The sequence below is a fragment of the Anser cygnoides genome, chromosome 2 (genome assembly GCF_040182565.1).
Source record: "Anser cygnoides isolate HZ-2024a breed goose chromosome 2, Taihu_goose_T2T_genome, whole genome shotgun sequence".
Taxonomy (NCBI): Eukaryota; Metazoa; Chordata; class Aves; order Anseriformes; family Anatidae; genus Anser; species Anser cygnoides.
The window spans coordinates 6,207,600-6,272,373 of record NC_089874.1 but is presented as its reverse complement, the minus strand read 5'-3'; the positions used below and the strand labels follow the sequence as shown (position 1 = coordinate 6,272,373).

The 64,774-nt window shown below is 37.8% G+C and overlaps 1 protein-coding gene across 2 annotated transcripts; it reads right to left on the bottom strand.

The window, feature by feature from the left end:
- Positions 1-6,442: 6,442 nt before the first annotated feature.
- Positions 6,443-42,719, bottom strand: LOC106036862 (sodium channel protein type 5 subunit alpha-like). Of its 2 annotated transcripts, XM_066991436.1 has the most exons (27): positions 42,391-42,719; positions 41,273-41,391; positions 39,238-39,342; positions 37,525-37,653; positions 36,657-36,748; positions 35,602-35,823; positions 33,264-33,321; positions 32,451-32,592; positions 31,763-31,960; positions 30,626-30,805; positions 29,704-30,105; positions 29,034-29,160; positions 26,851-27,089; positions 26,311-26,511; positions 24,932-25,285; positions 22,675-23,109; positions 21,449-21,595; positions 20,183-20,303; positions 17,596-17,750; positions 16,791-16,964; positions 16,462-16,569; positions 14,549-14,827; positions 13,810-13,863; positions 11,853-11,994; positions 11,125-11,225; positions 10,451-10,721; positions 6,443-8,766 (listed from the first exon to the last, which is right to left on the bottom strand). In XM_066991436.1, the coding sequence occupies exons 1-27, from the start codon at positions 42,643-42,645 to the stop codon at positions 7,571-7,573; spliced, it is 6,006 nt and encodes a 2,001-aa protein (XP_066847537.1). In that variant the 5' UTR covers positions 42,646-42,719; the 3' UTR covers positions 6,443-7,570. The 2 variants fall into 2 exon arrangements, with proteins under 2 accessions (XP_066847537.1, XP_066847536.1); XM_066991435.1 differs by lacking the exons at positions 35,602-35,823; positions 36,657-36,748; positions 37,525-37,653; ... (1 more) ...; positions 41,273-41,391; positions 42,391-42,719 and having other exon boundaries at positions 29,034-29,163; positions 33,264-33,339.
- Between the last annotated feature and the right edge of the window lie 22,055 nt (positions 42,720-64,774).

The following is a 64,774-nucleotide window of genomic DNA, read 5'->3' as shown; positions in this document are numbered from 1 at the left end:
AAAACTCACCAGCTGCCTTTTCCTTGAAAAAGGTCACTTGGAAAGAAGCCATCAAATACAGCAGGGAAGAGCAGAAAAAAAAAAAAAAAAAGAAAGAAAAGAAAAAAGATATATAATAATTCTGTGAATAAAGTATTCAAATTAAGATATTTGTCTCTGGATAAGGGAGGCAGAATGAATTCGAATTACATTTTACTCCTTCTACGTGTAATGCAGACAAGGATGGGCATCCAGAAGGGATATTTGTAGTGTCCCTCCATCCCACCTGCACGCCCCGACGTAGCCTACTTGTCTAGGACTGCTTTACATCAAGCACCCTGCATAAAAAAATATGACAGATGTTCTTGCAGGAGATTTGCCTGTATGGAAAGTCAAGTGTGTCACACAGCACAGCCAAAGCTGGTGGGAAGAGCAGAGTGAAAGAAACACGCACGTCCTCACCCCTGCAAGCCCCCCCAAGGCTGCTCACCATCGCCTCTTGGGATACATTTTGCAGCAGGATCCAAAAATGCTTTTCTGGTGATTTCTGCAGTCTTAGCCACCTTCCTAGTCTGTAGCAGGGCCACATCCTGTCCTGCACAGCACTTTTACATGGGATTTGTTTTACCTGTGTAAGCGTCTTTAGCTCAGAAGTGGGACACACATTTTTCAAGGATGTAATAGCTGTCACTCTTGCCCATGATTGTCAAACACTGTTGCATGAAAAGGAGAGTTTCAGCATCCTCCACTTAAACATCTTCATCCTGCAATCTATGCCAACAAATACAGTGTGAAATATATCCTACCTGATCGGGTGAAACACTAAAACCTGTCAGTGGCTTATAGCATATGTAGGGGATAACGTCCCCCACGTTATTGTGGTATGCCTTGTTCATGTCATGGCAATAGCACAACTGGGGCTGAACAAGCTAGCACTGATGAGGCTGGCCGACAGCTGGGTATCAATGGCAAAGCCATCACTGCACTACACAGGTCTTCACACCGTTTCCAGAATCCAGCCACCTGAGAGGTCGCTTCCCTAGCATGCCATTAGAAGAGATATCGATGGACAGGATTGTTCCTGTGTTGCACCTCATGATGTAGTATCACATCAGACACTCAGTTCTCATTTCAGAATAAAGCTGTGATTCGTGCTGCTAAAAGAATCTTGAAAATATGACTTGAATGTCACTGAGGTAAGAGACCTGCCAAAAACATGAGCCTAAAATGTAAACAGCATCGTAGAAGTTAGTGAGAGATGAACTCCAGGCCTTGCTGCCCCAGGGACTCTCACAGCCAGCAAATGGTTTTAGCAATTGAGAAGTGCCAAAACAGGAAAACGGAAGAGAGATTTTTGATAACTTCCCCATTTTGTGGGGGGAAAAAAAAATGAAATAAAATATTTTCTCATAAAACTCCTTTAAGACCACCAAGCAGAATGTTCTAAAACTTCACTAAAATAGTGCTCCTTGTGTCAGGAATCAGAGAATCATTAAAGTTGGAAGAGACCTTCAAGATCACCTGGTCCAACCATCGCCCTACTACCAATATCACCCACTAAACCATATCCCTTTCCTTTCAAGATTAAATGGTGATTTGAGGGGAGAAAACAGGAAGCAAGCCAAACATTTCAGGTTACTAATCTTATAAAGAGATATGATGACCCTGATTGAATTTTCTCCTTTCATGCATGTGAAAACGTACATCATTTCGATTCCCTTCAGGTTAAATAAGCATAGCCTAAAGCCACTGGTGGAGCAGCAAGCAAGCTCAGACTCATCCCGTCCCTTTCATGGCACTGAGTCCTCTGCTCCCACCAGGGAAGATGGATGCCAGGACAGAACACCAAGGTACTTTGTAGCTTGCCAAGACAGATGGGTCACCTCCTTGAGATGCCCCCAGCCACAGAAGCTCACGCCTTTTCCAAGGTCATCCCGTCCTTTTGAGCCCATCCAGCCTCCAGCTGCTACTCTTCAATCACTTCTTCTCCCTCCAAAACAGTGCCCAGCTATCTCAAATCTTTTTTTTTTCTTTTTTCTTTTTTTCCTTTTTTTTTTTTTTCCCTGATCTTTTATATCTTGCACCTGACTGTTAATAGCAGAATGGGTTAACCTTTTCCCTGCCACATCCAGTAAAGCTCCTCACGGTCAATCCTCACTCTTCAGCTCCCAGGGGAGGGAAAATTGGCTTTGTGCTAACAGAGCTATAATGATCACAACAGGCAGTGGTTATGAAATTACTGGGTCTCATATAGGAGCATCGCATATACATCATGTACCTGCAATTTTAAAAAGGATGTTGAAGAACTGAGGAAGACTCTGAAAAGAGCCAAAGGAATATTTGATTGCTGGGGAAAATGCCTGTATGAAATACTTTAAGAAGTCATTCCACTCACATTAAAATAATAAATAGAGTGCTGATAGTGAGTAAGTGCCTTCATTGAATGAAACTAGCAAGCAGTAAAGAACCTTTTAATGCAGCATTAAAGGTATATCAAGAACCAGTGGCTTGAAGCTGAAGTCAAGTTCATTTAAATGAGAAGGTAGGCTTGTGATTTTAAGTGTAGGTCTAATTAACTGTGAAACAAATTACCAGGGAGAAAAAGTTTTCTTTCATGTCTTCAGGTGAAGAACTGTAACCCCAGCAGGACAACAGAAGGGAGAATGAACTCACCACCAAAGCATTTGGCAGACTTTAAACCTGTGTTTCATATTTCTTTCAGTGGAGAAATGATTTATTTATATCATAGGGACCTGCAGTAATGACCCAGGCCCCTTTCAGTTGGTTTGTGCTCATATCCCAAATGAGACCATCCACTGCATATCAGCTGGTGCAAATCTTAGTTCAGCACCAGTCCAAAAAGCCTTTGCATGTTTGCCTGCAAATATATTAATGCTTGTGTTGCACATGACTTGTGAACATGACAGTCTGCTCTTCTACACGTATACCCTCCTACTAAAGTTACTTTGCATTTGTTGCAGAAAGTCTCTTTCTACCTTCTGGTGTTGCTGTACTAACACATCAGAAGTCACAGGAACCATCTTGATTGACTGGATGGAATATGGCAAACACATTTTGGATGACTGGATCTAGCTGTTCTGGAGCAGCTTGTTCTACTTGATCAATGTAATACAGCTGACAAATTTTCTAGGTGCATTTTTCAGCTTTCTTCTGGGCCAGAGCGTTGGCCCATAGCCATGGGATCATGGGAAGATTCTTCTGCATGGAAAACTCACCACGGGGAAACTGCAGCCCACTTATAGACTTAGAAGGAAGGGTGGCTGATGCAGGCTGTATTCAAACTAAGCATTTCTGAATGCTCTAGTTTAACCCTCGCTTACATTTATTCCCCTGTCAGAAACAGTCACAGCTCTCCCCTTTACTTTCATTTTGTGGGATTAAGCATACTAGGCTTCCAGGCTTCTTTCTAAGCCTTTCTAATCCCCTATCATAGAAGTCCTTTAATTCTTGTTTGCTTCATATGAATCTTTCCTGAGCATCATTTACTAATGCGTGCATGGGTGCAGATGAGACCTCATCCATGCTCTTCCATTGCATTAACACTTCCTGGACTCCACTGTTCAGGTTATGGACAAAATATTGCTAAAACCAATTGATCTGTGCAAGAGATCTTTCACAAGGTAAACAGGGGCAGTTTTCCCTTTGCAAATAGCGCAGCTCCAGTGTAAGTGCAAAATTGCCACCATACTAACCACAGGTCCCCACCGGACACAGTTTTATCAGAACACCATTGGACAAAATCTGCCACTTTCTTCTTTCTCAGTAAACAGATTTCAAACCTATTTTATTTTTTTTCCACTTATCTTAAAGTCTTACATTATTTCCCCTTCAAAATGTGTTCGAACACCCTGGAATACACTCAGTTCAGATTAACAAGTCTCTGATTGCTTGAGTTGCTTTTTACCTCCTTTTCAAATATAAGTATTATATTTGGGTTTAGTTTTGTTTATTTATTCCTCCTGCTGCCTTTCCTGATTTGACACATTCCCACAAAATCCTTGCTGAGAGATCTGCAGTCCCTCGTGCCAGCTCTCAGCACTATTTCTGAACAGAGATTACTGGACCCCGACTCGATTGCTTTAATTCTCTCCTGTGTTCATCCACGGATGAACACTCACATTTCCATTCAAACACTTCCTGTTAGACAAAGAAAAAGTAATCCCATGCTGAATATCGTCTTCATTAAAAAGTGAGAGAGAATATTTACCTGGTCTTTAACATAGAAAGAGAGAGATTATCTTTAACTAATGCTGTCCAAAAGCTCATCCATGCCCCACTCCAAGACAATCCCATATCTTCTTAATTTTTTGTTCATCTTCGTCATCATAGCTGATGAGTTATTTATTATTGCCTCAAATTTCTATTCACGGTTTAATTCTCTTTTACACTGGAAATTCTTACACATTTCATTTTCCGACCTTTAAGATGCAGCTTTCTCTTTGGACAACCCTTTCTCCCACACCCTCTAAACTCTCTGTTTGTTGCTAACACTCTTTTTAAAACCTTTATTTTTTTTAGGTCTCAGTCTCTGTATTTGGGACAGAGCCCCCAACTTCTTTTGCACTTTGAATATGTCGTTTTGGTCTAAAACCACTAGGCGGAAGCATTCAACAAGTTGTGTGGTGCAGCTGTGGTGCAGTGTGGTGCAGATCCCAGTCTTAACTGGTAATTTTATGAAATTCCGATTGTTTTGAGTAGGAATCCAGGGGCCTGCTGGGTCACACTTCCCTTGAAAATGTCATGGCACATAGTCCCTTGAAGAAATTTGCAACTATTCACCTTTCAGTCAGACTGGCTCCACTGCTTCTGATGCATCACTGTTTCACAACCTCATCCTCTGAAGAACAGAAGACACTTCTAATTTCCAGGACCATTTTCTTCCAGGCTATTTTATTTGTATTTTAAATGCCTTTCTCCCTAGCATGTATTTTCCCACCTGCTTTATGCACTGAGAGTTCTGGTGTGTCCTCTCAGCTGTTATTTCTAAGCCGAACAAACCAAACTTGGATCTCTTTTCATAACACAAAGTGCTATCCATTCTTGTATTGCTTCTCTGCACTTAATCCAGTTTTAATTCATAGTCGTTGAATTGTGAAGGTCTCTGGCAAATGGAAGAAAAAAAATTCTTTGCTTTAAAGTGCAATTTAGCTCCACGGATTTTCCCAAGTAGCTGAGAGACACTGAACTGCATGGTCAGTGTGGTGCCATTAATAATGATAAGTGATAAAGTCACTTTAGCTTAAAATACAGATCCTGATTTTTACTGAAGAAAACGGCTTTTTTTTAATGTTGTTGTTACTTCCACAGTCTTTTTTTTTTTTTTTTCTCTCTAACTCTTCTGACCGGGGTGCAAGTATTCAATTCCATTCCAAGCGTTTCCATTATTTTTATTTCCTGTTAATTATGTTTGTCCTTTAGGTAGTGAGATCAAACCCACTACAGATAGGTGCAGTTCTTCTGCATTTAATTTTATTAATCACTTTTTACTTGTTTATTTTAATTTTAAGTGTGAAGGAAAAGAGTTCCCTTTGTATTATTCACACAGAGCTGTTGACTTTTCTGGTATAAAGCAGATTCACAGTGCACTTATCTTCAAATTTGAGGGACTATTAGTCAAAACTTTTAAAGGTGTTACGATGTCAGGAGTAGCTAGGAGAAGCTAAAAGAATACCACAGAGAATATGAAAATTAAAAGGTATAAATATTTATTTGCAAGCAGTTTTCAGACAGTCTTAACTTGAAACAGAATCTCATTATTAAGTATTTATAGTAAAAGAGAATCTGTGTCCAAAGAGCCCACAATCTGAAGAGGTGAAAAACGTAGAAAAGGAAGGCAACACAGCACAGAACATAATGTTACCATTTAGAGAAGGGGTGTTGAAGAGAGTGAGCAACTTGCTACGTGTCATAAGTGGAGTGTACAGCAGGTCCCACTCAGTTGCAAAACCCAGTTTCTTCTCTGGCTGGAGAAAAGCGCACCTGAATCTTGCCAGAACCTGACAAACCCAACAGTGACTGCATGACTACAACTATGTGACAAAGAGAAACAAAAACCTTCCTCTACTGACTTGCATATAACGTGTCTGAAATTTAAATAAATTAAAATGTCAAGGGTAATTTACGGCTATGCCTAGTGCATGACAAAGGATAACACGACAGTCATGAGACAGCAAAGTACATCAGCTAAAAGTATCTACAAAGTACATGTGCAAGGGACAAAAGACCGCGTATTGTTTGGACATAAGCTTTTCTGAGAAACCCAGGCTAGTAAGGAAATGAAGAAGGACAAAGGCCTCTGTAAGGAAAATGTGGTGAAGGTCATGAGAGACCATGTGCACACAGTTTCACGAGAAATATTTATGATTATATCCATAGTCTCATGTTAACCCCAGACTCAAATGCTTCAACCCGGATTTCCTAAATGTCCACATTACTTGTATTCTGGTTTCTTCTAACCTGTGCAGGGGTAAGGAAACTGTCCCTTCCATCAAAGAAGCAATAGCAGAAGGGGGAGAGGCTCCTACCACCGACACAACACATCTTCCTCAGGTGAAGGCTTCACACCATGGCCTTGGATGATGCTCACCACCATGACCAAGGGCAGCTCAGCTGGTGCCCACAGGGTACTCCCCATCTGCGTCTCTGCCTAAGGGGGTGGTTGAGGTGATGCTGTCAACTTCCCTTCTGTGGAAATGCTTATTTGTGCTTCTCTTCTCTACCTCATTGACAAGAAAGAGCTTTAGCATGACATTTAACCATCCTGTCAAGTTTGAGGAAAGCATGTCACAAATGTAATTAGTTAGGGAGTGACTGATAGGAAGACACACAGCATGGCTGCCTCTGCCTTGCTTCCAGAAGAAAATATTAAAAAAACAGTCATCCTGGATAAAATGTAAAAAAAGGTTTAACTCAGTTCAGTACAACTTCCGGAATATTAAGAATTGTATTTATTATTTCATTAAGCTGCAGTGACACAACTACAATAGCATACATGCCATGACATTCTGTAGACTGATCACATTGGAAGAAGTCCACTACACTGCGGTGTATCTGTGGATCATGCAGTGGCTATGTTCATGGTACATCAGTCCCCAAACATTAAAAAATCAACAGCCTTTTACTTAACAGATCTGTAATGAAAGTATCGAATAGGGGGGTAGATTAAGGATAAGTTTTAGCTCCTCTTCCTTATGTAATTTATATGAACAAAGATATTCTTTTCCTGTTCTCTGGTAGATCTTTTGCTGCTCGAGCATCTCTCTGCCCCTTGGGACAGGTCCCTAAAAGACAGCAGGTGTGATGTCAGACGTGACATTATCTGCCACTGCTGTGAACACACCACTGTGGGAGATGCTTTTCAAAGCATTTTTTTCTGCATATGTAAATACAGTACAAAGTTGAAAATAGCAAAATCAAAGGCTACAACTTTGCTGCTAGCATACTTAACCATGGCTAATTTATCATGATCATCTTTGTCAGTTCAAGTTTAGTGGGAAAGGCTGCCTCAGCTGATGTGCATTTACAATATCTGCTTCTGTGAATAGTTCTTCATAACATTGTCGCTGATGACCTATTTAATGTCTGGGGATTGTTGCTGACCTGTAAGTTCATTCTCAATCATCAGATTGCCACTACTGGCTCTTGTGACACTGTCGTATGATGGAGGAAAGGATGTTGAGGAAGAAGTTTCAGACTTTTCAAGATTCCTGCCATAGTTTTCACTCATCATAGATGCAATAAGTCCTTCTTTTTCTGGAGCAGCATCTCCAAGAGTGTCACCACTGTAAGTTCTGTGATGGTACAGGTAAGAAGCATGCTTTATGGAGCGCTGGAGCAAATGACTCCTGTAGGCACGCTGGATGACAGTGGCAGAAGCTTCCTCTTGTCTGTGTCTGAGTGTAGTAGAGATTGGCTCATAGGATTTTTTGGATGGATTAACAGACATGAACTTCTCCTCCATTTGTACTTTTAGTGTATCCATCTCCCCAGAATCTCCTAACACTCTTTTGGTAAAAGCAAACAAGATATCCAAGCAGTGAATCCTGTCTCCACTGACCATAGGCAGGTCCATTGCTATGAGTTCAATTTTGTTTGGTTTCGGTACACGTAAAGGTTCAGCCAGAGCATCTGCAAAGTCTGAAAGTGCAGAGAAAGTTATGAACTGAGTTGCTTCAGGGTCAAATTTCTCCCAGATTTCATAAAAGATGTCAAAGTCATCTTCCCCTAAAGGCTCTGTACTTTCCTCAGTAGCAGCATTGAAGTTCTCCAAAATAACAGCTATATACATGTTTACAACAATGAGAAATGATATAATGATGTAACTCACAAAATAAATAATTCCTATGGCAGGTTTACCACATTCACCTACTCTACCTCTCACATTTGGATCACAAAACGGTGGCCCGGTGTTTAAAAGAGGACTGAGAAGACCATCCCAGCCAGCCGATGTTGTGATTTGGAAGAGACACAGCATGCTGTTAGCAAAAGTTTGGAAATTGAACATGTCATCAATGCCATCTTCCATCTTCACGTAAGCAAAGTTAGCCACGCCAAAAATAGCATAAATGAACATGACTAGAAAAAGCAAGAGGCCAATGTTAAATAGAGCAGGTAAGGACATCATTAAGGCGAAGAGCAGAGTTCGAATTCCTTTGGCAGCCCGTATGAGTCTCAGTATTCGTCCAATCCGAGCCAAGCGAATAACCCTGAAGAGTGTAGGTGGTAAGAAATGTTCAAGTGCTTTACCAATGCCAGAAAGCAGTAAAGCTAAAATAGAAAGGATAATAACTGGTTAGAATATCACATTTTTGCTTAACTAGTTATAGGATGAAATGATAATATCTATGCAGGTGGAAAATACATGATGTGTGTGCTAACAGCATAGCATAACAACCATTAATAGCAGTTAGAGCTGAAAAAAACAGCTGTAGAAATCAAGCATTATGAGCTACATTTTTCAGCCATGAGAAGACAGCATCTGTTGCACTAAGAATGGCAGGCACTTCTCTATGTACAACTTTAAAAATCCGTATCTGTCAACACTTGTTGATTGATGGTTTTCTTTGACACTGGTTGCATGAATTCTTCAGCAGGTGCAGGTTATGCATTTACTTTCTGATTTGGATATCAAATACTGAAACTATAGAAAGGTGGGTGTCAGTCTCTTTTGTCAGGTGACAAGTGACAGAACATGAAGAAATGGCCTAAAGTTGCACCAAGGGAGTTTTAGATTACACGCCATGAAGAATTTCTTTACAGAAAGAGTGGTTAGGCATTGGAACAGGCTGCCCAGGGAGGTGGTGGAGTTACCATCCCTGGTGGTATTTAAGAGACCTTTGGATGTGGTGCTTAGGGACATGGCTTCGTAGTGGACATGGCAGTGTTATGTGATGGTTGGACTTGATGATCTCATGGGTCTTTTCCAGCCAAAATGATTCCATGATTCTAGATAGCTAAACTAAGAAAACAATATATACAATGTCATGGCTATCATTTAGAAAACTTAGCCAAGATACACACAAGCAAAACCAGTGAGGAGCATCGAAGTAGTGCTTAACACTGGCATGTAGTTCATTCAGGGACATAGATGGATGTTATTTTGTCATTAGTTTTCATGAAACCTGACAGACCTAGTAGCTCTAGAAGCAGAGGCTGGCTCTTCTAGGTTTAAATATTTTGGATACATTTTTCAGAATTTCCATTCCAGAAACTTCATTTTCTAAGGAAGAGCTATATTCTTACTGCCACAAAAACATAACTCATGATAATGAAACTAAATATTTTTCTTCCCTGAAATGCCTTCTGCTATTTTGGCAGTACTGAGCCTTGGAATAGTTAAATTGGCAGAAGAGATCTTTACACTATTCTTCCATTGCAATCCCTTCTAATTAAAGCTATTACATTTGGGTTGTTCTCTTCTATCCTGTTACACAGTTTGAGCCCTTAATTTCAGTCATCTATGCCTCAGTTTCTGGAAACTGAATTCCAGAGTCTATAATCTAACTCCGATCTTCATATTCTCTATATATTTCCATTCTCTGTTAAAACACAGGTTGCAGAAAGAAGCATTTTTTAACTGACCAAAGATTTCGTAGTTGGCACTAAAACTAACAAAGCAAATCATCACGTAATAGAGTACTAGTATGCTAATTCTGTTTCTCATACTGAGAAACAACCTAAAGAACCATCGTGAAAGATTTTATATAACAGAGCCTTCATTTAAAAAAAAAATCCAAGAAAATAGTAGGAATTAAAAATATATAATTTCATGTTATTTGAATGTAATTATGGTGGGTTTTTTTACGACCATGCAGTTCTTTTTACTCAACACTTTACAGTATTCTGATTTCTATTTCAATATCCATTTGCAGTTGATACATTTTAAGTATTTTTTTTCTGAAAAGAATCATGATTAATTTAGTAGAGAATTTGCCAATCCAGTTTTACTCACCAAGAAGTGACATGATCACAACAACTATATCAAATATGTTCCAGGCATTCGAGAAATAGTACTGCCTCAGAGCCACCAATTTCACTACGCATTCTGCAGTAAAGATTGCAACGAAGAGTATATTGATCTTGATAAGAATGTTAGTCTTCATTTCACTTTGGTCATAGGTTTCCACCATCATAGTGATCATATTAAGGCAGATGAGAATCATGATGATGACATCAAAGGCTTGACGTGTTACAATGTCAAAAAGGAACCCTTGGTATCTATTCTAGAGGAAAACAAATACACCCGGCATCAGTTATGAAAGTAGGGAGTACTCATCTGCACATGATTTCTAAATAGCACCAGTTTTTATATTGCTAAGTCTCTTAACTATGATAAAGATAGAGAAATTTAAGAAAGGCTGAAAACTCCTTCCCATCCTGAAGTTTAATCAGTTCCAAACTGAATATAAAACTCAATGATATTTATGCGGAGAACTTAATAAATATTTAACTTCTAAAATATTTCAGTACAACCTTTTGGTACAGACTTTGTTTTAAAGTACTGTCTGAATATCAATGTAAAGACTGTATATAAAATTTATATTCAATATATAAAATATGCACTTTTAACTGAATTAAATTAATTTCACAATGAGTTTTCCTTTTGGGGAATTCAGACATTCTTACCAGTGGTCTTGGAATGGGTTTTTGAGGTTTCTTGGATCCCAACTTTTTCATTGCATTGTAATATTTTTTCTGTTCTTCTGTCATAAAGATATCTTCCCCACCTAAGTATATAAAGAAATGTCAGTGTTACTTGGTGAGAAAGCAGCACTATTGTAGTTATGATGTCCATATTACTGAAAACTAACATTTCTTTTTCACATCTTGCTGGTACTATTTCTCTTCATGATTTGTAACTGAATCGGAAAAAAAAAAAAAAAAAGCAGAGTGGCATAAACATTACATTCACAGATCAGAAGTTCTGGGGTGAAGCCTAAGTAGCTCAGAAAACAAGAAAAGAAAGTTACTGAAAACCTGCGTGGTAACAACTGTTTCCCTGGATTCCCACACCCTGTTGTTATTGAACATCCAAAATACTTATTAGAGCATCTGTCCCAGACTACTTTCTTAGAAAAACGTCTGAGTGCCAAGACAAGGAGCCGTATTTTAAGTGGCTGAAGAGCAGATGTCATTGCCTTTGAAATGCTGGGAATGAGATGGGTGTTCAGGCTCTAGGGGAAAAGAAAAAAGGAAGAACCTCACCCTGTGTGCTACTTCTGCTAACTTCATGACTAATGTTCTAGTAAATGCAAACAAAAGTTATAGGTATTATGTAGAGCTATTATGACCTTGTTCTCTAAAAGCAGAACTGCTGGAGATATAGTAGGTGCCCGGGAGCACAACCAATATACTTATCTTTTTCTTTTGTTGGTTGAAATTGTCAATAATAACACCAACAAAGAGATTCAGGGTAAAGAAAGATCCAAAGATGATGAAGTTCACAAAGTAGAGATACATAAATAAACTGTGCTCCATTTGTGGCTGTTCATTTTTCTGCAGGAATGAAAAGCGACAAGAAACATGACCAATAACAACATAGGTCTAATTGAGAATAATCTTCATTCTGCAGATCCTCTCACAAATTGGTTCCAGGAGGAACTAAAGTTTACACTTTTAATGCTAGTTCTAACAAAAGTAATATAGCTTAAAACTATCAATACTGTGTACTGTGAAATATTGTATATATATGATACTGTTGGAAAGGGCATGAATAATGGAAGAAAGTAACATTTATACTGTGATTATTAGATGCTGCAAAATTCTAGGACTTTGTAGAAAATAATGGGAGATTTTTGCTCATGTTGACTACTAGCCTTTTTGAAACTAAAAACAGTCCTTATGAAATTATATGCCAAGAGCAACGCTTGAGAGAAAATTAACAAGAAAATATGGCTTAAAATAATGGTACCACAAAGAGTTAATACTATAAGAGTTTGTTAATTTGATTTCTTTCACAATGTTTGTTTATATAGTTTCCAGCTAGATCATTGCAGACAAGGATAATTTAATTCTTTCTGATAGTGAATGTATTTGCATTTAAAACTTTTAGAACAAATCATATTCTTTGATTAATGGTGAATAAGGTTAGTTTTGTTTTACATTTCTTTTCACACAAAAGCTAATTTTTTTTTTTCCTTTTCAAACATGACTTACAATCTTACCATTTGCACTTGATTAAGGCCCCACTAAAGTCAACAGAAACAGTTCCTGAATTGGACATGCTTGACATTATTTTTGCAAACATTTCAGAGGCATTAGTTCACCTTCTTGCAATAAGAACGGGAGCTGTAGAATGCTTAGTACTTGAAAAATCAGGTAAATCATTTAGAATTCTAGGCTCTTGGCATTAAAAATGTTGGGTTTTATTTCTTGGTTTAATGTGGTTTAAATGTGGTTTTTATTTCTTAGCAAAACAAACAAACAAACAAACAAAAAAAACCCCTTTTATGGCTATTATGGATAAAAATAAAGCCAAAACAAGGAAAACAGTTTTTCTGATCAAAACACACACACAAAAATATTATATATGGTTACTTCTAAAATTATTTGATTCCTATAAATTCATGATCAAATTGAGAGAGCCTCTTGATTTCAAATTCTTTGCCTCCAATGACTTACCACCTTGCTCTGTACAACATTGGATGATACTTCTGACAAGACAGCAAATGTTACTGGCAACATAAACAGTAGACAAAATGGTACTAGTGGTGATGCCTGACAATGTATATTAACGATTGCTTATCCACAACAGCATGATTCTTGATGAAATTTGGTTTTATATTTTAAACCATGTCACTGTAGAATATTCAAGTTTACTCCAAGCTCGAGTTTCATGACGGGTGATGTGAAAATTAGGTGCCTCCATGTGAGTGGGGACCTTGAGGTCCCCTGATGACTGACAGACATCCAGTTATCAGCAGGGTCAGTGCAGTCTAAAGAGGTGCTCAGCTGACCAGTACAGAGAGCCAGTGAGCTGAAATGCTCCCTAGATCTCTCTGAGCACACTGAGTAGATCTCCATTAAGCTCAGGGGGGACTTGGAGGTGAACTCACATGGAGACCTTACATTATAGATAACTGCATTTAGGTGTGTGAATCTGGAGTTGAATCCCTCTTCCCATTATAACAAATTAGCATTAAGCTACTATGAGTCATTCACAGATAAAATGTTTACATCAGCTGATAAAAGGAATTACTGGAAAGCTTTAGCACAGACAAACAGCAGGCCTCAAAGTGTAAAATCACCATGCTGTTGCAGAAACACATAGAGGTGCTTAACAGAAAATGAAGTTTGTAAGTGGCAACTGACCTCTCGTGAATCTACTGCCGCATACATGATGTCCATCCAACCTTTAAATGTTGCCTAGAATGAGAGATAAGAGCAAATGTGTTGAACTTTTAGGGTAAAAGTCTTCATACCATTTTCAATATCCAAATGACACCAACTGGGGAAAGAGACTCTGCTGCTGTCATAAACATATAACACCAAACTGACTTCAGGGAAACTTGCCACTGCTATATGTGACATCCTCAGCCCATACAGGATCAGAAAGCTTGTCAGGATGGAACAGACCATGCTGTTTTATGATCCTGTCAGGGCAAACCTTCACTACCATAGTTTACTAAAGGCCTGACAACCCTCATGGCTGAGCAAATCTGTACTGAGGCAGATTAAGTCAGTATTCACCCCAGACTTTCTTCTGAAGTCGACTCCAGCTCTCAGGCTCACAGACCTGCTTTATTTTCCAAGGTTAAACTGGAGGCTGGAACTGTACTCATCCATCTCATGCTTACTTTATCACCTAGAAAAGCACTTTTACACTTTATCACCTAAAAAAGGTGGGGTCCAGTTTGTCCATATATAACAATACCTCCCCTTTTTCCATTTGCATGTGCTAACAGCACCGGTCTTTGAACAGCCAGCTATGAGGGAAGAGCAGGCTGTGTTAGATCTCTCCTTTCCATCATCCACCGAGATGAGTTAGGAGTTGGCAGGAGGTTAAGTTCATCTGACATGGCATTGGCAAGTGAAGGTAAGCAGCACTTACCACCTGAAGAAGAGCCAGGTAGCCAGAGCCAACATTATCGAAGTTGACTTTAACATTGACCCAGAATATTTTTCCTGTGTTATTATACATTCTGCAGTCTGATAAGTCATTGATTGAAGTATTCAATACTGAATTTTCTTCTGTCATATTGACACATTTCCCAAACTTCCCAGCAAACAGGTTCACCCCCATGATGCTAAAGATGAGCCAGAAGATGAGGCAGACAAGCAGAACATTCATGATGGAAGGGATGGCTCCCACGAGGGCATTGACCACCACCTTGGATGAAATGGCAGAGCAAGAATACATGTAGTTAAACAAAGATGTGAAAAAACGAGCAGTCAATTAGTAATCTCAGCAACCAGAAATCTAACATTTTCCATGTAAATACTGTTTGTAGATGACATGGGTACCTTGAACAGACTCACAGCTGCATAGTATCTCTTAGGCCTCAATGGAAGAGTTGAAATGATTTGGTTTGCTGCAAGCCACCACCAAATATGTATACTACAATGTGAGTCCATCCTCTTTTGATGACTTTTCTTTGTTTTTGGTGTGTTTTGTTTTTAACTTTTATAACATAAGATTTATGAAGGATTCTCCCATAAGCAGGAATGCAAAGGACTGTATTATTAAGACTGTGGAAGGTAGTTTGTTTACAAGGACCAGTAAAACTCTCCACTATTATTTTGTTAGATCTACCCTTTTTAGTGGGTTACCACTGTATTTGGGGTCCATAACCATGAGCTAAGGACCTGAGTTGTGGTAGGTGCTGTAGGAACACAGAAGATGTCCATGTAAGTTTTAAGTTCATACCAAGACATAATGAATTGCTTCATAAAACAGAGCAGTGTAAGGAAACAATGACCATGCATCTGAGTTTTCACAAGCAGTGAACTTAGTCAGGTAGCAAAGAACTTGATGAAGAAACAGAAGAATGAAAAAGCATTCTGAAGCTTTTTGGAAACTGTGTCACAAGCATTCTGCATAGCATGACAGAAAGTATGATGATACCTGGTTCAAAATTTACTTCAGACATGGAAATTTTGGTGCTAAATTACCAGAATGCATCAATTTCTTGACAATATTGCAATTGGCGAGCTTTCCATTTCACTTCCAAAAGATGTCCAAAGGCAATCTATATCTCAGCTGCGTTGAGGCTGCATTCCCATGTAAATGTGTGATAGTGATACCACAAGCACATACATCATCGGCGGTCACAGACCAGAGTATATTGCATAGACCAAACTCCTGCCCAAACACAGCAGTGGTTATCACTGCTGTTTCACATTACGGCGTGCAGAAGTTTTGCATATGACTGAGGGAGACTTTCTCTGCATTTGTGCAAGGTTAGGTTTCTAATCAAAGTCACATCCAACAGCTTCACATTGTTCCAGCTGCTCCTTTGACGGAAGAAGGCAGCAAATATTCTAAAGACAAACACTCTCACTTTTTGTAAGAATAATTATATTTGGAACAATAATTTGGGCAGAGTATGTTTTAACAGTCTAAATCTTCTGTAAATCAGTCCAATAAAAACTTGCAGAATGGAAAGGATTCTTTCCTCTAAATTAGCTTTCCGTGACCATTTAAGAACGAAAACTGTGCTCACAGTTCTTATTCTCTTTTATTTTGGGTTGTCTCAGGAAGACGGGAATGACTAAGTGGCAAAGAAACAAAGTTCTGCCTAGCCTCATTTTAGTTTCAACAGCATTTGGGATTGATCACTCGAACAAAATCTGTAAGGAGCAGCCAGGTATAGAGGAGCACAGAAAAGGTGCCCTTTAAAAACTCATTTTTATAAACCCTAAACTTAACTTGGTGCAGACATATGAACCTCATAAATGCACAGTGTTATGATTCCATTACATGCTTATTAGTGCTGTCAGGCATTAATTTGTATTCAGTCTTACCCTCATCCCCTCAAATCTTGACAATGCTCTTAAGGGTCTCAGAGCTCGGAGAGTCCTAAGAGATTTCACAGCATCCAATGAGCTACCTAAGAGATTTATTAAAGAGACCTGAATGGAGAGATAAAATAAAGTATTAGCAACCTTTGGTGTCTGCTTTTTTTATTCCTTAAAAAAAAAAAAAAAATCAGTGCCCAGAGTGCAATATCCTGAAGCCATCATTACTCGAGGTGAAAGCATCATTCTTAATTTCACATCCAGAAAAAAAACAGTGATTCTGCTGCTAAGTCCTGCATCAGGACCTGTGTAGAAATGCTGACGGCAGAACTCACATCTACTATAAGAAAGTCAAGCCAGCACCAGGCATTGGTGAAATACTTCTTGAAGCCATAAGCCACCCATTTCAGGAGCATCTCCAGAACAAAGATGAAAGTGAACATTTTGTCAAGAAATGACAACATAGCTTTAATGTGTTTTCTCTCATTTATATGGATGTCTTCAAATGCCTGAAATCAAAATATACAAATAAAATTTAAAAGTCAGAGACAAGCTTTAGAAAATGAAAGTCTACAATCAATAAGACCCCTTCATCATTCAATATTTAACTTATGCAGATGTGAACCCCATCTTTTACTCAGAAGCATGTCTGATAAGCTTGTAATTCTTCCTGTCCCTTCTCTTTCTTTTTTCTCTATATTGTACACCTCTGTGGACACATACAGAACATGCACACTGGGATCCCAGGAAGAAAGTATATTTTTAGAAATTAATTTCAAGAACTTTATGCTTTCAGGAGAACTAAAGTACTAAATGTCATTTACTTATTTTAATGATATATAAAAAACTTTATATTTCACAACTGCAAAAGCCAGAAAAATCCAGTATACAACCAGAATGGGAACAGCTTCTGAGAGCTGCATATTTTTAGCATTGCTCTCTCTCTAATTTGTAATAGTATGAATAATAAATTTGCAATTACTACAATAGCGAATAAATGACTGCTCTGAGAAACCTCTTCCTTTCTCTCCTGATGAGTTCAAAGATATACCCCATGTTTTCTGCTGAAAGCAACTTGTCTGGGTGCAATTAAAGCTAAAAATGCTCCTAAAGAAATACATGAAATTGTGCTACACGAACCAAGGCTCCACTGCTCAGAAGAATCATGAATATGATAAAGGATTCAAACCAGGAATGTTCAACAATTTGGTAGCAGGTTTTTCTCAGATTCCACCATGTTTGTCCTCCAAAGTTTAGGGCACTACCCTTATAACAACGAAAGTATCGAACACAACCTGAAAGTGAGAGACAGCAATGAATGTACGTAATGAAAATGAATGCAGATGAAAGGCTGCTCAGGAAACTTCTGGGGCAAGGGAAAGTCCAGGGTCAACATAAACACACCACCTTAGGCTGCTTTTCACGTTTTGCCATGCAAAAAAAAGTAAGGAAACATAATTTTGTTTTCCTCTTAACTGCTATTTATTTCCGGTACACCAGAACAAAAAAGCTAAGAGACAAAGACGTACAGTTATCTTTAGTACTGCAGCATAATATCATCTTTCAAATACTGTTCATCTATTTGAATGTATAGAGCGACGTATTTTATATCATATAACCTGTGAGAATATGTCACCTTCTAGCTGGCATATAGGCTCCATAAAAAGAAATATTTCTTTTCAAGCTCACCAGATTACTTCTGTGATTTTTAATACTTCTTGCAGAAGGGAAGGTGTTAAATGCTGGATTTGGATGCTTATTCATTTTGCCAAGGATAGATTCACTTTAGCCAAAATTTTCATTGCTGTGTGCTCTAGAATAACTCATCTTTTCATTATTATGAAAAATGTTAGTGCTTCTGTCATTTCCAAGCATGAAAATCATGTACGTCTGTATCTCATATTTGTATCTTATACAGATATATATTATATAATAATATATAACTCATATATATGATAGTATATAAATTGTGAAGGAAAAACAAACAAACAAACAAAAAGATTTTATTTCCTTTAATAATCTCAGTTTCTCCAGTGATGTGGATCTGAGATTTGAGATTAGGCAAGGAATGGCACTTGCTCAAGATAGGGACCTTTCTGTGCAGAAATCTGTGTTAGGTACAGATTTGCTACACTTTCAGCTGAGGTCTCTTAACAGTTTTGCCACAGCAAACACACTCCAGCCTAGGACTACAGAGTATGAAACAAGATGTTTCACAGTTCTTCTTTGGAGCAGGGAAAAAAAAAATCTTCATTTCTTTTGTTCAAACAGCTGCATTGACAAATAATGCCATTTATAAAGTAGTTTTGAAAAAAAAAAATCCCGAATATCAGAAATCTGACATTAGTTTTATTAAACCAATATGCAAACTGCAATGCGTATACAGTGAATCTCTCAGGATTTATCATGTATAGCATATAATAGTAATAATATATTTTAACTACACAGGGAGTGCTTAGCATTCAGGTGCAAAAACATCTCTAACTTCAAATAGTTTCTACGTGCTTCACTTATCGATTCAATCCCAAAACTGTGCATTAGAAGTTTCATTGACCCAAAAAGGGCATAGGAAAAAAAAGAAAAAAAAAAAAAAAAGCCAGCTCTGCAGAACAGGTCAATGAGGGGATGGGAACAATTACAGCCAGATTTGATTTATCTGTATTCTCATCAGATAAAATACCCAGGAAATAGCGCTTGAGTGGGAAGGTAGGGGCAAGAAGAAGGCTCTGCCTTTGGGAGCAGGGAAGAAAGCAAGGCCAGAGTGCAGTGGGAGCTGCTGCTAGGCTGCACATATGCAAGGCTGGAAAAGTCCCTCCTGATCATTTTGTGATATAAGGAAGCTTGAAAGGATGGAAAACAATTAAATCAAGGAGAATTTAGATGAATGGATGGAAACGGTGGTCAGACAGGCTGATTGGGCAAGCAAAGAGCAAAGCAGAAAGTTGAAGCGCTGGCAACAAATGAACCCACAGCTGACTTTTTAATTTATTTTTTTTAAGTTTATTCTCTCCCATCTAATACTGGAAGGACAGTGATTAACCCTGGCTGTCAGTAGTGATAGCTACTGAGAAAAATCTTGAGAGCCATTTCTTTTCTTCTTATGAAAACCACATGCTGTTGTTTCATCTTTGTACGGGAAGATTTCACAAAAGCAGTGAACGCAACCTGCAAGGACAGTTTGTACAGCTAGATGTTGTACAAAGATTTGATAAGGGATTCCCATGTTATTGTCCTATAGAAACTGACCTTCATCCTAACAGATTCTCTCTGCTTGTTGCACTCTTTTTTTTTTTGTTGTTATTTTTCATGAATCACTATTCAAGGAAGAAACATCTATCCAGTTGCAAGGCATTAACATATCTGTGTGCCAAATGCCTTATTCCAGTACCCATTGTCAGCTGAGATCTGATCCCCTAAAGTGACTTTGATTCTGTCCAGTAGGGTGGAATTTACCTTGCCTTACTATAATTATCTCCACTTTTGGGGTCTGGTCTTTGCCACTGCCCAGGTCCCAGTTAGAAGCATTCCCCTTGGTTTTTAAGGAGAGGGAGTTTATTTTTCAGGTGCCACAATCTCTCCATCCAATAGAGAGAACAATGATTAAGCCATTAGTCGACAACTAAAATTAAGTGAAATTAATCTCACCCTATCAGCTCAGCATTGCTAGAGAAACAGGTTTATTTTTGATATTTCTCACTTTCCAGCCATGTAACCAGGAGAGCCTTACCTTCTGGAAAACACTTTTCTGGAGTCTTCATGTCCTCAGCAAACTCTGGAATCTGCCTCAAAAGTTCTTCAGGATTTGTCAGATCCACTGTGCTGCCTTCAGAGGAGCTGGCACTGTCAAACTACCAAGCAAAATAAGATCAGGTGTTGATTCTTCCTACATTCAGTTCCAAATGAATAAATTCATCCATGAGCAAATAAAATTCAAAATAAAAACTTGAGTATGTGCTAATATTTCAAATAGGGTTAGTAACGGAATGGACTTTGTGACTTTAAAAGTATATGAGCTTTGAAGTAACAATAGGTACATTTGACCAGGAGCCAAAGTCATATACTTACAGTATCTACATGCATGAACCAGCTTGAACTGTTTAATAAGCTCATAAATTAGAGATTTTAACTTGCTTACGAGTGCACATAGACCTCAAAGAGGGATAAGCTTTAGCCGGGTAAAACCCAGAAAAATAAGAAAATGCATTAAACAGGAAAAACAGATAAATATAACCTTCTGTCAGGAACTGAACACCCATGATAGTATTTATGAATTAAAAATCGGAAACATATAGCATATTCTTCAGTTCCAAAGCTTTTCTCTGTCCCCTCACACAATATAAAATGAATGATGAGTCATCTGTTTGGTACCAACGACTTACTCTGTGCTTTTGTTTTTATTTTCATGTTTCTCTGTTGCTGGAGCAGACATTATTTTCTTGAACATTTACATTATTCAAAATTCATCTTAATTTATTTATGAATAACTACTGACTTCAATTTCATAATGAACAACTCATTTCAAGTATTACATTTCTTGAAACTGAGATATTTAGGACACAGAGCAACTTGCTGGAATTTCCTACTCTTACTTGGAAATATCTCTCTCTTTTTATGACACACACAACCTTTTATTTCTCCCCTCCCCCCCCTCCTTTTTTTTTTGTGGACTCCGATTTCAAGAAATGGGAAGCAGCAGAAAATGTTATAAAGTATTTATTTGAATCAAATTATTTTGTAGTTTTTCCATTTCTAAAATCTTTATCTTTCCTATACATACATTTTTCTTAAAATCAATTTGTAGAAACCCAGCATGGTTTCATTTTCATTCACAGAATTCTGGCTCCATCATTAACCAGCCAGACTGGCTACTGCAAGCTCAGTGCCACTGCCGCCACTGAAATCCACTCCAGCAAATCTTTGAGCAGAAATGTAGCCAAGCCTGACCAGTATTGGAAAGTCAATGTCATATAAAATCTCTCTATACATATGTTACCTCTTTTTGCTCTGGTGATGATGGTTCAGCCTTCCTATCTTTTCCTAGGTAAAGCACGCTGAATTCTTCAGAGGAAAGTCCTGACCCCTTGCTCCAGCTTCCTGAATTTTTCCCTCTTTCTCCCCTTTGCCTCAGATGATTTTCCTCCTGAAAATAATCTGTGGGTTAGCAAGGTTTTCTTTTTCTTTTGGGGGAATGGGTAAATTGGAAGGGAAAGAAAGATAAGATGTACACTTCAATTAAAGAGGATTTCTCTGGTCAAAAGTCATAAGATATGATCTTTTTGAGTTTCTGATTTTACCTAAGGATAGAGATGGGGAATTTTTTCCTAATGGCCATGCAGCAAACTAAGGAATTAATAATTCATAATTCAGTGAAGTAGTCAAAAGCTGGACCCAGAGACTATTGAAGTGAACGCATGGGGATTGAGATGGAAACTTCAGGCAGGAAACATTAACACAAGAAAGGGGATATTATATGGTTAAATCAGAACTGAAAAATAAAATCAGAAAAACAAACAAACAAACAAAAAAATAGGATAGTATATGCTATCATGGAAGAAACATGACCTCAATGGAGATAGCCCATACTTAATACTTCTACCTTGCTCTAATAATTACTATATAGTAATTATATAGTTATTAATAATTACTATATAGTTATATATTATATTACTTATATAGTTATATGTTATATATATATATTATAGTTACATATTATATATATATTACCATATAGACAGCAAGGATGAAAGATAAAGAATGGCACAGGGCTGTAAGTCTGAATATTATGAATCCATGATAGTGTCCTTTGTGTATTTTTGCTTTGTCATCCAGAAAATAGCAAAATAGTTTGCATTATTTATTTCACGTTTAACATACAAAATTCCAAGGACACAAAGGATTACCACAATTTCCCATGGACAACCCATGAATTCTGTAATTATCCATGCATAACACAGCATGTCAACCAGGAATTCCTGCAGTGAAGCCAGAAGTTTATGGTCTTTCTTTTAGGACCATAATTATTTATTTTAAAAGGCTCCAAGCGATCAAGTTACCCTCATTCAAAATATTCTTATTTGTTTCTAACTCAAAATCTGGTAACTCATTGGAAATGGATCAGTGTATGCCACCCTGTTCTGCTAGAGACAGTCTTCCACCATACATGCATCCTTCAATATATATGCACCTTAGTATGTCAACATAAACAAAGAAATGTATTACCTGCTTACTGTATTCTGTGTCTGTAAATGTGCTCAGTTTATCATCATCTTCAAAACCATCACTTGTATTCTCTGCCTCAGCAATAGGGACACAAACAAATACATTGGGATTGGTAATAAAATCTTCAAGCCCTGCACAGTTTTCCCATTTTTTTTCACCCCATTCATTATTGTAATTCTCTTTAGAATTTTGTCTTTCTTTTCCCAGACCAAGTGGGTTCTGGGCTGTCAATTTGTTTTTCTTTCTGTGTGCTTTCTTTAGATGCCTGAGCTTTCCACAACAGGTGTCCCACGTAACACTCTTCACAAAGTGGAATCCCTTGTTAATCCGAGCAAAGGCAATCCGAAGATTGTTCATCTCTCCATCGTCTTCTGCTGTCTGGAGACAGTCAGTACTGAAGGAATTCAGCAGCAGTGCAATGAAAAGGTTGAGGACCTGAAAGTCATTGAAATAATGATAAAATAAAAAGCCTGGAGAATAGCATTAAAGAAGTCTAAATTGTAATGTTGAAGAAGACAGATGCTATCAAAGCTCAGTCTTACTGAGCAAACCGAAAGAAAGCAAAAATGAAATGGCTATGACTGATCACATTACAATTGATTAAGTAAATTTCTCTTTCAGAAAGCTTAATATTCTCATGTCCCTCTTCCCCCAAAAGTTGTTTAAAATGGCACCTAATTATTTGGCCAAAACAACTTTTCAAAGGTTATAGTAGTAACAAAGACTACAGTCATGGCCAGTCGGTTTAATAATGATTACTTTTTCAAACTACAATTAAATCAGGTCTCTGTGAACACTTTTCTAAAATTAAATGTACACTCAGATTCAGGCTTAGCAATTCTGTTAAATGTACAACACTGTTGCAAAAATCAGAATCGAGAGTAAATCAAAGTGAGATTTTCTCCCTGTTTTTGAGAACATTTTAAAAGAAATAAATTCAAACACCTTTTTTCTTTTTTTCTTTTCATTTCTTTTTTTTTTTTTTTTAAGGAATGGGAGAATAAAACAGGCGTTTGTTTTTTTGTTGTGGTTGTTAGCTTGGTTGATTAGTTGTCATGTGTGGGTTTTTTTTTTTTTTTTTTTTTTTTTTTTCAGAATTAGCCTTCTGATGCTATTTGGGATGAGACTTATGCTGCTCAATTTTTGTCATATCAGAAGTGGGCAAATAGCACCACCCTGAGTCATCCAGGAACCTCCACAGTCAGCAGAGAACATTAGACCTCCAGAGACCAATTCACTCCATCTGTCTTAGTTATTCACCTTAGGTTAGAATAAATTTCACTCTTCAATATCTCACTGTTATCTTTCATAATAAGAAAACATAAACAAGAAGCATAGGATAAGTACTTAATTGTTTGACAGTTAACATTATGTTATAAGAATATCACTCAGCATTTCATCACCAAGATGGATCATCAAGGCATAAAAGAGGCAGGACTTTAAACCTGGGGATTTGGGATTCAGCTACGGAACAGATATTTTCTATAAAGCACTACCTAAAGTTAATTATTTTCAGCAGTTTCTTAAATTAAAGGAAGATGGGTATATTAATAATAAGAAGAATGACATGAGAAACAAAGCTAAAAAAAAACATTTTTATGATTCGGGCAGTAAGAATTGACTGAAGGGGACTGTGAAGGAAGCTTTCCCCCTAAACCCCTGCATGGGTTTATGAGGCTGTGCAGAGCATGGATCAAGAGCATGGATCCACAGCAGGATCTTCATGGAAGTGATTGGCATAAGCTGTAGCTCTTGCATGTAAATAGACATTCAGAGGATTCATTTATACAGATGAATAAAGAAAATCCTGATTTTATTGATAGCAGTGTAGATTCTGCTATTTGCTGATAAAGAATTCAATACACTTGTGAATCCTAGAAAAATAAAATTTTAAAACAAACAAACAAAAAAAGCCACAAAAAAAAAAAATTAATTTACAGAGAGACTTAAGCATTTAGCTCTGTTAATTCATGCAGGTAAGTCATAATACTTGCTGATTTTTTACATCCAAATCCCAAGAAGAAAAGCTGTTTCCTGTTTCAAGTTGCACATGGAAAGGTCAAGTGATGTTATGTGCAGAAAAAATACTAAATATGAAAATATGGATAGCAACTCAATGCCAAAAGGTAGAAGAGGCTTTTAAAGACTATAGCAGACACAGGTAACTCTTCTACATGTGTTTGGGGGACTACTTTTTGTCAGTAAAGTTGATTCTACCATTGATGAGATAAAGAGAATAAAACATTGGAAAACTCACCACTAAATTTCCTATCACCATGACCAGCAGAAAGACAAGAAGGCACAGTGGTTTTTCAGCTACCACCATGCAGTCCCACATAGTTTCAATCCATTCTCCACACAGAATTCGGAAAATGACGAGGAACGAATGGAAAAAGTCCATCATGTGCCAGCGTGGCTTGCCATTTTTGTTTATTTTAAGTATGTTGTCTCTATAGTTTGACCCAAAAAGTTGCACTCCTACTATAGCAAAAATAAAAACTATGATTGCCAGGACAAGGGTCAGGTTACTCAGCGCGCCCAGAGAGTTACCAATGATTTTAATAAGAGTGTTTAAAGTTGGCCAGGACTTTGCCAGTTTGAAGACCCTCAGCTGTGTAAAAACATAAAAAGTTGTGTTAGACATCAGCAAAGATAACCCACCTTTGCATTGTTCAGGCCTGCAAAACTATTCTATAAATGTTCGGAGCTCCTCCATCAATATAATGTTTATGGCACTGTGACACTAGCACTTCAAAAAAAAAAGCATTTATAGATTTTTATTTTTTTTAATCTGGGCAACATTACAGAGATAAACTGGCAACCTCCTTAAGGAACTGGGTAATCCAAATCCCTGATAAGGTCTTGGCCCACACAGGCAGTTTCTTACTTGATACAGATTATGTAATCTCCCTGATGAAGATTATGGTATCCAATTTACATGAAACAAAAATGACCAAAGCTAGGAGACCAGTTCCCATTTTACAATAAAAAGCGTCTTTCTTTCTGTAACGCAACCCAAATCAGTCCATACTTTCCCAGGGCAGTGGTCACAGCACCGAGCCTGCTGGAATTCAAGAAGCATTTGGACAATACTCTCAGACACAGGGTCTGATTTTTTGGGCGGTCTTTTGGGGACCCAGGAATTGGACTCAATGATCCTTGTGGGTCCCTTCCAGCTTGGGATATTCTATGATCTATGAATAATCTCTGCTTCAGTTGTGATGGAATGAGTTAAAGTAACTGGCATGATAAGCTCTCCCTATTTTTCTTCATAGTACATGATATGAATACCTTACCATCAGTTCATGTCTATTTTGAAGTATTTTTCTTTCTAAATTTGTACTCTGACACTTTTTCCTAAGACTACTTGTGCTAGTATTTCATTTTCAACTCCTGTTTTGCAACATCTCTACTCTGGAATATTTTTTCTCTGAATACTTCTTACTATATTGAAAGGAAATATAAATGTCATTAAACTTCGACTCTAATATCACAAGTTTGACAATATGTTTCTTATTGCCACTGCTTAGAAAATAAAATAAATCATTTCCTGCATCTTAACTGCAGACAACAGAAGTATTCTCTATTGTATTCACAACATAGTGCTTTATACAATGGAGTAAATGTAAGGCTTACCAGTCTGAAGGATCGTAAAACTGACAGGGTTCCTCCTTTTCTTCTCTCTTTCTTGCCTTTGTGTTTGGGTAAACTCAATTCTATTAAACTCAATGTGACAATTATGCTGTCAAAAATATTCCAGGGCTGCTGAAAATAATAATAGGGATCTAGAGCAATGATTTTAAAGATCATTTCTGCAGTGAAGATTCCTGTAAAGACCTGTGACCAAGAAATAGTAGCATCAGCATAAAAGTTGCCATGAATTTATCTTATCTTTAGACTATGTGTCCACAAATATAGTAAACATTCATGGACAGGCCAAAAAAAATCCAACTATTTTTATGATCTTTTAATGGAATTTTTATTAAAATGGGGGGATTGTTTTCTGCTCTTTCAGGAGTGTGTTAGAAGGGCATCAATAAAATCTTGGAGTCAACTATATCAGAAATTTAGAGTTCCTTAATCTTTCATTTTTACAGCTACTTTTTGTGTCTCAAGTGAAAACACTCATCAATCAATCCTTGGTATAAAAGGTCAGAGAGTTGAAAATTTGCTTACCAAGTTGCCTACATTAAGCATTGATTTAAAATTATTTGACATATTATTGTGTTCCAGTGCCATGAACAAAGTGTTCATCACAATGCAAAGAGTGATGGTGAGATCAATAAAAGGATCCTTTATGAAAGCAGCTACTTTTTTCTTGATTCTCAACCAAAGTGGACAACAGTCCCAAATTAGATACTTTAAAGCAAAATCTTTCAGGCATGGCGGGCATCTCCGTTGGGATTCTTCAAGTTCTAAAAACAAAAGAAAACCCCATTGTAGTTAAATCGTTGCTGAGGAAGGTGGTGAAATACTAACTTCAAGGAGTCAAAAGACCAGAGAAGAAAAAAGAACCTGAAAACCCATACAGAGACCCAAAGCTTCCCTGCACTTTCCACCGCTCATGTAAAACCTACACCAAATAAACACAAAGATAAAATTCAGAGAAAATTGGATTCAAAATTAATTGAAGGGAAGTTACTTTAAAAGCTGTTGGATCAAGCTTTAGGTACAGACTCATCCTAGGATCATCTGACCCAAATCAGATGTTTGGGATGTAGAGGCCACATCTCAGCCTCTCATCCTTGGAGCTCTTGATAGGCAATAGAGCAGCTAAGGCCCTTTTCACCTGATCCTTATGTAGACATCTAGGACACTGGCTGTATCACACACGACAACTGTCTCCATCGACTCTTAAAAGAGTTTAGAACAGCAGTGGTGGATGTTCACGTGAGGCAAACCCAAAAGACCGTGCCCAAAATTTCACCTTAGGCCACTTCTGTTGGAACGTTCATGCCTATCGTTTTCCAGCTGATGCAAGCAGCAATATATCTCAATTTTCTATAAGCAAAACATGGAATAGAAGCTGTTCTGCTAGTGTCATTTAAAAGCTTTTGGTCAAATATAAACCTCACGGCTTTTCTTCCTTCAACATGAATATTAATGTGTGCTCAAAAACACTTTTATCCCTGTCAAAGTTCTGTGCAAATTCATTGACAAACTGGACCTCACTAATCATTCCCTTTCTGTTTGTATTTAGGGTTAAGTAAATAGTTTCTGTGGATGCCAAAATTTTTCAAATATCTTACGAGCTGGATCTGACTTGTAACCTTTTCTTCTTTGTACATGTCCTTATTTCCCCTCCCAGTTCAGTCGCCATTTCTTCTCCTCTGGGCTCAAGTCTCCGATTCCACCCCACATTACTTATTCAAGCGTGATCACCCTGACTCAACCCCCCTCCAGATCTAGCTTTTGCTTTCTGTTCCTCCTGACCAGATGGCTTCTTTATTTACCCTGTGTGGATCTGGCAGAACCGGTGTTCAGATCCCAGCAAAGACAATCTCTGCTCCCTCTTCTGATACCTACTCTCAGTTTAATCCACATTCACTTAGAGCTACGGGGGAAAGCCTGGTTCCCAGGTCACAGCTGAATGTCTGCAGCACAGCCCAAATTATTGTTGAATTAAACTTGAAAGCAAGGCTGCATGGGATGTGTTTCCACGGAGATTTTCCCAAGAGTGATTTAGAGAAATTTAAGAAAAGGGAACATCCTGCCAAAATGCTACCCCCCTGCCAAATCCTACACTTGTTTTCCAAGAACTGTTGATAGAGATCCAACACAAAAACATAAATTTCTTCCTCATCCTGGTCCAGAAAACATCTGGACAATTCAGATTTATTTTTTTTTTTTAACCCCCAGAAAGTTCTGCAGTGAAACTATCAAGTAGCATAATAACAGTAAGTGATACAACCCTTACTACCCTCAAAAATTCACATGGAAAGGTATGTTAAGCACTCAAACCCCAGGAAATGCCACAATTAGTTTTGCTTGTGTAATCCTAACATGGGATTCTGCATGTGTACGTCTCTACCAGTGACACAACAGTAGTCACAGGGTCAGGAGGAGAAGCCACTGTTCCAGTCCTGCTCCTCACCCACTAGAGAAATTCCTTCCACCCACCATCACTCCAAGTCCCTCCTCTGTCTGTCTTAAGAAATGAGATCTTGTGATAGGCAAAGGATGTGTTCCAGTACATAAAAACAGTGTGATAATGCTTTAAAAAAAATATATCCAAATTAATGATGAAATTCCTACACAGCTATAAATCTATGTTAATGTTTAAGAAACGTATTGACATTTTGGTCTTTTTCCCTAGCATTACCTTATGATTGAAATAAGCGTAACAAGGAGCCACTTACCCTCCAAGACACTGGTAATTATGCTGACTGCACTTGCTGCCCTTTGTCTCTGAAATGCCTCATTAAAGTACTCCACTGACAGATGAGGATGCAAATGCATCATGCTGCTCTCATCATTTACAGCTGGCTGCTTAAAGAAGTAAACACGATTAGGGAGATACCACAGGAATAAAATGAAGTAGGATGCAATGATGGGTAACTATGAAAGTTAATAGGAATGATGACAAGCAGCCAGATAAATGCACCGTTCTACAAGATGTAATAGGTGTTCAGAACGAAGGTCCTACACTTCAGTAATAATGCTACAGTAAATGGATCCCCCAAGCATGTAATAGCAACAAGGCAAACACAAATCTTGGAAATAGGTGTAGGAGGGCAAACAGGCCCAGAATATATTCCAGGGACTAATGGAAAAGGAGAGAGATGAGGGGTAAAGTGGTAGAAAAGCATCTCTACCCACTTGGTAAACTTACAGGCAAAGCTTCTGTATGATGCTAGAGTTGCTGTGTAGGAGAAATAGGTATTGCTCAAGACGATCACCCTGGGTGGGGCATAGAATAAAAAAGCTCTCCCTGTTTGTTACAATGCCAGCATTAGAAACATACCTAAAAATCCTACCACTGATGGAGAAACCATAATATGAAGTACATACTTAACAACTTTTTCTTACCAGATCACCCTTCCCTGGGTCTTCCATTACTGGCGGAAGTGGAACCCCTTCAGTAGATGCTGGATCTAGACCGTGCACCTTGCCATTCCCTCCTCCCATCACTGAAATCATGCCATTGCAGTCATCCGTGTTGGTCCACTTGCCTCCCTGCCCGCAGCTGGGGGTAGCAGGATGGGAGCCATGGCTTGCTTGGCTCTGCACGCTGCAGCGTCTTCCCACCTGCGGCACCGACAGTGACCTCCCCTGGATTTCGTTCTCCCCTGCACTGCGGGTCTCCTCATCACCAAAATCCACTTTGGAGTCGACTTCTAAGGCAGGTATTTGGAAATTGAATACACTCCCGTGGCTCAGCCTGCGTTTCACCTGATTTGCATTGGGGCCGTACACCAAGCCAAGGAGAGCCTGAGAGCACAAAGAGAGAAATAAAAAGAGAATGGCATAATATCGTAGAGAAGGTTTGGGGAAGCGATAAAAGTTTAGAGTTTCATAACATTTTCTATCAACCATAGCACGTCCAAAACTCTTATTTAATTTAGATTATTCAGGAAGGATTTTGTTTAGGTTTTAAAAGGCAGATAATAAAATCTTGCCAGCTGTAGTAGCTTTTTTTTTATTTTTTTTTTAACAGACAAAGATGGAACGAAAGTTAAATTCTGATCTTTGTTCACATTTTCTATTTTTTTGAAGCTATAGAAAATGTATTTTAACTCTTATTGTAATTTCCTTTTATCCTTTGCTTATGGTATTTCCTTTTCAAATTAAATTTTACATATGATACCTCCATAGCCCATAAGGTTGTTTATTTTAAAGGTTAAAGAGTGATCAGCATTTGTAATAGGATTTGGTTTGTACTTTCAAACAGTTTATTTTAGTATTAAAATTAGAAAAGCTGTAAGGATCCCAGATTCAGACAATAGATTACCAACTTTCGTTGACTGTCTGTGGGCTGTAACTTGGGAAATTGTTGTTCTTCATAATCTTCTATCCCCAAGGACTTATTTCTCTTTTTCCTATTGCTTCTTTCTTTGATTTCTTTGGTAGACAAAGGAGAGGCTTCGAAGGAGCTAATTGACAGGATATCAATCCCTTTAGCAGCCAATGACTAAAATTAAAACAAAAACATGGATGGCATTTTTGCTAGATACATAGAATACAAGCAGCAAGAAAACACTTCTGTGCTCCATAATATCTCATCTTAACAATCTGTATTTCACAAAAGTCAGTAAAAATCTTCCAATATGTGATAACAGTAAAAGAAAGAGGAGAGAATTTCTGCACCATATGGAGCACTGAACAATTTACTATTTGCAGTATGTTACATGATCACATGTACTGGGCTTGCCAGGGGCAAAATAATCATATTATAGCTCCTATTCCTCCATATGGCAGAATTGCTTACAATAAAAATACTCAGTTTTAAAATAAAGCTATACAATATAACTTTTTTTTCCAAACAAATGCTCAAGCACTATTAAAATTCAGTCTTGCTTTTGCATATCCTTAAGACTGTATTCACACTGTGGTTAGCTTGCCTTCCCATACTGAATTTAGAGCAATGTTTTCAAAATGCAGCAATATTTTGTTCCAGAAAATTCTAAACTATTTAAGTTACAAATGATTTTTTCACTCAACTACAATAGGCTTTGTTTCAGATGTTACTGCAGTTGATGTAAAGAATTACTGTATATTTCTGTGCTCAGCAATCCACAACAGTTAAATAGAACAGAAAGAAAAAGGCATCTACATGTTATTTTGGAAGCTGCTAGCTGATGGAATTTTACATTTTCCAGTTTTAAAATATTACTTTTCTTACACCAGACTTTGAAGATCATTATCCACAACAAAAAATCATGGTTGGAACAATATGGGAAAAATACTCAGCTGAACAAGGAAGTGCTCCTGTATCTCTACGAATCAGTGCATTTAATAACTTAACATTTGCTCCTGTTCCCACAAGTGACTGTATATCTGTATACTGTGTGGCTGTATACAAGGAGATACGCACTTTATGTGATTAATAACAGGGTGTTGAGACTTATTTTTGCAATAATTCACATACCTCCTGCTCTTTCTGCAATAATTCCATGGCTTCCCGAAATTTCCTTTCCTTTGCCTCTGTTTCAGCAATAGTGGCCTTGTTCTGGTCTTCGTATGCCATTGTTACTACAGCCAGAATCAAGTTGACTAGATAAAATGAGCCCAGAAAGATGACCAGCATGAAGAAGAGTATATACACCTTCCCAGAAGCTCTGAGGGTCTGTAAGCACAACACCCCAGAGATAAAAAATACTGTATTGAATATCAAATAGGCTTTCAATGTGTCTTTAAATTTTTCAGAAGCACGCAGCTTTCTAGACACAATGCTCTAGGAAGCTTAAATATATCTTCCTTGGCCCCTTTTCTCCACATCTTTTTCTCCCTCTTTCCATGCCATCACTTGTAAACCCATGAGGATGACTGAGGAGGCACTGTTGCATTTTTGAAGGACAGTATGAAATCTTTTAGTGTTTTTTCTGAAGTCCCTAATACAACAGGTTAATAGGGATACTGCTGGGAAGCACTTCAGCATCCCTTCTCAATGAGTCAATTACGGACCACAGCTTGCTGGAAGGGAGAAGAGAGTATGCAGGCTTAATGATTCGCAGCTACTTCTTTTATTTGAGATTTCTTGTCCTCCCTAACCATTTTCTGCTTCGGATACTGTGCTACCTGGACAACCCATTCTGAACAATACACAAAGCTGGTACCTGCTGATACAGGCGCTCCCAGTAGTCCTGGGTCATCAGGCGGAATAAGGAAAGAAAAGCCCAGCCAAAGGTATCAAAACTGGTGAAACCGTAATCAGGATTGGGCCCAATTTTCAAGCATGTGTATTCTGGAGGACAGGTCCTAGAGGTAATAATAACTGCAGCTCATTCAATGTGGCAGATTCTGGAGAAAAACTTCAGTTTATGTGAGAGTTGGGATTATTATTCAGCTTTGCATTTTATTTTACTGCAAGCTAATTTTCTATGCTAGGCAGTATTTGGCTGGAAAGTGGGATGGGAAAAAGCAGCATCCACAATCCAGCAACAAAGAAAGACAGGCTAGAGAAGACCCCCAACCAAAGCCAACTCCCTCATCACCATTCCCATCTCCTGCCCCTCACCACAAAGCAACCACCTCTCCCTCCGTGCCCAAATCTGCCCTCCAAATCCATGTTTTGTTTCCCAGTTTAACAATCCCAAGCCTTCACAAAGAGAATCATGTCTGTCCTGTCCTGTAGGTGAGGCCCTTCATGTTCTCAACTCTCGTACATATGTGGGGAAGAGAAAGATAGCCCTTCTAGAAGGGCTTGAAGGAATTTAGACTTGAATAAGACAACTGCAAGTTCATGCTTCGTTCTTCACATGTATGAAATTATCTGATGATCCACCATATTTTATTGTTTGTGTTCCTGTTTCTGCAGTCAAGGAAAGCCAGGAATCACTCCTTTGTTTTCATCTCTTATGACTGAGCAAGCAGAGAACTGTTCAGACAGAGAAAACTTCTGAAGAAGAAATATTCTGAAGTGCACTTACCCAGCGCCGGGACCACATAGCAAGATGTCCGAGGAGCCTGGCTTCTGAGCAAAATGTTCTATTAAAAAAAAGGAAAAGAAAGGTAAAACCAAAGCACTTTCTAGTCTGTATCTTCTATCCTTGGAGTGGTGATGGTAACAGAGAGCTGTAAGTGTATATGCACACACATACAAATTGCTGTGTAGTAAATATGAAAAGAGCACTAAAAGAATAGAGGTTTCCAAATGCACAGCAACTACACCATGTTGCAAGATGTCCTGTCCTCATTTATACACATACTTCTGCGTACGTACAAATTTCAGACTGAAGGAAGCCCTTAAAATTGAAAGTTTTTGCAATATCACTTTGGCCCTGCCAAAAGCATATCAAGAATAGAAGGGCGCAGGTTCAAGCACAGCCCAAGGTTTGGTTGTTGTTAGCACACTCTCTGGCACAGTTCTGGCAAATGACAATTAGCCCTCTCCAGGACAGAGTTTGGACAATTTTGGGGGTACCACAGATCATTTCCAACAAGCAATAAAAACAAATCACTGGTTTTAACAAAATGAAAGAGTATTTGGCTATACAGATATAAACCATGATGTGTAATTACTCTGCATAGCCGGAAAACAGGTCCTAACCCTGCTCAGCTGATAAACACAGATTTGTCCATTAGGATGCTGAAGCCATGCTCTTTTTGACCTCTTCCCCTCTTAGCATGAGTTACTCTGATGCCCGAGCTAGCAGCAGACTGAAAGTAATAGCTTCAATGCTAATAGCTAATTAGCACCATTAAGAGGTGGGTTTCATATCCCAGATGCAAGGCACATCTCATCTCTTCCTGGTGCTTCTCAAATCTCAGCTGTGCTTATCAGATAAGTCAGTGTGATTCAGAGCCAGCACAGGAATCCTTAATATCTGCTGTACTGTACCATGTAAATATACCATAAAGAAATGAGTCACTATCTGGGCTACTTTCCACCCAAATTTTGTTCACCTCTGCTCCTGCCAACCAACAAAATATAAGATTCCAGGACTGAGCTTCAGAAAACTGTAGCAACATGTAGGGTCCATGTTGCAGATGGGAACTTCACACTAAGTCAGCACCAAAACAGCCTGTGGAAAACACACCCAAAAAAAATCACTTTAATTGAAAATTGGCCTTACAGGGCTGTAAGTCATAAGTCCTGTAGGAAAGACAGCCAGATTCCACTAAACTTGTCTGGCACTTCCTATTCCTTTTGCCATCATTGCATGCAAGATGGTTGGGATGGGAACAAGACAAAGCTTGAGAAGCAACACATCTTGAATTTCTTGAGCCCTACTATCTCCAGGCCATTGCCTTTATATTGCTGCAGTGTTCTGCATTTAATCAATAACAGGAAAAAAAGAGATATTTTTCTTGTTTCTTTAGCACAGAAAATTTTTATTTCTAGCTAAATTTTGTCACATCCTTCTCTTTTCTGTAGTATTCTAGTCTTTGGCTTTCTTTTGAAGTTTGCTTTCAGTTAAGACCTTTTCTAACATTCTGTATATGGAAAATACATTGTTCTTATGTACTTTTTTCTTGGTAGGTACAAGAGGTTCCTGCAAAAACTATCCTCAAAAGTATTTATATAAAGACTTTCTCCCCCTGGACTATGAGGCTATTGAGAAATCTTGTCTGAACGGATCTTACACACCAAGTACATACAAACAGCACTACGGTAGGGCTTTTTTATGTATTTCAACATTTCCTCTATGAGTATGTTTTTGTTGCTGTTCTGAATTCAGTGATGATGAAGCTTTCTTCATATTTCTGGTGTATTCACTGTCTATTTTACATTTGTTTTCTTCATGTACATTGAGGCTTTTCCTTCACCACAGGGCTTTTCATTTCTGAATAGCACCTTCCTGTTGCTGTTCCTCTGAGAAAGTTTTGGTGCCTTTTCAGATCTCTGCTCTACGCTTCCACCACCAGCTTCAGTCAAAATATAGGTGAAAGATGTTTATTATATATATCTTACAGATGAAATAAAATAATTATCACATATAAGATACACATGCTGTGAAGAAGAACGATTTTTACTTTTAAATAAATTCCTCAGTTCAAAGCTGAAGACTACTTAGCTAGGCAGCAGAATGAAGATGCTAGAACTCTTCAGCATAAAGTAGAAGCTGAACTTCAGGGAATTTCATCAGAGAATGAGCTAATACATATTTCAGTTATTGTCACATCATTCTGATGCTCTGGCAGTCTGAAGAGCATTATCAGGTAGTTGCTCATCCAAATATTCAGTCTCATATACAGCAGTGGTTACACACACATGCATAGGTGTCTAGAGTGCCATATAAAACAAGAATTAAAGAGAAAAATTACCTGTATAATTAGCAAACATTTCATAGGATTCCCATGTTTTGTTTTGTAAATACTCTTTGATACTGGGATCTGTATTATTCCTGATACACTTCTGTCTCAGATTGCCCTTGAAAAGCTGGAGGCCTATGAGGGCAAAGACACTCAGGCAGAAAACGGTCAGGATCATCACATTGGCAAGTTTCTTAACAGACTGGATAAGTGCCCCTACAATGATCTTGAGTCCTAGGGAGACAGTGTACAATGGAAAAGCAGGATGAAAAACCTAGAGTACTGAATATTAGAACAATATTTTCTCTTCATTTGACTGACCCTACAATTTCCAGATGTTCCTTCACTCCCTGTCAAGGATAAGGGACCAGGGATAGTCTAGTTATTTTTTATCCAGAAATTGATACACATAGTTCACATGAAACAACTGAGAATCAATGAAGAATCTAGAAACAATAATGAATATGATCAAAAATACCAGAAAGAGAACACAGGGGCAACCCAGTGGTTCTAAGTCTGTGTTTAGTCATTAGAAAGCAACCACTGACTTTATAACTGACGGAAAAGTTGGGGAAAAAATATTGTCCCAAAGATGATGTAAGATAATTCTGTTCAGTCACCAGAGGTGTTTCTGTTGAACCATAATACATAGACTAGCTAGAAGAACATTCTGTAAAACTGACATAATAAAGTGTTACTGAAATAATTTTAATATAATAAAATTAAATTGAACACAAGATTCTTTCTAATGATTGATTTATTCTGTTTAGTCCAGCTGGACTGTGATAGTATTTGTGTCCACAAATTCAGCTGCATCTGCAATCAGTGAAAGATACAGCAGGAGAAAGAAAAAGAGAGAGAGAAAGAGAAAGAGAGAAAGAGAGAGAGAGAAAGAAAGAAAAAGAAAGAAAGAAAGAAAGAAAGAAAGAGAAAGGAAGGAAGGAAGGAAGGAAGGAAGGAAGAAAGAAAGAAAGAAAGAAAGAAAGATCAGAATAAGCCAATATTTTGATTGGAGTAAAGAATTGGTTGTAAGTAACAGAAAATATTCAGCAAATAGATTTTCTTACCTGGGACTACTGAAATGGTTTTTAAGGCTCTCAGAACCCTGAAAGTCCGAAGGACTGATACACTCCCCAGGCTACTGAATGCTCCCACATACCTGTGAAATCAGGACACTCAAAATGGAGTAAGCAGGACACTTATTTTACAGTGTTCATTATTAATTCTTAATCCTCCTGAGTTTATTTTTGAGCATTAAGAAACTACTTACCAAGTATTTGTTTGAAGATTCATACAATAGAAAGCCATTTCTGGATTATTAGAATTGCTTTATAAAGTAGCTCTTGGTTTGTGCACAGTTGATTTTGTGTCAGCACCTTAAAATATTATGTACTCAAAATATAAAGAAAGATAACACTCAAAATTATTCATTTCAGGCTGAAACAGCCAGAACTCGTTTGATTCTCTCTTCCATCTGTAGCAGCCTCTAACCAGTATGAAAGCTGAAAACCAATTGCTCAGACCATGAATTTAGAGGGAAAGAGATCAAATTTAATCCACTGTCCTGGTGTCAATAGAAATCACTCTATTTTCAAATTTACACTTTCATTCACAGTATGAATTCACATTGGACATCCCAGCTATTACAAATGCATGTAAAAGGACATGTAAATTCACACAAAAATGCATGTAAAATGTATGTAAATTCACATAAAAGGACTCAAGAGTGATATGAGATGGGATTGAACAGTTAACTGTATCTTGCTCTGTACAGCTCCATTCCCTTCTTGAGCAACTAATGCATTGTTGTTATACAAACAGTGATAAAACAAGTACAAGAGTCAACATCCTAGACAGTTTCAGATACAGAGCAACAAAAACTTCAAATACAGAGAACATGTTCAAGTAGTCCGTATTTTATTTGTTCTCACTTACGCCATAACAATCACACTGAAATCCAACCAGTTCCAGGGATCTCGAAGGAAAGTGAATTCATTTAGGCAGAATCCTCTTGCCAATATTTTTATCAATGATTCAAAAGTGTAAATGCCAGTGAAAGTAAATCTAAGGAGGGGAGAAAAGTGCCAAAGTAAAACAGCAATGTTAGGAATTAATGGAAAAGGGTAAAAGACACAGTAAGACCATTTACTGTCTAGACCAGTGAACCAAGCCAACACTGCAGAGAAGTGATGGAAAGAATCCTATTGATTTCAGTTTCTTCTGTCGCTATCTGACTTGTATGTAGTTTGAAACAGTAGTTGACATGCCTGTTAACATGAATGCCTGTAATATTTTTTGGCATTCAGCAATTTTTTCAAACTCTTTTATGTGAGTCTCCAGAATTTGAGAAATACAAAAGTTCTAGCTAATTGCTAAAATAAGCATTAAAACTCACATCTTCCTCTGGTTTCAGGTGGACAAGTAAATGTATGATATTCTGTGTATTATTTACTTTGGGCACACTGCATCCATTTCTGTGCAGAATGTTTAAAACACTTGAAAAATACAACAGTACAGGATTTTCAATTTAAGATGGCAATTATTCTTATTAATGGAAAATTATCAGTAAAAGCTCTTCTGAACTTATTGAGTGCACTTATCATTTCAACAAGATAGCGATCTCCCTACAGAATTCAAAAGGCATTCACTTGGTAGCCAGCAAATGCACTAATAAATTATATGTATGTAGTGCTTCCCTCTTCATTTGGAAAGAAGTATTCTAAAATTATTATTAAAATGCATTTGAACAGTACTTCTGATGCCAACAGCAGATATAGCTCTTATCTAACCTTTAGTGCTCTCAAAAGTAGGGAAGTATCCCAGTGTCTTATGGAGATACATATATAAATACCTTACATCTTGCAGATTCTCATTCCTGCTTGCGTAAGGGTTTGCCACTCCCAATGATATCATGAAACATCATGATACTGATGTTTCAGTATCATGAATCATGAAACAGTCAGAAACAATTTAATGACAGTTTTTAAACCAAGTATTTTGGAATCTTTTCCTTTCTGTGTTAGAGGTATCAGAGTTCATATTCTAACATATTAATGCCAAACTGAGAACTTGAATAAATAAATAAATAAATAAATAAAATAAAATAAAATAAAATAAAATAAAATAAAATAATAGGATTACCCAGCTTAAGGGTGACTCCAAAGGCATGAATTTGTTGTGCTGTAATATTGCAAGGGTTGGCAGTGCTGAAGATAAGAGCTTTATTTTTTAACAGTGTCCCACAAGCCAGGAGTTTCTAACAGAATATTTTACTAAAGCAAATACTCAACATTTCAATATTATTAAATATAATTTTAAAATACAGCAGCTCTTGATGTTCTTTATCAGTGTTGGCAACAATAAGAAATCTGCCTGGATAAAAAGCAAATAATTACTAACTTCAGAAGTGGGATAATGAACTGGAGTGGTAGGACAGACAGGACTTGAGTGGAATGTAATGTACACTCATGATCTCTTGTAACTCCATAATTATTGTAGTTATTGAGTTTAGAGACAAAAATACTCCATCAAAGCAAAAAAATAATGGTTATTAAACTCATAAACTACTGTGTGTGAAGGCTGCAAGATAGGCTAAGTAATTAATTAGAGGTACAGAGTTAAAATGCATACATACCCTCAGATACTTACTCAACATATTTGTTCGATGAAGAAGATGCAGAACTCTTAGACTCATTCTGAGCCATGAACACACAATTAGTTATAATAGTGCACATTATAAACCAAGTGAATAATGTAAGTCATGGGAGTGAAGGCAAAGAATATGACACTGATTTAGAAACATATTTACATACATATTCCACTGGTTATAAACTTAATGCTTTTTTTTTTTTTTTTGAGTTTAAAGCACATGTAAGATCTGCATGTACATGTAGATTACAATACACTGCTGCTGTTATTTATGTCATCTTAACTGCTGTACAGGCTAGAGATCTGCTGCTCTATGCATTGCAGACTTGGTAAAATGATCCCTAACCACTGAGACAGACAGAGAAATGATGCATTTTAAATTTAATTTTACAACAGGGGAATTTTTAAACAGAGACTGTCTGACTTGTTCAAGGTCTCAGGGAAAATTGGGATAGAGTTGAGAATTTAGGCTGATATCACCTAAGCTCCAGTCTTCCTTTCACAAGGAAGTTTGGTATGAGTTCATATGTCTAAAACATATTTCACTGTTCTCTTTCTACTTCTTGTTCTCCTCTTCACGACCTGTGAAATTTGTGGAGTTTTATCTTCAAATAAACTGAGAAATTTTCACGTGCTGAGACCAAGGTTTTGTAGGTAACAAATTGAATGTCTTGATCACCACTGCAGTGTAAATGATAATAAAGTAGTCCTCATAAAACTCCAACGTAAGCGTATTTTTAAAAAATAAACTGAATATTTCACAAAAGTTAAATAGCACCAGAGGTCAAACACCTGAAGCCCAAAACTGACTAAACTGGAGACCTGTACTCTTCTGAAGGGACAGTGCAAAGTCTGCCATGATATTTGTGGGTGTCTCAAAGGACATTAGATGCTTCTGTTTAGACAACTCTTGGGGTTGTCCACGTGCTCTTTGGGACCCACTGACTATAACGTATGAATGGGAACTTGGGCATCTAGCTCACATGTTGATATTTGAGCTTAAGTGCCTGTCTCTGGAGCTGAATCTCATGTCTTGTGTCATACCACACTTCTGAGCAACCCAGGAGGTAGATGTTCACGGGAAAAACATCTACCCTTTCTGTCAACAATCTCTTCTGTCCTCCCTCAAATTCTCCTGCCTTTAATTGTAGGCATCGTCAAATACTGTCACAAACCCAAGAGCTGGACCACTAGTGTTGAAATGCCAGCATCAGCCAACTTGCTGCCCAGGGAAACCCTCAGAGGAGAGCCGTCACTCCTCTAGGGATGTCTGTACCCTGCTACAGCCACAGCTGCAGACTCATCCCAGTTAACCCAGTGCTGCTGAGAAGATGGCTGGAAACCTAACATGGTACACTGCAGACCGTGCTGGGCCTGATTCAGCCACGAGTGACAGCTTTTTTTGCCCTGGTCTCATTTCCAAGTACCAAAGTGGAGACCTATACTAGTGAGTCCCATCCCTTAAATGTATGACTTGGGATCTGTATTACCTTTTTATTTCAAAGACATCCTTCTTCCCTACAACAGCATCCCTGAAAATTTTCATTGTCATATACCAAAGATATATTTTTAAAATCTGATTTCCAAATGAAACAAAGTTTTCAAAATTGTTCTCTGTGTTTTCATATGTGTACCCATCTCACTGTGATCTGCTTTGGCGTGGGGGTTGAATTTAATTCTCACGGTACGTATAAACAGAGTATGAGAGAAAGGATAGAGACCTTATTCATTTTCTCATTGAGAAAGGATTCAACATAAGATACTGATTAGACATAACATAATCAACATCAGAGAACAGTCTTAAAACACAAAATAGCTGGAAAATCAGGCTTCAAAACCCTCAGTACTCATGAAACTATTTATTACTAAATAGCACAAGAACATCAAACAGGAGTAATTTCTGAGGTAATCCATAATTAGAAGCTGTCTGGAGTGAAGAAAAACCTATTCATTCAGTGCTGCTAGGTATAACAGCACAGGATTACACAGGTCTTTGTAATTAAAAAAAGAGTGAATGAAGCCAAGAAAAGGATATGAATGTATTAAAATTTTAATTGCTGTTCTTCGGATTGGATGGAAAGGACTGAGGATCCATAAGGCACGTGTAGCAGTAAACCTGAAGATTGTTTTCTGTTTGTTTAGCACTATGAAAATCTTAAAAATAAAAATAAAGCAACATGAAATAAAACTTTCAGAAAATTGAGCAGAGAACACATTTTTGTATTACATCTAGTTCTATGAAGGATGCGCATGACTGATATTAACTTCAGTCTGCTTGTTTAAATGAGAAGACTCTTCATACTATTTTGCATTCCTTTTATCATAAATTGATATCCATTAACTATCAAAATGGAAAAAAATAAATGTCAGCGTGAACTTCCCTTTTTAACTTTGATCCTCGTAAAGAGTTTTGCACAAAACAAATTTTGCTTATGACTATTCTCTTTAAGTTGGACCTCTCATAGAATCTCACTATACAGAGGTAGAAGGAAGACTTGCAGCCTTTAACATTATTTGCTAGTATTGATAGTGATCTTCTACCTCTAAGACTGTAGAAATTAGCTCAAGGTATTAAGCAATACTCAAGCAATAAACTTAATTTCCAGTGGATTAGATGCCATTTCTCTGTCTGTTATTAAAAATCATATTCTTCTATCCTTCCTGACTAGAATATACAACTTGAATAATTAGGTTTTATGTATCCATCAGCAAATTTTTTTAAAAAAAATTTACACTTAGATGATCATTTATTGTAAATGTAAGCAGAGGACAACCACTGAGTCAGAAGACAGTTTCAAACTATAAAAATTAAGAAAATTTGCAAAATAATTATCATTTCTTGTAGATCTGACTCAAAACTTCATTTTCTTCCTTTATCCATTTTATGTTTGATGTTTCAATTCTGATTTAAATGCTAATGAAGTTTATATCATTTAATTCCTATAATCCAAAATTAAGCTTTTTTTTTTTGTCTTTTAGAAGATTACAGCATGTCGTTCAGCTGTGCTAGCTTTCTGCATTATTTCAACCTAGAAAGTGATGATAGTTTTTCCAAACAAATATAACCAAGACTGTTTAAGACATTGTTCACATAAACACTTCTTAGCAACATAACAAAAAAATTAAGATCTAAACATTTCGGTTGGCTCTAACCTTGCGATCTTTGTAGTACGGGTCAAGATCTTCCAGTGGTTCCCCAATGAGCTCTGGAGGAGGATTTCCATACAGAGCTGGTAATTTCTGGAAAGCTTTTAAGTCAAGTTGAGGACGTGGTTTCTCCTCAGGTTTCTGGTCTATGATATTTTTTTGACAATTCTTCTTGGCAGCAATTCTCTTTTCAATAGCAGCCAAAGATTCGTAAGTGAACTTACGGAAGTTGTTTGTACCAGAGAGTATGAACTCAGCCATTTTTCATTCTTTGCTTCCTGTCACTGATTCTGTTCAAACAGAAACAACTGAAAGAGAAATCAAAATTGGTAACTCCGGAACAGATGAGTTACGAAAATTAAACATTTTGCATTTTAAACATAAATTTCTGAGCCATCTTCTAAAAAGAAAAAAAAAAAAAAAAAAAAGAGAATCAATACATTTTTCAATGAGATTTTTTTTTTTTTTTTTTTTTTTTTTTTTTTTAATTATATGTATCTGATAGGATGTAGGCAGACCTCTGTAACTTTAAGAAGGTATTTACACCACCTTATTTAAGATACATGTTAGCACAAATGCTCTTGAGCTATTATTTGGACAAACCTGAGCTTCTGGTTTAGTCTTGGAACTGGGACAGTAAAACCCACTGAACTGCAGCACCATCAACTATGTGGAAGCTGCTTCTGAGAAAGACCAAAATTGAAAATGACTGTGTCAAAATAAATATTCAGATGGATAAGCCATGGACATGATGGTGCCATGGATATCAGCACAGGAACAAACAGTGTATAAGTGTCAGAAGAAAGGCCTGCTGGGTGAAACATCACTGGAGATGGCAATATACCCTTAGCTTTGTCTGGAAGATCTTTTGTTCTGTAAACCCATTCAACAATGGATGCTGTGTGGGAAGAGGAGAGGAGAGGAGAGGAGAGACAGAGAATAGGAAGAGGAGAGGGAGAGGAGACAAGACTAGGGGGTGGTTTGATTCTCTTTGGGATCAACTGAGAGCTGGAGGACATTGTGGAAAGCCTCAAAGCAAGCCCATGAAGTCCACATACATTGACAGAGAAAAATTCGAAAATGGTACACACAGTAAGACGATCCAGATCTGCATGCTTGTGCTAGAAGCTCTGTAAGGATATTTCTTTGATGTTTTTTCTTTGACTATGGCCTCTAGGAAAACACTATTGATTCAGTACACAGTTATGGAGCACCTGAGCCAGGGCATTCCTACTCACAGACTTTGAAATGATCCTGTCTGTTCCAGGGCTGGATCACTGCTGAGTCTACATGAAAGAATTTCAAATTGGAAGCAGCCAGGTCTTTCCATCCAGAAGCTGCCACCACCACTTCAACACGGTCTTCAAAGTTGACTACATAACTAGGAGTCAGAGCTCATCTTGGAAAGTTTAGATAATGACCTGCTCTTGTACCCTTCCTTCCTACGCACTATATGGGCCATCCCAGGAAAACACCAAGTCTGAATCAAGAGGCTTTGTTATACCAGTAATAAGTAATTTTACAACTTGTGTGCTGACTCCCTGCATCTTTCCCTCCACACAACACAATTTCAGCTCTCCACAGATTTCAGTTGTCCTCATGCTGCTGAACTGTAGAGAACCAGTGAAAACAGCTGGAGGCCAGTGACAAACTAACTAGTGAAACATCTTAATGCTTGCAGGCTGCCTACCTCTCTCATTTAAATAAGCATACAAAATGATAAATATGAAAAGTAAAAACTGTTCCCAGCACAGAGTGGAAACATTTCTGGAAGTCAAAAAGGACATTCAGGGAAGAATACTTATTACTTTAAGATTTTCAAGGCCAAACTGAATGTCTGGAATCTGCATAACATTTTAACAAAAATGAGAACTATACGATTCACTTCCAAATTTCCAAGACTGGAACTAGGCAAAGTGCTGTTTGTTTTGTTGATACTCAGAATAATTTAGATGCTGTGGTATTAGTTATGAGAGCTCTGAATGATGCATGAAATGACACAATTTCTGTGCAATACACGGAGGGAATACAATAATTGCTTTATTCTGCCTTGTGCCAAATCATCCACACATACCCATCCCTCCAAGCAGCACTTCCATAAAAGACTACCTGATTGCAAAAGTTCACCATTAAAATTCCGGGTTTGTTGCAAATTTATTTAAAAATTTCTCTCCTTTCTTCCATGAAATCACCTTTCAAATGCCTGAATAGAAACTGATTGTCACTCTGTTCTCCCCTAGGACTACAACAAAATCTAGGAAGCCAAGGTGCTGCTGATTAAAGCCCAGGACAGGGGCTAGGAGAAAGCAAGAGGACAGGCAGAGTCTGTGGGGCCTTGACTGGAGCTGGAAATCAGGCAAGGGAGCCCCTTCCTGATACAGGCGGTTTTATAAATTGCTCCACAGGTGAACAACCATTAAGGAAAGGAAATTAAGTCTTTTGCTTGCTGTTTCACACATCAGCAGTAAAATTTCTACTGATAGCAGCCACAAGCTGTGGAGAAGACTAAATTACACCTTTTGTTCACAGGCAATTATGAGCTACTCAGCCTACTACTGAATAAAAGCTAATCAATATTAAACATTGAGTGATCCCCCCAAAAGTGTTTCAGGTTCAGTCAAGATTCGTTAAAAATATACCCCAGATCCTTTCTGTTGCTTCTTGTCTCAGGGAGGATAGCATTCAAAGTATGGCTGAGGGTTTGTTTGTTTTCGTGATCAAAGCTTGATTTAGCAATTTCACCAAAAGAAGCAAAAGGTGGAAATGCAAAGCTATTTTTGCTCATGAAACAAGCACCATTTTTTTCTCAAGGCCTGTAACGTCTAAAAAATAGTGTAAACTTTAATATGTCTTTAAAATGAAGTTTTCTTATCCTTTGTCAGACTGAAGACGAGAGCATACTGAATGAAATCACAACAGCTGAAGAACAAGAATGAAACCAAAGAAATCATTGACAAATTTTTCTTTCAGCTTTCAAACATATTTTCTATGAAATATTTTTCAAATATCAAAATGTGTAGCTAGACAGCTTTCTGAAGTTAGACTGCTTTCTTCCAAGCATGTTTTCCACTTTAGGAATATTCATTTTGACAGGCCAGGAAACTAGGTTATTGTCAAAGACATTTTCTTTCCTTTTCTTGCAATTACAATCACCCCAGTTCAATCCTCAGTCAATGAATAATGAAGTTTTTTTTCTCGATTATTAGACTTCCTGGATTCATGAGCTATTACTGAAAGGTGTGAAAACACATTGGAATATCTTTCTTGGACTGAATAAGGAAAGATTTAACTAACAGCAGGTCAAAGCTTTTGTAGAACTGTTCCACATTTTCCTCAACAACAAAAAAAAATCTATATGTTATGAGGCAGATGATTTAATCAAACCAAACTGGCATTGGTTCAATGATCTTTAAAACATATATGAAAATAACTTTTGTTTATTAACACATAATTTTTTTATCATATAATGATTCAGGTTGGAAGGGACCTCAGAATGTCTCCAATCTAACATACTCTTCAAAGAAGTGTCAGTCATGAGGTCAGGGCTTTATCAAGGCAAATCTCCAAGGACAGAGACTGCACAAGCTCTTTGAGAAACCTGTTTCAATTCTTGGCTGTCATAATCCATTTAGACCACTTGTTCGTTCAATTTATACCCCTTATCTCTTGCTTTCCCCCATGCACCACTACAATAATAAAAATAATGAATGAAGAAATAAAATATTGCACGGATTTGAAAAGTAGAAGAAAACAACAAACCAACCAACCAACCAAAGACATCTCTATATATGGAAAACAAATACTATATCTACTTCAACCCATTTAGTTTACCTATTTATAACAGCCTACAAGAAGCAAGTGTGTGTCTGAGTTAACACCATCCATGTAGCTCCATTGAGGTTGCCAAGGGAGACAATAGACAGCATATTTCCTTGTTAATTTCCCACCTCTACATTATCATGCCTTACCTGAACCTGTGGCACCAGCCTCTGAATATTCCAGGTTCAGCCTCAATATTTTTTCCCCTCTGCAGACAACCTGGCTGAGAGCTCCAGCCTGCTGGGTCTCCCAGCATGGATGGCATCTGACTGAAAGGGGATGGCAGCAGCTGATCTAGCCATCCTATACCCTCTTTGTCATCACCAAAGCTGAAGGCACAGATCAGCTCATCATAAGTAAACATGTAAGTCAGATGAACAACACTGAAAAATGCTCCTGATTCTTTCTGTTGCCTATAAAATTAGTGTGAGATAAATCCCACTCTTTCAATCTGGAATGTACACTTTACAGTTCTCAGCACCGGGGAATGAAGGTAGCAACCAGCGTGGAGATCCACAGAACGATTTATAAAGACCCAATAAAGGCTGTTAGTGTCCACCCAGATTGCCCCTTTGGGTGAAATTTGTCCCACCTCACTGCAAACATCTCAGAGCTAGACTGCTACACCTCCACTAGGTCTCCAATTGCCTGCTGAGACACCTAATTTTCACGTTTATTTCAGGATGAAATGAATCACATCTCAGAGTGATGGTTGACTACCTGAGGTGTCTTGTGTGACATGAGGTAAATTCAACTTTTGCATCTGTTAGGCCTGCTCTTCTCGCTGCTTCAACTCATGGGCAACTGCTAAACTTCCAAAGATTAGTAATTATACAGTCATTGGTAGGACTGGGCAAACATCATTAGTCACCAGCAGACTGTGAACACATAAAATTTCCAGGATTGCCTTACATTACATTGTTTCCTTAATGACTACTTACAGGACCAGCCTTCCTAGCAATTGAAGCGTTAAGCCACATTTTCTTTTGCATATTAAGGTCGGACTAATTTTCAGCTACTTTGCTATCATAAATAATTTAAATCTGTGCAGAGATCACTTTTTGTAAGTGCTTGAGCTGTCAATTGACAAATTGTCAAACAGCCAGTTGCAAGCACTGAAGAAGCTAAGAAGCTGTGGCAGCCACAGGAAGCTTGAGAGAAAAGAGTTGAAATGCCTTCAATGACCATAGGCTTGTCCACTGTTGTAGGAGTTAGGATGAATTAGACCTGATTAGACCCTGCCCCAGCAGGGCCACCCTGAGCAGGGTGCCCAGGCCCATGGCCAGGCGGCTTCTGGAGCTCTCCAAGGAGGAGACCCCACAGCCTCTGGGCAGCCTGGGCCAGGGCTCCACCATCCGCCCAGCACAGCCTGGGGGTCAGGGGAACCTCCTGGGCTCCAGGCTGGGCCCACTGCCTCCTGTCCTGGCACTGGGCACCACTGAAAGGAGCCTGGATCCGTCCTCATTACACCCTCCCTTCAGGTGCTTACAGATGTAGATAAAGCCTCCCCCGAGCCTCCTCCTCTCCAGGCCAAACAGTGCCAGCTCTCATCCTCCCCTCAGCAGAGGTGCTCCAGGCCCTTGATCATCTTGGTGGCCCCTCACTGGACTCTTTCCACTATATACATCACTCTGTGTGGCTTCAGAAGAGAGAACACAAAACAACCGGTCACAAAATTACCCTCAAAATACTGGTAAGTAACTGGAAAATGTACATGGGCAATTTGTGAGGAGCTGGGGGTTGGCCTCTTCTCACAGGTAACTAGTGACAGGACTAGAGGGAATGGCCTCAAGTTGCACCGGGGGAGGTTCAGGTTGGAAATGAGGAGACATTTCTCCTCAGAAAGAGCAGTCAGGCATTGAGACGGGTTGCCCAGGGAGGTGGTGGCGTCACCGTCCCTGGGGGTGTTCAAGGAGAGGTTGGACCTGGTGCTTAGGGACATGGTTTAGTGGTGACATTGGTGGTATGGGGATGGTTGGAACAGATGATCTTGAAGGTCATCAAGTATATTTTCCAGGTATTATCTCTTTGAATTTAAGAAATAACCATATTATCTGTAGCTGTTATGATTTCACCAAATACAGACCATTTGAAATCATAAATCATCACAAACAGTGCATTACCAGATTTAGGGCCCTAAAGGCCATACTGTCAATGTGTCAGGGTTTATTTTGATTTGTTTGTTTGTTTGTTTTTGCCTAATGTAAGCAATGTTTCAGATTTGGTTAATGTGATTAACAGTTTTGTAAGCTTCTAGCTTGTATTAATATGACTTTATTACAACAAAGGAAAGGCATAGAAAATCAATGAAATACATAGACAAGATTTTGGATTGGTACCATTAACAAAAAGTACTAAATGCATTAAAAGTATCATGGATTTGCCATTTTGTATTTCTGAAGGTTGTTTTCATCATGTAAATTTAATATAGAAAGATCTCTTAGCAGCTCTATATATACTTGGAGGACAAAACTTTAGATGCAAAATAGGAGAAAATTTTCCCAAGATCATAGCAAAAGTAAAGTATTGCATGAAATAAAAAATAAAAAATAAATAAAACACAGTAAGAAAAATATTTAGCACATAAGTTTACAAGACAGTTTATGTCAAGCATATAATGTTTCAACTTTGATTGCCAGAAGTTTGGTGATTCCACAAGTTCTACGAAATTTTCAAATTACATCGTCTTTTGTCTGTCAGAGTTTTCTACCTAGAAACACTTTTCTAAATAAACTGAAATGTATCTAACCAGAAGTCAGTTCTGAACATCCTACTTGCACTAGGTATTGCATTTAATAAGCAGTTCCTCACTTTTCATTATTAACTTCACTATTTGGCCTTTTCATTCCACAGAAAGAAATCACGATTTCAAAGAAATTTTCTCAATTGATATGGAAAATAGTCTCAGGTTAAGTCAAATAATCACAAAGAAAATCAAAATGTAGTACTAAAGAATTATCAGAATTTAAAAACCACGGTGAGGGAGAAGTACCAGTACTGGTTCTGTTAGGTCTCTATACCAGTTATCTCCGGTTTATCACCCTTATCATCCTAATAAAACATCTTTGTATAAAATACAAATTTTATTCCACTTTAAGTCATTTCTGTTGCTGTTGCTTCTGTGGTAAGGTGAATGCATGTATGCCACTCCCAGCAGATAAAATATATTGCAGCTACTTCAAATGCAGACTTTAAACTTTTAATCTCTTCTGCTTCATAGAAGCAAAGAGACCAGTTTCTGACATTTCTGCAAGTTTCAGAAGGTTGTCTTCTCTTCTACTGCCAGTTCCCCAGCAAACAGCCCAGTATGCACTCTCCTACTCGGTTTCATTCTTTACTTCCCCAATAATAGTCACTTATTAGTGTATCTGCCCCACAGTTTGTTTTGATAAAAGCATTCACCAAATACAATCCAAAACATCCCAAAAATAAAAGGAAATTTGATTAAGCCTTCAATTATCAAAAAAAAAAAGTAAAATTAGATCCATTTTTATTGTCTCAAAAAATAAATGTTAGCCTGTAACAGAACAAGATTACCAAGTAGAATAAACATATGTAAAAGAAAGTACTGTTTTAAAACTTAAGGTTATTGATTTTTTTCTGTCTCTATTTTGAAACAAAAATTATAAGAATCTGAACTTTGAATATGAAAAGTATATCTGCCATTCTTATGTGCAGAATTAAAAGGGGTGTATATGCCTATTCTCTCTTCTTCATGTTATTTTTGACCCTAGTTAACACATTTCAACAAAATAACAGGTCACAAACATAGGGAAAACTCCTGTGCACACATATTGTACTGCAAGTAATAAACACTCACTTATTCTCACTTTCAATTTCTTTTACATACCACTCACATACAAAAAAAAAAAAAAAAAAAGTTTCTGCTCAAGTTTCTTAATGTTTTTTTCAGGCAAATAAAAGGTCACTGAATTCTATAGAAGATCCTAGCACAAACCACCTCGTTTCTAAGACAAAATGCAGTAAACCACATGACTTACATTCTTTTCTATCCTCTCTAAGTGAAGGTTCGAGGAGTCACTTCTTTCTGTGAAACATATCTCAGCCCAGTTATCTCCCAAGAAAGTGTTGGAAAAACCTCCTCACTGCCTTTATCATCACTTCCCCTTTCAGCAAGCCCTCACCACTCTGGCAGTGCTTTTCCTTCAGGGTGTTATTTGTACGTGGGGGGTGCTGGGGGAGGGAAAGAAGGATGGGTCAGAGGCGTCTATTTAGCCATCAAAGCAACTGATGTGATTATACAAGGTCTCACGGGAAAGACTGCAACCTTAGTAAGCAAATCTGGGGAGGCTCCAAGCTGAGCATTTCTTTAAGATATTATTCCATCCCTGGATTTCTGAGTGTCTTTCAGAGGAAAGCAGGTCATCAGGAGTGAACAGAACAAAGTGGATGGGAAACATGGGGACTAATGTGTTTTTCAGCATCACAGTGAGAGCTATCTGCACTACAGCATGTTTTTTTGTAAAGCCATTGGCCTTTGTATTTTATTTGAATATTTCAGTTTCAGTTCCTCCTTTAGCAGTGATTAGGAAAATGGATAATGCAGAATATGCAAATTATGCTAACATGTTGTGATTGAAGCTGGGTAGAAGGCAGGAAAACTGACGACAGTTCCTCCTCTGTATATATGTGTATATACATATATGTGTTTGTGTGTATGCACATGCATATAAATAAATTGCCAGTGCTTATATATGAGTTAGATTAGCAATATCTATGATGATATATCCATGGAGTAGGGGAGGAACATAGAACAGGTCACTCACTCCTGAAACCTGCAACTGCTCCATGGCTGCTCCAAGCCACTGCTGGATAAGACAGGAGACTTCATATTTGTGGCTCTCTGCACTACCAAAACGTGGGACAAGGTTTATTCTCTGTCCCTTATGCTAAATGGCACAATGCAACTTCTGTCCATCAAGCTAAATTTTCTCATCCTCCAAAAACAGGGAGGGAATCTGGAGTCCTCCTCTCCAAGGAGGAACCCAGGCAATTTTAGTGGGTCCTGCCTGTCCTGCAGAAGAACTCGTATTTCTGTTACTGAGTACTCATTTCTCCATACGGTTTTGCTTAGGGACAGAGGGTGTGATCTTGGTAATAATCTGATCCAAAGGATCCTGAGTGTTGTACTTCTAAATTAGCCAGACTGCTGGACTTTTTAAGGCAGAGGGGGGCATCACTAAAGCGATAAGGCTGGTATATTAATTTTAGATTATACTTCTCTTTCAGGATATCTAATATTTCATGTATTTAAAATGGGATAAATCAAAAGAAGGAAAGCAAACTGGCCCATGTGTGGAATACAAGATGGTGCCTCTACCTCTGAGAGTGCTTTTAAAATGTAAGCATTGTCTTGACTCAGAAGATCTAGGTGCCAGATCCTTCCCTATGTTAAATACAAGCAGTATCAATAAAACATTTTTTTTGCCCAATCCATGTTTTGGCCTTGGCAGCTTTGGTTGAGGTGGAAGAAAAACTCTCCAAGAACAGTCTTGCAGTATAGTGAGACAAATGCTATTTTATTTTCTATTTAGCATGAGTTGGTTGCTGATCTTCTTTCTTTAGAGTGACCTTCTTTCAAATTATGTAGGAATGGAAGAAATGGGAGGGAAAAGTCATGGTCAGAAACACCAGGTTTCTATACATGGAATAAATTCCAGATAGGAATTTTCATGGTAGATTGAAACAGGATTGACACAGATTTATTAACCCATCTGGCTTCACAAATGTCATCACTATCACACTTCAAAATAAGATAGCACGTTCAGCTCAGAATCTCAGACTTCATGACACAAATTCAGTTCATATTCTCTCTTGTTCCCTGCAACATATTTTTTTGTCATTGGTCTTTTACAGCTTTACAACCATCTGACGTTAATTTTATGAAGTATGAGATGTTTGAGTCTTGGCTTAGGTAGATGTGAAGATGGGTGAAGCTTGTCTCCTTTGTATAACCATCTGCACCTTGCACTCTCTTATGGAAGGAAAATTTTGTCCTAATGGCTGTTTGAGAAAGCAGGCACCTCACATCATCTGTGCTGTGGAGTGGCTTTCGGTCACAACTCGCTATGTAGCCTGCAAAAGAGGGAAAATGCAAGAAAAATGCATAAATGATGAATTGTAGTAGCTGAACAAAATGCTCATTTATTGGAAGAAGGAAGGAGCTGCTGTCTTGGCTCCATCATCCATGCCAGCTAGATATCCGCTGACTATATCTCCACTGGCTAGGATGAGAGTTTAAACCCCAAGCTGATATACAAGCACCTAAATGTGCCTATATGAAGACACCTAAATGTAAATGTCTTTGGGAACTGAGGGCCACCCCTGCACCTGCGCCTTCCATGCCAATGTCCCACCTCCTTTAAATGTGTGGGAACAATATAGAGAGTCCCTGCTGGACAGGTGTGAGTCACCTTCGGCAGCGACTTTTCCTTCCCCATCCAAAATTAAGTCCTCAATTCACCCACTGTGCTCACAGCACGGCAGTTTGAGTCCCTTTCCTTCAGCAGTGAGAGAAGTGAAGAGCCTCCAACCTCAGCAAATTCAAGCCAATAAGAGCAGCTGTAGGGGAATAAACCTCAAGCTAAAAAAATTTGCAAAAGGAAAAATGTAAATGCTGCTGTGACAAAATCTCAGCCTTTCTAGATGAAGAGCGAAAAAGCATTCCCCATTTGTAAATTTCTATCTGGCTATAAAATCAAGGTGCTTAGAAGGAAAATGTATAGCGGTATTAAAAGGCTGAGCAACATTTGCATATGCTTATAATACTGAAATAGCTTACTTAAATGGACACATATTTGATTGTTAATAGATATTTGAACTTAAGAAAAAATAATAAATTAATTTAACTTGCCTTTCAATAATAAACTTGTCTTTAACTAATAAAGACAAGGAAACATACTCATGTGATGCATGTTTGACAGTAGAAAAGAGGACTATTCATTAAACATATAGTAATTTAATCTACAATAAAGCTGAACAGTCAACTTAAAGTGAGATTGAAATTTCTTTTCCATTTTACCCCCCATGCAATAACTTTGGAGTAAGGAATGGTTACTTAGAAATAGTACAAAATAATTTCATTTCTTCATTTTCCTTAATATAACAACCAACTTCTTTCTGTATGTTTCCTGATGACCCTGTAATTAGCATGTGTGTACATACATATCTGTTATGACAAATTATGCTATTTTATAGCAATTTAGGAAATAATGAATGGAAGGTAGATTGTGAAAAATTATACATCAGGTGCAGCAATCAGTCAGTATCTATCCATTTTTTTTATGTAGCTTTCATTGCTATAGTAACAGGAACACAATAATAAATACAATGGTAGCTTTAATTGGGAGAAAGCAGATGACTTGCACAACTGTAAACATTTTTGCATATGTTTCTGGAATTTCACAACATCACCAGGTTTAGCAAAGATTAATTTCTGTTCTTTTCTGAGAAGTGAGATGTGATTTGGAAATGTTAACTATAAATTCCTTTCACATTTCACTGTCATCTTCTTTTAAGGACATGGCATCAGTTTTCATTTTGTTACTGATCATAGTTTATCATTTGATAAAGAGGCATCAATCAGGACTGCTTCAAACACACAATGTGGGAGAAAGGAGATGGAACCCAAATAGAAAGTGTTAATAACTACTGTGCAAAATAGACCAAATCCTTCATCTGGGACAAGAAAATATCCGTGTTGTGATACTTTTCTTCACTGTTGCTAGCAATACTGTGTGTTAATTTTTTTTGACAGATTTCAGGTATTCAATGTGGAATTATATAGCCATTAATCAAGAGAAACCTTACATACTTTGAACTGCATACCTATAACTAAAATAATAAATAACTGGTCCTAGATTGCAAGTATTGTGATTTCTAATTCCAAGTAAGAAAAAAAAAGAATTCAATTTTGCAGCTTCTGTGGATTCACTACTTCAATACAATCATTTTAGCTATTTTCGAATTGTTTAACTGCAATGGTTTTACAGATAAATTAAGGACCAAATCACCCAACTTCTGCTTTCTTTCTCCTATAAAGAAACCACCATGATGAGATTTGTGTTATAAAATTTCCATTTTGGGGGAAGTGTTGTTGATTTTATTCTCTCAATATAATTCTGGTATGGAAAGTAGTGTCCAAACTGCATAAATGCTTATCAGTCCAGGAGCTATGTTCATCTGTGCAATGTTCTTGTGACTTCACACAACTAAAACCTTTTCAGCATTTTTTTTATAACATGTCCATTGGAGACTGAGGGCTTCTGGTCAAGAGGGGAAACCCTCATAAATTGCTCTTTATGGGCTGAGTATTAACATCTGTGGGATTCGTAGCCCAGTCTGAAACCAAGGAAATGATGCTGCAGAGAGCTTTTAGTGATTTATGATGGCTTTTTACTGCACAGAGATTAGAATAGCTTTTATAATATATTACATTGCTGCTTTATTTTAAAAGAATAGCTGAAGCCATTTTCTGATCCACATAATAGTGAAGTCTAAATGGTATAAAGTAGTTAATTGGCATCTTTGTCAAAATAAAGACCTAGTATAAAGGAATCTCATTTCCTTTTATCAGAGAATGAAATTAAAAAAAAAAAAAATATCATGGTGATGTAAAATTCAGACTCTTTTGAATGGATAATTGGTATTACAGAGTAACAGGAAATTGCTTTCTTTGTAAGTATGTATTAAAATCATTCTGTTACATACAGTAATCTTCAGCTTTCTAAATGGTCCAATGCACATTTCAATCAGGAAAATTTGTTTATCATCTACTGAAATGGAAAACTGTGGATTGCTCTTTTCTCTCTCCTCAGTGGTCTATCAAAATAGTACTAAGAGAATTAGGGTAGTGAAGTAAATCAAGTTAGAAAATGAATATTCCTAATGCTATTTCATCAGGCAGCATTAAGTATATCTAGATTTTCCTAGATGTATCAGACACTGGATATTTACTTTTTAAGAAATTTCTTATGTTACATTTCTATTTTTTATGGTAAAGCAAAACACACAAAAAAATTATTATCTGGTGTAAATCAGAAGCAACTGAGATCAAGACATTATTCTCTTTGATGTAGGTCCAGTCTGGCAAGAATTACCTACAGCCTTCAGGAGCAGACAATTTTAAAGACCTGAACACTGAGAACAAGTGGATAAGCTAATTAATACATAATAAGATGATTGACTAAAGCGTCTGTTTGGCTGAGTATGGTGATATAGAGACTGTATTATTCATCAGATTGGAATAGCTGAAAAAAATGACTGTCAAACACTGTTTGGAAAATGAGGTCCTCTTCTGTGACTCTTTGCAGCTGTGCAAAATAGTTGTAACAAAAGATCTAAACTGAGAAATCCCCAGCAGCTCCTTACGCCAGCTCCGCACTTTCAGCTATGCTCATTCTTTCCAAATCCTTGCTGCTGCCTACTGTCTTCAAGAGTTTTCTGCAGGAATTTACACTTTTTCATTTATAATCTTGGTATCTTAATTCTGCATCTATCACATGTTTCCATGAGGACTTTCTTCAGTATCTCTGCCTCCTATTTTGCAGTTTTTTTGACAGATGATAACCTTGTTGGGCTCTTGTAGTCTGTGGTAGAAGAGAACTGAGCATACAATATTTTTACACGTTTTTTGTACATTTTCATTTGACCTTATACTTGTAATGGAACAGGAGAGAATGAGAAGAGGCAAACTTTGTAGCCAAGGTGTCAATTCACTACTGCAAAGCCTCCTAACTTTGTGTCTCTAGACTGCTGAAGAGCCCTATTTTAATGGTGGGATTTTTCTGTGCGGGCTTATTATTTTCCAATTAAACACTAAGGAGAAAAAAAAAAATCTGTCAAATCTGTCTGTCTTCACTGTTGCTGCCACTTGAGTCAGGTTATTTGCATAGCTCTACCAATCATACCAAAAATAAGTCATTAACCTGCAGGATGATGTGAGATTATGTCACACAATGAAGCTTTGTGTATAACTTCAGCTTTAGCATTTATTTTGGCAACATGACTATCTATCTTCTGCTGCACACCATTGCTCTTAGCTCCATAGGGTATGGTTGCACACCAGACCAGAAGTGTGCACTTACTGGAGCTAAAAGCTGTCCTTTTCATTTTGTGGTTGGGTTATTTTCATATTTAGATTTGTTTCCCAGTCTCCTGTACTATATGGCTGTACAGCCAAAGCAGTAGTTCAGCTGAGGGGACACTCCAAGGTATGAAAATGAAGAATCACAGAACGGTTTGGATCAGAAGGGACCTCAAAGCCCACCCAGTGCCACCCCCTGCCGTGGGCAGGGACCCCTCCCACCAGCCCAGGCTGCCCCCAGCCCCATCCAGCCTGGCCTTGGGCACTGCCAGGGATGGGGCAGCCACAGCTCCTCTGGGCAGCCTGGGACAGGGCCTCACCACCCTCTGAGTGAAGGATTCCTTCCTAATATCTAATAATCTTCCTAATATCTAATTCCTAATAATCTAATCCAAAACTACCATTCCCCCTTGTCCACAAAGAGTCCCTCCCCAGCTCTCCTGCAGCCCCCTCTAGGCCCTGGCAGGCCGCTGTGAGGTCTCCCCGGGGCCTTCTCCTCTCCAGGCTGAACAACCCCAACTCCCTCAGCCTGGCTCCACAGCAGAGGTGCTCCAGCCTCTGAGCATCCTCGTGGACTCCTCTGAACCCTCTTTTCACTTTTATGACAGCCATCCATGAAACAGGTCTCTTCATGTCCCTGATTGCTGAATCTGCTGCTCCAAGTACGAAATCTTTCTGCTCAAAGCGCAGCTTTTCCTGTGGGGGCCAGGCCTGCTGGTTTTACTTGAGCATGCTCGTTCCAAGTGAGACGTCTGAGACCTCTGGCTGAGGGCCCATATACCTGTTCTTTGATGTGGTTCACCATAAAATCTGGGAACAGCAGTAGAAACGATCTGGGGAAGGAAGAGCAGCTTTGTATCCAAGGAGCCACGTTAATCATAGGATAACTACATGGGCGTTTACAAATTGAGAAATTCTTGTGTTCTTTGAGCCAAAAAGTAATTTCATTTTATGATATTAAAAAAGAATTAATTACCTTTTAAAATATATGGGAATGCGTTATTTCATTAAATTATTTTTTAAAGTTACACTCATTGGAAATTAAGATCTCTTAAATATCACGTATCAAGAACTTTCTTCAAAGAATAACAGGAAATGACTAATACTAATATACAGTGAGACCATTTGGTCATTTACACAAAGGAATCTTCCTCCAGCTCTTTAATGGACTAATGCATGCTGAATTGTAATGGGGCTAATTTGCTCAACACCTACTTAAGGAAAAGACTCTGGGGTGCCTCTTTTTTCCCTTCTCTTGGGTCTGACAAAGCAATATATTGCCTACATGAAAGCATCTGTGACACTTTGATAGATACAGTGAGCTGCAGCCAATGCATAATTGGACTCTGCTAAGAGAGATGTCTGAAATTGCCTTTCAGAAAACATGCTTTAAAGGTCTATCAAATTCAACAAACAGATTAGAAAATATCTAGGATTTGTTTTAACATTCATCTCACCCTCATCTTTTAAAGCTAAAACAAGATATTTGAATTTGTGGAAATGGGAACATGCGAGTGGAAGGTCAAAAGGACCCTTCCTGCTATAGAAATGTGTTATGTTCTAAGCACCTGCACTTTGTCAGCCACAGCTGCTTTTGTGTCAAAATCGCATAAAGGCCAGAGGTAGTAATAATCTGAAATAACATTAATGTCTCACCTGTTAGTCATCCTAATATTTCTGGTGACATGTGAGCTTCATTATCCTCTTAAAAGGAAAATTCAGGCAATCTGTTTACTAGAATTGGTGCTTGCTGTAACATTAACAATTCACAAGCATGTGCACATACAAATGCATTTTTTTCCTGAGGTAAATGTAATGTCTTGTAACCACAACTTTTTTTTTTTTTTTTTTGCAATTTTATATGCACTTTTCTTATTTATTTACAATAATACAAACATTTTCTAGATACCAGACATAAAACACGTACAGGACAAGATTTTTAGATAGTGATTTAATTCTCATATTTTAATGATAACAATTTTATCATGCAGTTGCTTGCAAAACACCGAAAGATGGTGAAAAGGAAAGAAGGGCTTGTATTTATCTACAAGTGTCATACAGCATCTCATTCAGTTACTGAAACTGGACTGTTCCATTTTTTTCAGCAAGAGGAGTTGACTACATACGGGATCTTTTCCTTTGCAAACAGAATTATCAAGTATATATCTGGTATTATAATACCAGAACTGGGCCATTGACATTGTTCACACACACACCAAAAAAAAACAAACAAACAAATAAAAAAAAACCTTAGAGCAACCACCATTGCTTTGTTTACAAGGAAAGCACTCGTTTGTGAGCAGTTTGGCCCATATGCCTCTTTGGCTTAAAAATCCAGTAAAAACGAAAAGGATAATGTTACTAGCTGGGTTTGATTTCATCCCCAAATCTTCAAACTTCTGGCCTTTACAGGAATGTTCAAGCAGTGCTCTTGAGAGTCTTTCTTTATTATTTGGGGTACAGATACCACGTATCATTCAAATGCTAAGTGTTTGGGAAGGGCAGATCTTGTAAGATTTCTGAGAATCCATTTCTCTTCTGAGAGTTTGAGGCCAGTCAAAGACTTTTCTCTACTGTAGTAAAGGACTTGGGAATTCAACAATTCAACTTTGCATTTTGTAGTACTGGCAGTGGCACAAAGCCAGCAGCATTGTAAAGCCAGTAAATATCTTTGTTCTTCAACATCACAGAAAAGTGGAATAAGAGAAGAGCCTTACAAGAAGGATGAAGTGACATTTGGTAATGTAGAATCATAGAATCACAGAATGGGCAGGGAAAGTCCCAGTTCTGTCATGGGCCACCAGCCCAGGCTGCTCAAACTCCCATACAGCCTGGCCTTGGGCACTGCCAGGGAAGAGGAAGGAATACTTCCACGTAGAGGAGCAGGTTTACTGAATCATCTTCAGAAAGCCAAAGTGTCTTGTGAAGAATTGGCTTGCTAGTCCACGGACATTTATAGTACCCCTCTGGTTAAATCTATGAAATATGGGCACTGCTTAAGCAGTGGCCGCAAAGTTGGGTTTGAACTGTGGCATTTCCCAGTAAGAAGTGATTCACTGGACAGTGTGCTCTCTTGAGACGTGATTGGGACAGTGATGAGACACTTGGAAATGAAAGCTTCTGCCAGTCAAACCCACTGTTTTGTTCTTTACTACAGCTAGATTTAGTATTCAAATCTACTAATCACTATCACCAAACCAGGAAATATGAAGTTAGATCTCACTTTACTTCTTATATATTATTCATGACATGCCATAAAACATTATGAAGTTAATTTATTTGCACTGCAATTAAAATACCTGCTTCTGTATACATAGATAAACATATAAAATTTATAACCTTAAATGAAGATGATTGTTGTAATTGTCTCTGTAACCATTAAGGTGAGCAAATGGGTTCAAAAATCTCTTTTTTTTTTTTTCTTTCATAATTGACCTATCTTTAACAAACAGAAAAGCCTTGTTCTAAATGTTTGCTTGTTTATATTCTTGACTTTGGATTATTGTAGAAAGAAAAACAGCCGTGCCAGGGTGCCAGAATCCTTTCAGATATTCCATGTGTGTAGGGCATGGTGTTTAATACCAATTTTACTTATTTGAAGATATTTGATGTTATACAGGATTTTTGATTTAGCAGAGTGATACAAAATATAATGAAATGACCTTTCAAATTTAAGTTACAGGTAGCAAAATATAGCAATTGTAATACACAGTTCAGTCATAGTACCAAGGTGATGCCCTTTACCACTCTATAATATTGTCACTGTGATGATGCTGGGCACTAGGAAGGATTATGTATGTTGAAATCAGCTCAAGCCCATCACTTTCCTTCAAATTCTTTTGCTAGTTCTTACATTTTTATACTCTGTTGGGCTGAGCCACATATACCTTTGTGTTGAGATAAAGTCAGCAATAGTTGTGATCAGTGACACCCCTACATTGTTCCTCAGTCTTTGTGGGGCCATTGCCTTTGAGCCTTCTTCCATTATAGGGATTTCTTAGTCAGCCACACAGGAAGAAAATACCTTTGCCCTGGACTGACTATGGAGTAAATGTGGAAAATGGAGTGGGTGATACCAACTTAAGAAGCAACAAGATTCTTTCTTGGAAGCCAAGTATATACATCTGTGTTGCCATGAGCATGATGAAACAATCTTACATAAAGAAAAAAAAATAACACTAAGTTTTCATTTTTTTAAAAAACATTTTAATTTGAGATGATTAGGGCTGAAGAAGAACATCAGTTTAAGCATTTAAACACAAGCCAGTCTCAGTCTGAAACTCCGTTCTGTAAACTGATCAAAACAAAGAGTGCAAACATACTTATAGAAATAGCATTCTCAAATAAATACCAACTGGTCACGTGTGCAGCAGAATTAACAAAACCTAGTTTTTCCTATGGCTTTGTAGCTTGTTGGTGGGTTCCCAGGTGTATGAGAAAGTGCAACTTCCACTGATTTTATCCATGCTTTTACATTAAAGTTCTCTCTTTCCTATATGGATTTTTTGGGTGTTTGCCATCTGAATGATTGGCTGTTTGTTAAGGGATGAAGCCCCTACTTAGGCGACAGTAGGAGACCTTAACTATAACCCATTATATCTGATGCTCTCTAGTCTTTTAGACTACTCTTTTAGTCTACTCTTTTAGTTACATAGACAAAACAATTTATAAGAGGAAGCTGAGAATATGATCAGTAAGGTGGACATAATGGACATAAGCACAAGTTTTATATTGAATGGGATGTCAATGAGCCTGAGAAATGAGCAATGGGCCCTACATACATATAGGGAGGAACAGAATGCCATTTTCTGAAGATGCTGTCGTGGCGTCCTGATGCTGCTATTTGGACTGAAATTTACTGATATTCCATTGAAAAGAGCGAGAAATTTTCTCTAGGTGTTGTCCAGAAGTGGGGGAAAGCAGCAGCTGGAAGTGCTTGGGGCAGTTTTTGTGTACAGATATTGAGGAATATGTCCTCGTACACAGTTCCTTGGCTCTAACAGTTGCAAGCTTCACTAGCAGCAACAGCAAGAGAGAGATATCAAATGAACAAAGGGATAACTTTCTATTATATTTGCCTCATTATGTCTGTGTTATTACAGTAACTGATTCTTCCAGCCATAGCCACATTAAAAAAAAAAAAAAAAAAAAAAAAAAAAGATAGCTAGAGTAGTGGTATGAAATATCTGCTGATAAACTCTTCAGAGAATGCTAAGACTGGTAGTATTGTAGGACCACTACTAAAATTCTATCTCTGGTTTACTCTCTTAGTTTCAAAAACGATGTGACCGAAAGAAAACTAGGATAAAAGTTGATTTTTCTTGTGAGTACTTTAATAGATCTTTGGGGACAAATTCTACACAGTGTTTGGACAGGAGAGTAGGGCAGCTGTTGTGGTTAGTCTAACTTATGAATCCTCTAACCTTTGAATGCTCGTACTTACGCCAATCCCCCTGGATCCTGGAGAGAAGAGGAAACTGCATTGCCCTCAATTTGCCCAAACCACTTGTAGTTCTGCATTAAAGTAATGACCATTATCAAAATCAGCTTGGCACACCTTGCCTTAGCTCCATGGAACCATGAAGCAGACAACTGCAACAGATTTGCCCAAACAGCTATATTTTCCTGAGGGGTTGCCAAAACATCTCTATTGTTCTTTCAAAAGTCCCTGCAGATCAATAAAACCACTTACTAAGTTGATGCCTTCACATATTTTCTTTGGAATTGGCAGAGCAAAGAGCCTAAACTTTTGCCACGGCATTCAGCTCTGAAACCACTCAATATCTTTATCAAAATATTTATAACAGATGGGATTACTGAAGAAACTCTCAGAAAGAAATCTGTTGTAGGAGTTTCAGAGAACTCTTATTATTTTGGATCCCAGAGGTGGATGAACAAGAAATCTCTTGTTAATTTGCTGTCTTTAATTTGTCACCCTATCATAAAGAGAACTTAGAACTGCATACCCCAAACCACACAGATTTGTATTGACTCAGATCCCTGTATGATATAAATGATATAAATGTCTGTTGAATCAGGAGGATAAGTCTTGTGTGCCCATAACATTAAAGTCTGAAAAGCATGTGACTACTGTCTTGGAGTTACAGAGCAAGCTGAAATTCATTCAACCCAAGCCAAGGCAGATCCAGATGGAAAGACAGATTCAACTTTGAAGTTAGATCAGGTTGCTCAGAGTCCTCTCTGGTCAATTTCTGATTTTCTCCAAGGACAGAAATCCTATAACACTTCTGGGTGATCTGTTCCAATGTTTATCCACCCACACTGTGGATATTTTTTTCTAACATCTTACCAGCTCTTCCCTTGTTGTAACTTGTGCCTCTTGACTGTATCACTGTGTACCCGTGAAAGACTCTCACTTCTCTGTAACTACCCATTGGGTAGCTGAAGGCAGAACTAAGACCTATCCTTTCACCTCTTCTTAAGACTAAACAAACCAATCTTTCAGCTTTTCTCCATAAGCCACATGCTTCGCCATCTTGGTGGTCCTCCACTGGACTTACTCCAATATGTCTCTTACGTTGACGAACCCTCTGAAAGTACTTCAGCTGCATTAATTTGTACTAGACATGGAATTTGATTTATAATAATTTATGACTAGTTCTTGGTAGCAGAGCAATAGAAAGTTGTGTTTCAATTTGTCAAACTGGAGATAAACTGAGGGAGTACATCTGTCTAAAGAAAAACTTTAGATATTGTATTGCTAGATTGAGAATCAGGAAGGAATTTTCCTTCTGTTCAAAGTAACAGATAACAAATAAAACTGCTCCCTGGAGGATCCACTGGTGCAGGAGGACAGACATGTTCAGAAGGCAGTATATCACAACGATCAAGATCTGTCAATCTGTCGTGCAAAAACCAGAACACAGTCAACAAACAAGCACCTACCAAGAATCGTGGCTGACTTGAGAGCCCAGGAAAAAAAAAAATATATATATATATATATATTAAATTATTATCCAAGTTACTTACAATTAATTTAATACTTCCATGATGAAGTGTACAAATTTGTCATCTGTTTCACTTGACTGGCCATATTCTAAAGTGTAGTAAATGCTGCCATCTAATGGTACCTCAATGTTGAACAAAAGCTGACAGCTCATTGCAGCTCACACCAAACAGAATAAATAGTTTTGCCTCAAAAGCATTGCTCTGCACCGTCTGCACAAAAGCAACCTGTGCTGGACAGGAGCTGGTCCCAAGCACACCAACCAAGCCCCTCTGCATCATATTGCCCAGTGTGCTTGATGCTGAGTACAAATTCATGAGTTGTCTCTGTCAACTTTTTTTTCTGAATGTAAGCTGTTCTGGAAGTAATAAAGCTAGTTCAAACCATACTGTATCTAAACCCACTAACTCTTAGCTTTGACATGCCTTTGTTTGTCCTACAAATAGCTTAGATTTGATTATCTGTCATATTTTAATAGTGTCTAGTACAGGAAATGACAGTAAAAATTGGGTAATTACCTTATTGTTCCCGCTGTAGTTGTCCTAAGACTGCTAAATCTCTTCTGATTCCCCGTAACAAATAAAACATTTGCACTTATCTTGTCCTAATAGGTAGCTATTTTTGGAAAGTTATATTACTGTGGTTCTACCCTCTAAAATAGATCATGTGTTGTAATAAACTGAAACTGAAGGATAAGATACCTCTTACAAAACAGACAAAACTACATATGCATCTGAACTTTTTATTAAATAACCTAAAGTAGTCCTACTTCATTAGTAATTCTGAGACAACTATATCAGTTCACCTGATTAAAAAAAAAAAGTAATTATTAATATATGCTCATACATAAATGTGTTTTGTTTTTTTTTCAGAGACAATGAAATACATATTTTTGCTACCTTTAAAAAACATTGTCTTTTTAACAATACCATGAAGTCTTTTGCAGATTACTAAGTAATACTTTCCAAGACATTTGGATGAAGTGTAATGGTGAAATTTTATGTACAGTAATTCTTAAAATTTGATTGAAACAATACCTCTTGCACAAAATCCTTTGATCTTTGCAACCATTATTATCACAGTTCTCCTACACTGGATCATAGAATCATAGAAAAATTAAGGTTGGAAAAGACCTTCAAGATCATCTGGTCCAACCATCACTCTACTACCAATGTCACCCACTAAACCATGTCCCTAAGCACCACGTCCAACCTCTCCTTGAACAACCCCAGGGACGGTGACTCGACCACTTCCCTGGGCAACCCATTCCAATTCCTGGCCACTCTTTCTGAGAAGAAATCTCTCCTAATTGTTTTAATTGTTGAAGAGTAGTGTTCTTTGTTCAGTTCTGTAATTGTTGAAGAGTAGGGGCATGACATTTCAATTTTTCCACTCACTAAGGACATCACCCAAATGCCAGGACTTTTCAACTATGATGGAGTGAGGCTTGGCAAATCCATCAGCCAGTTCCCTCAGGACCCTGGGATTCATGTCATCAG

Bases quoted from the DNA above. Each gene is read 5' to 3' on its own strand.
- LOC106036862 (XM_066991436.1), bottom strand. From the start codon at position 42,645: ATGGCTGAGTTCATACTCTCTGGTACAAACAACTTCCGTAAGTTCACT. The intron at 27,090-29,033 runs GTAAGTGGCTCC...TTTTGTTTTTAG, and splicing joins AATTACCAGTGTCTTGGAGG to AACTTGAAGAATCCCAACGG. The intron at 17,751-20,182 runs GTAAGGCTCTCC...TCTCACTTTCAG, and splicing joins AGAAAAGTGTTTTCCAGAAG to GTTGTGTTCGATACTTTCGT.